Here is a 62,393-nt window from a genome sequence, read left to right as displayed (position 1 = left end):
TGAGCCAGTCAGGTGCTTTCTGCTGCTTTTGAAATCTCTCTTTATCACTGTATTTTCCATTTCATTTACCCATGTATCTTGGTGTGGACCTCCTTTGGGATTTTGTTGGGAGCTCTCTGTGCCTCCTGCATCTGGATTCCTTCTCCAGATCCAGGGGTTTTCTATTATTTCTTCAAATATATTTTCTGCTCCCTTTTCTCTCTCTTTTCCTTCTAGGATCCCTATAATGTAAATGTTATTTGCGTTTCATGGTGTCACTGTATTCCCTTAATCTATTGTTACTTTTTATTATTTTTTATTTCCAACTCAGTTGATTGCCTTCCTTTACTCTGTCCTCTAGATCACTGATCCATTCTTCTGTTTCCTTTAGTCTACTATTTATTCCTTCTAGTGTATTTTTAATTTTAGTTATTGAGTCCTTTGCTCTGGTTGTGTTGTGTATGCATTCTCGATCTTCTCTTTGTTTTTTTTTTTTTTTGAGGTTCTCCTAAATCCTCCACTCTTTTCTCAAGTCCAGTAATCTTTATTACCATTATTTGAATTCTTTTAAATTCTAGCAGACAATACTAACTTGTCTCCATTGGGTTTATGTCTCTTTGTGTGATTTGTCCTGTTTTCTTTTCATTTGGGACATATCCCTCTGTCTCCTCATGTTTATGTAACTCTCTGTGTCTGTTTCTATATGTTGAGAAAAGTTATCTATGTCTCTACTCTTGCAAGCAGTGGCCTTGTGAAGAAGAGAGTCCTGGAGTGTTCCTGCAGTACAGTGTGCCCTATGCACCAGAACCTGTTTGTCTCAGGGGTGTCCCCCATGTGTGTTGATATATGCCCTATATGTTTGGGGTTTGAACAATTTTTTGGGCCTTGGGTGGGTTGTTCCAGTCACCTGCAATGGCTCTGTTTGCCTATTCTGCGGCAGGGTTGGTCCTAGTGCTGTTAATGGGCCGGTCTGGGGCCTCCCCCCCCCTTTGGGCTTTGAGTGAGGTCATACCATGGTGTTTACCATAGATTGAATAAGCACCAAACCTACTGGGTACTTTCTCTCTGGTAGTGTGTGTCCCTATAGAAAGAACTTTCAGTGGTAGGTGGGACTCGCGTGTGTCGTTCCCAAATGTCCTGCTGGGGCACAGTCAGGCTGGTATGTTTTGTTTAGCGTCTCCCCTTCTTCTCAATTAATCTGGACAGGCAAAGTCCCTTTAAGAGATCGTGTCAGCTGGCCCCTATTGGAGCTGCTTGCACACTACACGAAATTGTGGTGCTACTCTTTTGGCAAGACCCCTGCCCAAGGGCATTTGTCTGGCAAGGACAATGTTGGGTGGGGCCCCAGGTGTTAGTAAGGTTTTGTGCAGGTGGGCTGTGTTCAAGGACCTTTTGCCTGCTTTTTGAAAAAGTTTTGCTGATTCTGATTTAGAATTGGGAAGGTATGTTAGGAGAAGGATTTGGGTATGGCTTGTGGGTATTCAAGAGCCACACAGTTTGTGCCAGTCCCACTCACTGTGGTTAGCGACTCTTTAGCCACTTTGGAACTTCCTCTTTCCTGCCATACTAGCCATTATGGAGGAAGCATGTTCCACAGGTAGAACATGGAGTGTGACAATTCTTTTTAGTAAGTAAAACGAGGGGTATGCATGTGCACTGTGCACGTATTTCCACATGTGTCCAATTGTGTCTGCTATGTGGAGAGGAATGGAAATGGCACCCATCAGCTCTCCTTGTTTCGTGGAGTAAGCCTCCCCAAAGATTCTCCCTGCCCCTCTAGCACCATGCTCTCTGATAGTGAAACAAAATAAAACATCTTCCCCGCTTGTATACTCCATCCATGATTTTTTCAAAAAACTGCTAGCTTCCGCTGCTATATCTCCGCGGGACTTGTCCATACTGTTCTCCTTTAAGAAGGTCAGACTACTCAAGTTTCCTATCACCCTTCCACCTCTCTCTCCTAGAGACAAGCGCCATGATTTTGAAGTGTTTAAAACCCACTTATTGTAAGAACTTGTGAAGTTAACAACCCGCACCCCCCTCCTGGTTTTCAAAGCCAAATATTCTAGGGATTTTCTTCTTTTTCTTTCCATTGTGAATCCCCTGTACCTGAGGTTGCTGTTATGGGGATATGTTCCACTCCCCTTTCTGTGCCCATAGCACCCCTTGCTCCCAAGAACAGTCACACGGTCAATCTTGGGCTCCCACTGAAGGCAGCTTATAGAATTCTACAATTAGAAGAAGCCATAGAGAACATTATAACAACCACTTTTCCAGATGAGAAAAGTTCTAAGCCAGGACCACACACACACTAGTGAGTAGTAGAATAAAACTAGACTTCAAATGTCCTCACATCAAAGCAAAGCACATCACAATTACAATTCCGCCTCCCTTGATAATGTTAAAGTTGGCCTAGCAAACAAGGTCTTCATAGATAGTGCAAAGATAAACTTCCTCCAAATCTGGCCCCAAGCAAATAAACCGCAATTTTGAAATTTAGGGAAAATCCAGTTAATGTTGCGACATCATTATCCCTCCAAGTTGTCTAGGGGCTGGGACAGACAACTTGGAAGAAACCTAACACAAGTCTCCCAACATCTGAGAAACATGATAAGAGGAACAGGGAATTATTACTGTTTATTGTTACTTATCATTATAATAGTGAGAAATGGCATGTTAATCAGGAAGGAACAGATTTATGGCTATCATTTTTTTTCCCTAAAGGTAAATAGTTAATACGTAAATCACGTCCACAAGAACTTTCTAATTTTAATGGTCCTATCCATCAGTTGCTCTCTAAGTGAGGTCTCAGGTTAAAATAGCTCCTAAATGAAAGGTTTACTCTAGATATTAAATATTCCATGGAGCAAACCCACTATCCCACTTTTTTGGAGTGCTCTACTATTCTCACTTCCGGGATGGCCACAAATAGCTTTTTGAATCTGGACCTTTTACAGACACTAGTGAAAGAAAACAAGAGTAGAGGATAAAATTTGGAAAAGTCCTCATAGATTTAAGCTTCCAAGCACACCAGCAAAATCTGATATCTAATAATTTAAGCAGACCCTTCTCAGTAACTTAAGTTGACTTTAACAAACCCTGCTTCAGTGGACTTGCCACACAAAATGGTACACCAAGAAAGGGATCCCAAAAGAGAGAGCCTCTTCTTCTAGCCACACACAACCAGATTAGGTCTGAGATCCTGGTACCCCAAAAGCCAACAAACAACAGAAAATAAGTTATGTGCTTCTGGAGCCATTTTCTTCAGGGTGACATGTTTCACTCCTACCTAGCAAAGTGGCAAAGGGCGAAGCCACTGAATGTTGCCTTGCATGTTCCTTGTCTTCAGACTGTCCTTTTGCCAACATTAAAATGCCCTTTTTCTGCTATAAGACATATACTGAATTGCCACATTATTTTCCCTGACCCTGTGGGACCACAGTACAATATCATAATGTCAAAACTGGGTCTGAAAAGAGCTTTGTGTGGGATGAGACAAGAGTCTAAAGATAGAAGAGCTGCTGAATCACTTGGGATATGACCACAATATAGTGCTGTGATCAGCTTGCTGGGTAAAGCTGGTGTGTCAGAAGTCCCTGGTAAATCTCTGAGCTCATTATGGAGGGTGGGAGGGCTGACCTTGGAAGCAACACAGAGATGAGGAAGCCTGAAGGAAAAAAACCCAATTTGCAAACCTTAACAAATAACATTTAAAATTCGCTGATTTAATAAAAGCATGCTATCATATGACAAGATGGTTTTCCTTAGGAGCAGGTGCATTTCAATTTTTTTAAAAAATATTAAATCTTCAGAGACTTGCACGATAGATGGCAGCCTGGAAATACGCTGATGTGTCCTGGCAGAATTTCAGACATAATGATTTTTTTTTCCTTTGTAAACCTTCCATCAGTGGGAAGGCAAGCCCTGCCAAAACTGAGGAACCCAAGCTGGAGGCAGTAAGGCTCCACCACTCAGACTGTGGCCAGGTGCCAAGACTTCAAGGCCAAATCGGAAACAACCACGTTGAGTTCATTAAAACGACTGAATGATCAAAGGCGTGCAAGCCTTCACAAAGGCAGAAATTAATCTGTTTAATACTTGGCTAAATTCTCATCTGTTGAAGTAAATTTGAAATGAAATTTATCAAACTCTCACCCTCTTCCTGTGGAAAAAAATCCTTTGAATTTCTCAGAGTGTCCAGGAGGTGGCAGAGGCGTCCTTCGTTTCAGTTTGCGGAGCGCCACTAGAGCTCTGTCCCTGAAAGTAAGATAAATGGAAGTTATCTGGGTATAACTACGAATAGGTTGTAAATACAGCTCTCTACGATATCAGGACTTATATTCGGAACTGGGTAGGCTGAACTCTACTTGGGCAATCTCTTTCTGAAGGATGAATGATTCTTATCCCAGGAAATGGAAATGGTTTAGAATCCGTAAACAAAGCTTGGGCACCAGTGAAAAGGTCCCGTGAAGAACTCCAGCCCAACAACTCAGACCCTGCTCATATACCTGTTGCAGCCTTCCTGAGCCCCACCTCTCCCACCACGCCTACCGCTCAGTCTCCCTGTCCTTCAGTCCTTGTTAAAGACCTGCACACACATTCCTGAGCCATCAGAAACCTGTGGCCTCACTGCGGAACTAAAGAAGCTAGAAGATGTACAGGGAAATTCCCTTGTGCAACAATTGCTAGCCTCTCTTCAACCTGCCTCCTCTGTGATGTCAACCTACAAAACCAGAGGTTCAGCCATGGGCTTTAACGTTATGAATATTAATTCCTATCGCATAAGCCAAAGCTTGTGGAAGATCTCTGGTTCCTCCGTTTCCTGGGAGGACAACATGTAAAGTATTAATACAGTCAGTCCATCATGAGAAGCACAACTCATGAAAAACACATAGAAATTCATGAAAAGCCTTTCACTGTTTATTTCATGAAGTGAAAACATTTATTCCAACCAGATCAAAGGAGGGGGGGAAGCATGTTTTCTATAGCTCCAATTTCACACACCCTAGTACGAAATGAATCAATAGTAGCTAGGAGGAGCGAAATCAAAGATTTCCTTTTCAACAGTAATAAATTCAGTCAACCCTATTTGGTATGGCACTTGACATGGCTTGTAAAATCTGAAGTTACTAAATTATGTATTTCAATAGTAATCCCTTACAAAATTAATAGGAAAGTGCTAAATTAGGACGAATGGCCTCCAATGGGATCCAGATGCTTAACCCTAGACTAGGTAGAAAGTGTGAAAAAATTAAGAACTGTACTGATTTTTTTTTTTCCCCTGAGTTTCGTGAAGGAGCCAGTTCTTCAAGCATGGAATGTAAACACTTGGGAAGGTAGCCTAAGTGAAGCATGTGTTATGTAGCAGCCTGAGTCCCAGCTGTGTTTATACTAGGATTCCAAAATATCTGAGCCTGGAAAGAGAAGTGGTAGTGTGAGGAGGGACAGAGGAGCCTGCTGGGAGACACTGAACCCCAGGGCAAAGAGAAGCTCATTCAAGACACATGGGGAGGTGCGGTGCTTGTTGATAGAGTGCTTGTCATTCAGCTTACCTTGTAACCCCCTTCCCAGACTCACATCTGATTCCCATGGGGATAGAACAAAACCCAGAAATGTGCCCACATTATTGGTCCCCTTTGCAGTGATGGCTACGTTGATGGTGATGGCAATAATAAGACAGCAGTGGCCTTGACAACATCAGGGCCAACAGCACCACACTCCATCTTGGAGACTGGTGTATCCACAAAGACATGGTGCCCATGGGACACCTGTAGCACTGCTGCTGCCCTTGCCACTGATGGGAGTGACTAAAGTCATGTTACAGGGACCCAGTGTAAGAAGAAGAAAATAATAGATCTCTGTTGTGACCAAGAGAACTAGTTCTCAGAGAACTGGTTATGGTCAGCTGAAGAGTCAGCTAAGAATTCTCATGTCCTAATTTCCAGAACCTGGGAATGTGTTACCCTTGCGTGGCAAAAGGGAATTTGTAGATGTGGCTTAGTAAAGGATCTTGAGATGGGAGGTTTCTCCTGGATTATTTAGGTGGGCCTCCTGTAATTACAAGGGTTGCTTATATGGGGAAGGCAGGAGAGTTGGAGTTAGAGGAGATTTGCCATCAGAAGCAGAGGTCAGAGAAAGATTTGAAGGTGCTGTACTGCTGGCTTTGAAGACAGGGAATGGGACCCCCAAGTCCAGGAAAGCAAATGGCCTTTAGAAGCCAGGGAAAGACACAGAAACAGGTTCACCCTTAAAGCCTCTGGAGGGAGCCTGGCTCTGCTGACCCGTTTTAGACTTCTGACCTCCAGAGCTGTAAGATAATAAATGTATGTGGTTTTCAGCTACTAAGTGTGTGATAATTTGTTACAGCTGCATTAGGAAAATAATACACTAGTGATACACCCCCCTGAGAGCTTTCAGAATCATTTGTGAGAATCAGGAGGTTCAAATTCCCACGGAACAAGCAGAAGGTCTAGGAGCCATTCTTATTCATGGTGTGTGTGAGTAGGAGGATGCGGGTTAGAGCAGGGTAGACCAGGTCTACGGGTCTGCTTTTTACCCTCCAAGTCTCTCCTAGGCAGGACACTTTCTCTTAAATTTCACCTTGGATCTTCATTCAAATCATCGGCATCTTTATTCTGCAACACTTGAAAGATTTCAAACCAAAACATGCATTACTTTGCTCCTCCCCATTTTCTTCCAGAATTTCTGAGAGGCAAGTCAGGTCACAATCCCCTCCGAGTACCACGTCTACTTGTAAATGAGTTCCCAAGTCACTTCAAACCCTGACAACAAATCCCATCCTTATCTTTGGGATACTAATAATGTAGCATTTCTCAGTCACTTGCTCTAGGTTTTAATTCAACCCTAAAAAGCATTCTGCTAAAAGACATTCTGGAAATATCTTCAGAAGTTGGCCCTGTGACTACAAAAGAAATCCAGCCCACCCAACTAGGGTTCAAGATTCTCTTTCCAGCCAGGTCACCATTAAAGATGGAGGACTATTTTTCAGGGCCCAGAAAAGTATTTGAATTGGCTGTATTCATCCAGTACATTCTGCCAAATGAATCAGTTGTTTCTTCCCCAAAATCAAATGTGTCCTAGATCTGAAAAATATATACAGTCTTCCTATTAGTAATCATTACAATACATTTTACTAATATTCAATTTTACTGTCTCTGATAAAAATAGAGATCAGGGAACACAGAAAGGATTACAAATAACAAATTATTTTTAAACTTTATTTTATCTATGATATAATGTCTCAATCCTTATACCAGAGCTATGAACAAGAAGGAAAAAAATAATGAATTTTTTCAAATTCCTTTCATTATTTTCCCTTACCACTTTTTGGCAGATTCGCCAGAGAATATAAAAAGAAATAACGGTAAGAGAAAAGCAAAATAAACCATTGACCATGATGTTCAAAGGCTGGGCACAACCTGCTCCATGGACCATTCTAGCTGAACTTGTCCTCTGAACAAGTTATACAACCTTGGGCAAGTCACAAACTTTCTGGACTTCTATCTCTTCAGCACTCCTTTGTAGGACTTCCACACTTACTTTAATATTATTATCTGCCAGTTAAATTATTTAACATTTATCCTTCACATTTTTAAGTGTAAATTGGGGGCGAAGAAATGCTCCCCATTTACATGAGAGGGTCAAGTGTTCCACTAGGGAGACGAATACTGAAGTTTGAAAAGCATAGGCCTGTAGACCTGTTACCACCGTGGGCCTTCTCCACCACCACAAGTACCCATTTGCTATACATTCCTATCTTCATTGTTTGGGTTTGGTTCTTTTCATTTTTTCATCTCCTATTTCCTTCACCATTTGGAAGTGCCCTCTTCTTCCTCCAATTTTCCCACCTTTTAAGGCCAGCTTATGTCTACCTCCTCCAGAAAGCCTTCCCTGACCACAGATGTCCAAAGAAATCCTTCTCTGTGTCAAATTTATGGTTCTCACCCTATGTAGCATTCAGTGGAATATAATTATATCTTCCATATGATATCTTTTATTATTACTTAACATTTGTATTATTTTTCTTGTTCTTTATGTCTCTGATCTTCCAACTATATCATAAACTTCCTACAGATCAGAGGTCATGGAAACTACTGTTTCATAATTCCCACAGCCTCTAGATCTGCACTTGGCACATGAGGCACATTCATTCATTCATTATTTATCCATCCAACATGTATTTGTTAAATTATGGGCCAATTCTTAACTATTGATGGAATGAGAAGCAAAACGACTCAATCTAAAAATGGAATAATTCCATTTTCGATAACTCAGAATTGACCCTTCTCATTTCAGATTTGCTGTTTCTTACAATTAGAGGGAAATTTTTCCATTGGCAAATTTAAACTGCAAATATTCTAAATTGGCTTCAAACATATAATGGCTGTGCATGTTCTTGTCATTACAATTGACACAAAGTGCTACAGGTTAATTAAGTGCCTACAAGAACAGGTATTGTAGACTTACAAACAGCAGAAATTACCAAGACTATCAGAGTAAAAATAACACTCCCTACAAGTGTTAATCTCCCTACAATTGCTAATCTACACGTTAAATGGCCATATACTTGCTTTTATTTAATCACATTATATCTTATGGAATATAGTTGTGTGCTTGCTGGGTTCCTTCAGGGGCAATAAAGTGGAGGCCTTTGCTCCACCTTGTAACCAGAATTAATTGCTACCTGCCATTCTTCCCATAAATCCCAAGTTTCAAGCATTGTAACTGAGCACATGAAAATCGTATTAAATCCAGAGTTACCATTAAAATTGTTAAGCCAGATGCTATTTTAATACATATCAAAGTGGATTACGTTCATTAAATAAATTGTGTGCCTAAGGATGGAAGTCCCCAAATAGTCTGAAGGTTCATTCCCATTTTTTCCACATAGACTACATAAAACAGGCTCTATATCACACGTAAACACATTTACTTCATTTTATACACCGCTGCCTTTTGTTAATTCCCCCACGTAGAACCTAGCAAATGATTTCACTTTAGATCATAACTAATGGGAAAGGTTCTGAGTGGTGAGTGTAATTGTAGAACCTTGATCAAACGCCACCTGGTGGTCAGATAAATATTTTTTCTACCACAAAGCTTGGCTGAGGCTGTCAAATTGTGTTATTGGTAATTACTAAAAAAAAATCATTACAATCAATAATACTTTATTAATGCTTAATATTGTGGAATATTGAGCAACCCAGAGTATATCGGTTGATATTGGTTCAAATCTCCTCTTGCTTTTTGGTTATGCATTTCTTTACCTTATTCTCTGGGCCTGTTTTCTCATCCTCATCCTAATTTGAAGTTAATTTATAGAATAAGTGAAAATTAGACATAAAAGGAATAAAATAGTGGCTTGGACATAATATGTATCATAAAGTGGTACCAACAGTTGCTATTACATTTTATCAACAATACCTCTTGTATTGAATGCCAATTATTATTATTATTGTTATTATTATATGCCAAAAGCATATGTTCTTTGCCTACATTACCTCACTTAATTCTCACAACAACCCTATCAAGTTGGTATTATTATCTATCAGTTTAAAAATTAGGAAGCTGGGGACACCTGGCTGGTTCTGTTGGAAGAACATGTGACTTGATCTCAGAGTCATGAGTTTCAAGCCCCACACTGGACATAGAGATTACTTACATACATACATACATACATATATCTTTTAAAAAATAAAGCAAAATACATTAGGAAGCTAACAATAAAAAAGTTAAATGATTGGCTCAGGATCACATAGTTGGTAACAGCCAGGATTCAAACTTGACTGAGGGATGCCAAGGCCATGATCTTTAGTGCTATGCTATATTGCTATTGTTATCATGAGTAAGGATTATGATGGTAAAAAGTATTTCATGGGATTCTAATAAAAATATCCTTCCCTTACACAAAGCTCATTTGAAATTGCACAAGAACATTTCTGTGTTTTTCTCCCAGTATATATAAAAGGTCTGAGGAAATGCTACCCTTGCTGTTTTATATAGAGGACACCAACTCTATTTCTCTGACAAACATTCTTACCTCCCAATATTTCCTCCCATGGGGATAGCCTCATACACAGAGATGTCTCATACACATTTCTATTAGAATTTTTTCAGAAATAGAATTCCTTTAGGTAAGCATTTGTTTTCAAGCCAGGAACAACCCAGAGGGGCTCAAAATTCTGCACACTATTTGCAACCTTGTTATTAAGATATAAATACAGTAAGATAAAAATTTTAAAGCTATTATATATAACATTTTATTACAAAATAATATATGTCCATTGTTATAATTTTAGGAAACTGTAAATAATCAAAAAGAAAAGACAAGCAAAGACCATAATCATACCACTCATTTATTAGGGAGCACTGTTAATATTCATGCCATATGTCCCTTAGTCCTTCTTTTCTCTGAGCAAATACATTTTTAAAATGGGATCACACTATACGCCCTGTTTTAGACCTAACTTTTCATTTACTACCAATTGATAATGACTTGCTCTGCCACGTCTGGCTGCCTACCTGCCTCCATCTTTCCAGTCCAGAAAACATTGTTATTCAGATGACTTAAAATCCCCTTAAGCATTTTAAATTAGAAACTGAATAATTCTGTAGGTGGAAGCACAGACTGAACACCTGAAACCCAAACTTAACTTTGCTAAAAACAACTTCCTTCCTTGTGTTTAAAACATACCTTTATTCCATCAAACATTTATTCATTTAATGAAAACATAAATTGGATACCAGCTGTGAAGAAGGTCCTGTGCCAGGCACTTGCGGGGAGAGGCAGGGGCAGGGGGGGGGGGGGGGGCCTGGCAGCATGAATCAGATACATTGTTGCAGCATGTTTTTGGGAAACAAGATGCTATACCATGGACTTCATGCATATCAAAGAAGTACTTTCTGGGGGGAGGCTGAGATATGAAAGTTTCAGGTCTCCAGAGGCAAGGGTAGACAATTGTCCTTCCCCATATCTGTTGCGTTCTCCAGTTTTTATGGAGACTGGAGAGCTTCCTAGAGGAAAAGTTGAAAACTGCAAGTGGGGTTTTGAAATACGTAAACATGTGGGAACCAAGAAGTAGGGCAGGGAAATCCCATAGTGTCCTATTGAAAAGGGTTCAATTTCAGGGCTTCTGAAAGCAAATCATCCTAAAGGAAGCCAGACTCTACTACAGGGCAAACATGGGGGAGGGGCAGGCAGGCTGCTTCCAAGGTACAGAAAGGGCAGAATAGTGTCTCTTGAACCTGCCCTCATGGCCCAATGGGTGTGTGAGAGTACCTCTGAGTGTGTGAGACTTCTCAGCTCTTGTCAGACTTTGCAGCAATCAGGGCCCAGCAAGTTCTGGCCAGACCATCTAATAGTGGATGACACTGTGGGGAGATAGAATGTAGCCCTATGCTCAGCAGGGTGAGAACCATCACAGCACTGAGCAAATGGACAGCCCTAATGGCTGGGGTCCTTGGTAAACCTCTGCACACCCGAGAGCACCAGTAACATTAGCAGTGGTGGCAGTCCCTAGCTCAGAAAGGCAAATCAGGGGCAGCCACTGGATGAGTAAATGTAGGACACAGTCCTGGGGACATAGAATACAGGTAGACAGAGAGCCTACTAGCATGCAGGTAGAGGCTAATGAGCTTGTTCACGCATTGCAAATGCAAATGCCTACGGCCAAACTAGTATCCCAAATGGGCAATGTGGAAGGACTGTTGCCTGAAGGGAACTGGCCCATGCCTGTCCTGTCCAGCAAGGGCCACTGCTCTTCAGCCTCAGCTGATGGAGGCTGTTCCAGCCCATAAGAAATGCTGGCTTTATCAGCAACAAGGACAGGTAGCAGGAACTTGGACATGGCTGAAATGAGAGAAGTGTTTACATGGAAACAATCTAGCCAGACCAAAGGACCACAATCAACCACCACAATAACCGAAAGTCATAGTCAAGGAAATGTGGTGAAGCACCAATTTTCAGTGAAGAGGCAAGAAACAAACAGCCAATCGGCTCAGCTGCTTGCTGTGTTGAGATATTCATCCGTGTCTCTTCTAAACCTTATTATTGTCTTGTGACCATGGCAGAAGGGTCACAAGCCATGAGACCTTCATGGACTCAATGGAAAGTGAAACTAGAGAGTAATGGTATCACTCTTGGTTTTTCAGAACAAAAGGCAGAGCAAGTAGCCAGTGGGGAAGGTAAGGGAAGGTGATCTGCACTGGAGCAGTTGTGAATAACAATTGAAGCCACACCCACCAGTGAAAAAATGAGGGTGGCCTTGAGGCAAACTATAGGCCACATGTGACATTTACCTTCATATGGTATAAAATAAGGGAATAACTAAACACCCACGTTCAAGAAATCTTGAATTTGGAGTTCCAAATTCCAAGCCTTTAAGTCACCGATTAATATGTTAAGTTTAGTATCTCCAACTATAAATATGTAATGGGATATTGCCTTCAGTCCCCGCCAAGAGCTTAGTGACATATGCTTTTCCTAACATGCCAGGGGTTACCTATCAAGGTTCTGGGGCTAGGGCATAAGTGATGAGAACTGGGATGGTCAGCATAGGCCATGATCACAGCACAGAGAGGGCAGCTCATTTTGGGGTCCTGAATCTGGCTAAGCTGATGAAGGACAGCAACAGAAATGACAAAGATAGGTATGACCTTCCAATTAGATCCAGAGGTTTGGATAACTTGGAACACACTTTTATAGCTAATGTCATTGGAGATTATCCAAACTGTCCTGGAATTCAATTTAGTAAATCATGAATACCTCCCCTAGTGTTCAGCAGTACAGCCCTCATGGGTTAGTGCAATGGTCAGTAGTGCAGTAGGGTGGGGATAATGAGACAGAGATCACAGCGGGGCATTCTACTTCCTTTTGTCCACACCACCATGTTCTATTTTTTTGTCATGTAATCCAATTTTGCTCTCCCAGGTTTTTGAATCCTAACAAAATGATTGTTTTCTAGAAGAATAAACAAACCTATGGCCATTTCAATGGTTAAAAGGCACACTGAAGGTGTGCCTGGGTAGCTCAGTGGGTTAAGCCTCTACCTTCAGCTCAGGTCATGATCTCAGGGTCCTGGGATCGAGCCCCGCGTCCGGCTCTCTGCTCAGCAGGGAGCCTGCTTCCCTTCCTCTCTCTCTGCCTGCCTCTCTGCCTACTTGTGATCTCTGTCAAATAAATAAATAAAATCTTAAAAGAAAAAAAAAAAGGCACACTGAACCTTATAGCAACTCCAGGAACATAAATCTCAGAGGGATATGGGGTCATGAACCAGACCTAACCACAATGACCATAGAGAATGCCAATCAGTTAAGACATTAGGCAAATAAACCTCTAATTAACATCAATTGTAAGCAATAAAGTGGTATGTCAGGAAGATATCTCCATAGAGATCATGGCGTGATGACCTCATGTGGTTCAGATTTAGTTAGCATTCTCATTTCTAAGCATGCATCTGATGTTAAAGAGTATCAGATATCATAGCAATGATCAGCCCATTGGCCTAGTAATTTTCCTCCAAGGAATTCATCTTGAGAAAATGACCCACATGGAAGAAAAAATAACATGCAGGAAAATGTTCTTTGAAAACAATAGAATGGATAAATAAATTCTAACACATCCACTCAAATGATTATTAGAATTTATAGTATGGAAAATGCTTGTGATATAATGCCAATCTTAAAAAAGAAAGATTGGGGCACCTGGGTGGCTCAGTGGGTTAAAGCCTCTGCCTTTGGCTCAGGTCATGATCCCAGGATCCTGGGATCAAGCCCCACATCAGCAGGCTCTCTGCTCGGCAGGGAGCCTGCTTCCTCCTCTCTCTCTGCCTATCTCTCTGCCTACTTGTGATCTCTGTCTGTCAAATAAATAAAATCTTTTTTAAAATATTAAATAAATAAATATTAAAAAGAAAGATTAGGAGTGCGTGGGTGGCTCAGTTGGTCAAGTGTCTGACTCTGAATTTTGGCTCAGGTCATGATCTCAAGTTCATGAGTTCGAGCCCCTTAATTGCTCCAAATCAGGCTCCAAGTCAGGCTCTGAGCTCAGCAGAGAGTCTGCTTCTCCCCCACCCCCTGCTCTCTCTCTCTCTCTAAAACAAGTTAAAAAAGAAGATTAACTACATGTACACTAAAACTGCAACATGTAAAAGACATCCAGGAGAATGAAGATGGGAATATGAAAAAATAATAATGAGGAATATTTCCACCTTTTTAAGAATGTTTCTACATTAATAACATTGTAAAAAGTAGGAGGAAAAATAACAAATGAGTGAACACACTGTCCTGAACCTAAGTCAGTGATTAAGGATTTCAAATCACAATGTAGTGATCTATTTTTTAAACTTTTCTGATTTTTCTATGATACTGCATAAATATTTGACACTAGACCTCTCTTTCTTTTGCCAATCAGAAAAGAAAGTAATGATTTTGTGCTTTCGATCATGAATTAATATAGAAAGCACAACTTCACACAGTGGTTAAGAGCTCAGGAACTGGGTTGTAACAGCCTGAATCCTGGCTAGTCGCTCTGAACAAGGGCTCAGTTTATCTTGGGCTTTGGGTTTGTTACATGTGAGGTAGAAATAATTTATAACACCTACCATGTGAGATTGTTATGAGGAATAAGTCAAACGGTGCATATGAAGTATTCTACACAGTGCCTGAAAAATAACAAGAGTTAATAAAATTAACTGCTATGATGTTGATTGATAATGATGAAGAGATCGAAATGCGTATAAGGAGGACCAAGGAGGGAGAAGTCATTCCTTTAAGATGCAATTGCCCAGGGCACATGGGTGGCTCAGTTGGTTAGGCAATTGCCTTCAGCTCAGGTTATGATCCTGGAGTCCTGGGATGGAGTGCCCCAGTGGGCTCCCTGCTCAGCGGGGAGTCTGCTTTTCCCTCTGACTTCTTCCCTTTCAGGCTCTCTTAACTCTCATTCTCTCTCTCCCTCAAATAAATAAAATCTTTAAAAAAAAAAAAAATGCAGTTGCCCAAAGAATGAAAACAAAGAAGCATGTTTTCAAGTCTATAAATGAGTGTCTTATCCCAGATGATATTTAAATCTTACAGCATTAGAGCAGGCCATGGTCATCATGTCTCAGTGGGTACCCCACCACCTCAGAGCCTCTTACAGATTTTGATGATGTGTTTCAAATTAAATATATGCATAATCTTTTTTTATATGCCTACTCTTTGACATAGCAGCTTCCCTCCTAGTTATACACCTTAGTGAGAAACTGTCCTCCATTATATCAGAAAGACATGAACCAGAGTGTTCATAGAAGCATTGTTTGATAACCAAAAATTAAAAACAACCCACATGTCACAAAAGGAGACTTCAGGGTGTGCTTAAACCACTACACTGCAGTGAAAACTAATGAATTAGAGCTACTTTTGTCAAGATGAATAACTATCACATATAAAAATTTGAAGGGGAAAGCAGATAGATATATATATTATAATACCATTTACATTAAGTTAATAATGTACAAAAATAATACTGTTTTGATTATGGATATGGACATGCCATATTGCTTATGGTATACACATTATGGAGTAAATTATAAAAATATGCTTAGGAATGGAGAAATCTAAATGTTACATGGTAAGAACAGAAGAAAGAGGAGCACACAAGGACTTCAGTCGTATCTGTGATGTGGTATCTCATCATAAGAAAAGAAATCTGAAGTATCATAAAATATTAAGATTGACAAAGCTGGTTGGTAGATAGATAGTCATTCTATTATCCTCTCTACTATTCTGTATCCTGTTGTGTGCCAAGCATAAGGCAGAGGAAGTGGTCTGTTATGGGTACAGTCAACATGGGGATGTATTTTCTGCCAAAAATTTTAAGACAGGGGCACCTAGGTGGCTCAGTGGGTTAAACATCTGCCTCAGGTCATGATCTTAGGGTACTGGGTACTGCCCCCGCCTGCCTCTGCCTACTTGTGATGTCTCTCTCTGTCAAAAAAAGAAGAATTAAGACAATACTCAAACATATTAGAAGTTCTGGTTTTTAGTATCTCCTTGAGCTGGCAATTCCCACATAAGCAGTGATAAAAGACTCCTCCTTGGTAAGCAAACAGCTCCCACCACCCCTGCTTGGAGAGCTGCTTGCTATAACCTTGAAATATTTCCAAATCTGTACATATTCACCCATTAACATAAGTATTCTTTATCAATGGTAGTGTACAATGATATCCATAATGATCATCTTGAAGTGTTTTAAGATCTCAAATGATCAAAGAGAGCAAGTCTACTGAATAAGTCAGAGAAAAATGTATTTGGAAGATTTTCCCAGCAATTCTGGTTAACATTAAAAGCATCTTCAGTTCACTCAGTCTAACCAGAAATATTTCAATGTACCAGAAAGCTTTAATCATTCTAGTAAATCATGCAATGGCTATAATAATGTTATAGAGTAAGATCATATATTACATTAGCATTAGACTGCAGAGACAATATGAATGGCAAAATTAATGAACCTTTGGAGAAAAACACTTCAATTGCCCTTATATACAGTAAGCATGGCTTCATGAATATAAACCTGTTTTCGTGTTTATTCTTACACTCACTCAAGTTTAAGATTCTGGAACAATGGCAATGTCTGGATATCTGGACGTGCAAACCAATTTGCCAGAAAGGTAACCATCAAACCCAATCGAGGAGAAAAGGTGTGAGTGGACAATGGTGCAGAGCTTTAAATTTTAGCATCCATCTCAACTGCTAGAGAGCTTGTTAAGGCCAGATTCCTACATTCCCCCTCCACCAGTTCTAATTCAGTGTGTCTGAGAATTTACATTTCAAATAAGCTCTCAGGGGATGCTCATGTGCCTGTCTGCAGATGACATTTTGAGAAGAGTTTTAAAGGATTTTGTCAATCCCTTTGACTCTTGCCCTACAAGTTGCCTTTAAAACTTAATCCTGGTATAATATTAAGTTCTAAAGATGAACTATAAAGTAAGTGCCCAGAAAATGCCAGTCACAGCAGGACCACTATAATAGATGGGGCAATAAAATTCAATCATGTAATATGCAATAACATATAAAACATTTATTATACTACTCCAAAGAGTTATATAGAAGTCCTTGTCTTTCAGCGAGCTCAGGAATGCTTCTTGTGTCTTCTTTATATCGGATATATGAGAACTATAAAAATGTATTTGATTAAGAAGGAATTTACAAAAATGAATGGTTTCTATTTCAATGACTTGTGACTGCTTATACCATGAAGCTAACTGTTGTGCTTTTTCTTAGCTCCTGCAATTGAGTGGTTTAAGGGAAAAATTTAATGATGTCATTACATTTGATAAGAAGCAAACAGTTAAGGTTTGCATTTGATAGGATAGATGCAAAAAGGCACTTTATTATGAATATATCAAAATAATTGTCATTAAAATAGAAGAGAAACTTACTTCAGGAAAGCAGGAAACTTTTGATCTTAAAACACCAAGATAGTGTTTGTCCATTGTCTAGTAAAAGATACTAGAATTCCATTGCCAAATCAGTGGCTTTTCTCTAAAAACCAGTGCTATAATTACAACCTTAAAAATATACATTGTATATTCCATTAATTACGACACTCAAGCTTGTGTGTGGGTAAGAAAATGTTATTTGGCAGCAAGAGGCCACTTTCTGAAATGTTAATTTAAAATATAAAAGCTCAAGAAACTAATTTAGATGAAATATACTGAGAGCCTCTGAAGGAAACAATAAATTGTCTTAAAGGGAAGTGTCTGTTACTGTGGTATTTAACTTTTGACCCGTTCTGAATGTAGGGTACCTTCCTGAAGTCCAAAGAGAGCTTTCCTCAAAATGTTTTCTGGAAATTTCATTTAAAGGTCTTGAATCTTTTTAACTTCAAGATTGTTAAAAAAAAAAAAAAAAAAAAAAGACTAGAGGCCCAGAATGGCACCACTTAGGCCAAGTCACCAAGTAGCCGCTTAATACCTAATTGCAGTTTCAACCTCCCCCAGATATGTCGTCTCAACCTTTCAATCAGGAATTTTCTGAACAATGCCAATGAGGTAATCTGTCACATGGTCCTTCCATCCCCCCCCAAAAGATGAGGAAATGCACCAATAAGGCCCCCTGCCCTTCTACCTAAGGCAAGGGGATCTTGCCTGGAACAATTCTTTCCTTTCTTTTGCTAAAAAACGTTCTTGCTCCACACTCCTTTGTAAAAAAAAATCTTCCATTTGGTACAACTTCTCAGAGGTCCCCTCAGTTTGCTCAATGGGAATGCGAAGTCATGAATCATTTATTAAAGCCAAATTAGATCTTTAAATGTATTTAGTTGAATTTTGTTTTTTAACAGATCAGGCAGCAGTGATGGGACCCAAAGCATACAGAGACAATGAGAAACGCAATGATGGCACCCTGGAAACCCTTTTTGAGTTCACTGCCTTTCTCACTATCTCCAAAGGCTGCTGGTAAGTGCCTCTAGGTTTGAGTTTTGCTCTTTTTGCATACAAACTACAGACCTAATTTGTTTTCCAGTCCAAGGGAAAACAAATTATGGGTCAACCTGAGTGGTCAGGGGGCTCTAACAGAATACCAGTTCTTGGCCCTGGGTTCAGCCCCCAATCCACACTGGAATCCCTTCCCTAGCTTCAGTCTGCAGTCCCCATTTACTAGGGTATGCTGGTTTAGTCCTTTCCCCATTTCCAGAATGTACTCTCTATTCATGGAGTCTGCCAATTTAGTCAACACTGGGAATTACTGGTGGCCTTTTCTTGGCCAGTCCACAGTGACATGTGTTGGTTACTGCTTGTGTGTCAAGGTGCATATGTTTGTCTTTTGTGTAAAAGACTTAGCTAGTGGGATTCTTAAATTCTAAAGATTAAGCACTCTACCTTTCAGTAGACTTGCTTATTTTATTTCTAAGAACTATGGTCCTGGAAACAATAAAAATCTACACACTTTTTTCATGGCCTAAAGAATTTGGCTCGGTAACCATCGGGTTGCTGAAGACGGTAAGACCAATGTAACTTCTGTTACTCTCCTCTGTCGACCTTTGAGTCACTCCATTCATCCTCTGTCTAAATTGTTTTTCTGCTCTGAAAAGATGACCCAAACATAAATAGAAATCCTCTGGTTCATGCTCTTACAGACACCTCCATATCTACCTTCAAAGGAGGGACCCCCATCTGGGCCCCTTAAAGAGCTGATGACACTCAGGGATTTTCTGGTAAACTGCTTCATTATTCCTTTAAACTTCTATTATTCTACCATAAGGGAACTCTGATAGATACCAGAGCCACCAGTGGAAATCCTGGTAAAACTGACAGAAGCCAGAGAAGGGTAATTCTTACCAACATCAGTTTTTCTGAATCTCTGTCTGCAGTGCCCAGTCAAGAGAGGAAAATAAAATTTCACATTGTCCTTTGTTTTCCAAATCCAAATCCATCATTCACGGATCCTTTTCCTTGGGATAGCTATTGCCTTCCTGTTTGTCTCATTTTGTATTAACAGGGTTTGATTTCCACCTACCCAAGAGCCTACCAAGGATGTGCAGGTTGTTGGTTCCTTGTTTTAATATCTTTGGGAGTGACTGGATCTTGGAAAGAGTGTGTCTTGTTCACCTAACACCCGAGGGTATTTAATACTGTCAGAAAAATTTGCTGTTTGTACTGGGAGGACATGGACAAGATTTTTTTTAAATCTCTGTAGTCAAAGTTGGCCAGATTATAAACTGATATTCAAAAACTGATCATTTTTTTTAAGGCTTTCACCTCTAAATTAAAATTAGAGCTAGATACCAGAGGGAAAAAAGCAAGTCGAGGATGGCGTGGTTGGATGGGTAAATCAACCTATGACGTCATCGAAGTTGCAGCTGTTCCTCAAGAGACTACAGGCAACTTATCTTACAAATCTTTGCAAAACTAGAAATACAGCCGGCCTCTGAAAGGATTCAACATCTTCCAACCTATCCTTTCCATCGGTCCCCAAACCTCCTCCATTTATCTCAAAGTTCTTATAAATACTCTCTGGGAACTTTTGCCTAGATCATCCTCTATTCCTAAGACTGAAGAAAAACAAAAGTAAAAAAAGAAGCTTTTTAAAAAATGCAAATAGCTATAGAGGCACTCTGGCTCAAAATCTAGCCAACAACTTCCATCACATTACTTGTCCAGGATAAATACAAATCTCAAATATCTTCTCCCCAATATTAGTTTAAAAAAAAATAAAAAACTTTAACAATCTGAGCAGGTAACCTTAACTTACCCCATCTGCCAGAAAAAGCTTGTGTCCAGCCATTCTTTTATAAACGAAGGAGTTCTGCTTTATCATACCCAATCTCATGGACAAAAATTTTGGAACAATAACTAGAAGATTTCTCTATCTCTGTGTTCATATGTGTCGTAGATGTGTGGTGTTTTCTACCTCAGAGTGGTATTATTGCCAAAATTAAAAGCTTATTTATTTATTTATTTTTAAAGATTTTATTATTTATTTGACCGTGAGAGGGAGAGAGAGCACAAGCAGAAGGAGTGGGAGGTAGAAGGAGAGGGAGAAGCAGGCTCTTGGCAGAGCAAGGAGCCTGATGCCAGGCTCGATCCCAGAACCCTGGGATCATCACCTGAACCGAAGGCAGACGCTTAACTGACTAAGCCACCCAAGTACCCCAAGAGAGCTCATTTAATTGGCTTAAAGAAAATTTAGTACTTATATAAATTAAATTCTCAGAAACATAATAGAAACAAACCCAAATAAGTTTCAAATTCATGGGCTCTAGGATTAATCTTTAATAAATCAAAGCCAATTGAAATTTGTTGGTTTAAGTAAAACAGGCATGTTTTTAGAGTTGTCAGCATCAATTATAATACTTTTATGCTACCTTGGCTTTTTGAAAGTCAAATAAGCTCATATTATTTCTGTTACAGAATTTGCCAGAAAGAAAGATAAAGATGATGGTTAGTTGTTTGATGTCTTGTGAGATTTTCATAGATAATCAAAACATAATTATCAAGAACAAGAGAATGAAATAGATGCAAGTAAGATAAAAGTTTACAAATAAACTTTTCAGCAATATTCATGTCTACATAAATAGTTTCCCCAAATCTTTTTTGGTAACTAAAAACCTTAGAGTTTTGCTAAATTAAATTACATAATGGCTAGTCATTGAATATCTAGATCCTTCCCAAAAAAGATAAAATACTGAAACATAAATTACTGAACAGAAGTTTTCTACTTTTGGCTTCTTATTACAGAGAAGTAAAAAAATGCTTGGATGTGTTAGTTCTCTACTGGAAAATTTTAAAAGGCATATGCTTCTAGAAATCATGAAATACACTCATAAATGGGCAAATTTAAAGTATACAGGTGTATCCGACAGTTCATAATTATTTACTTCTTAGTTTTCACTAGAAAGTAAAGTTCCTAAGGGTAAGAAGACTAATTAATATACGTAAATAAAACCCTAGAAATAATAAGAGAAACATCTCTGTATGCCAGGAAAGTAGGATGTGTTTTCAGTAAGAGAAGGTATGAGAAAAGCAGATGTATTTTTTTGTTGAGGGAAAGAAAAATTTGATCCTAAAGTGAGGCTGGTTGTTTAAAGGGGTAAAACGTAGGGGGTTCCTGAGTAGGTTGAGCAGCTGACTCTTGATTTCCACTCAGGTCATGATCTTGGGACGTGGCATCATATGGAGCCCACTTATGCTCCCCACACAGTGGGGTCTGCTTGTCTCCCTCTGCCCCTCCCCCTGCTCATGTGTGTGAGCACTCTCTTTCCAAAATAAATAAATAAATCTTAAAAAAGAGAGAGAGAGAGAGGAAAAACATAGGACAAAATCAGAATGTGGGAAAGAAAGTTGTAAAAGGTTTGTGGCAAGGAATCTTTGAAAAGGAATTTTGATGTGTGGTCAAGCTGGCTAAGATTAAAATGAATCCATTTAAGAATGAGTTGTAATATAAAAAGTAAGCTGGTACAAAATTAGAATTTGGTTTTCTCTCTGTTAAAAGGACAAAGTTTCACAAACTTTTGGTTTGCTTTTGATAAGATTGTGAAATTTTTTTACCTTTTAAGTATTAAATTTCATAATGATCTGTGATAATATTTAGGCAAGTGCTTTAAAACCTTTTTTTGTATTTTTGACAAACTTCCCAAAATCAAATTGTAAATGAGACCTTTTTGATCTGGAATATTTCATGGGATTTGTTAACTAATGAGGCTTATTTGATATGGAAATTATGTGGGAAATATTGTCAAATAAGTAATAACTCAGTTTTCTTTATACTTGATATGTAAATTACATGGGAAGTCTAATAAGTAATAACTAAGCTTTCTTTATACTGTAAGATTGTGGCACTTGTGGATGAAGTTCACTCTGCTTCTGCAATAAAAAAAGGCCTTTCACTGTCGGACTTTGACCATCCTGATTTCCTCCCAACATGACAACCATCTACTCCTGCATTGTAAATTAAGGTAGGTAAACAAAAGGACTGTCATATGGGACTTCTTATATCAAAATCCTAGTCAATGTTATTTCACAATCCTGAAATAACCCTTCTTTTCTCTGTCAAAAAAGTCATGTTATTTTGATCTTATATATCCTTCAAGTTTCGTTTATATACCAATATATGCTTTTTAAAAAATACATTCACTTGGGCATCTGGCTGGCTCATTCAGTAGAGCATATAACTCTTGATCTCAGGGTCTTGAGTTTGAACCCCATGTTGGGCATGAAGCCTACTTAAAAGGAATAAATTTTTTAAAAAATACAACAAAAAACAGTATATTCACTTATTAACCTAGGAACTCTTTTGTATTAGCCCAAGCAATGTTTGTCTATATATGCTACTTCTACACTAGTAGTTTTGTGGTCTTAAGAGTATGCAAAGCCCTTTCTTTATGTATACTTGACTTTGCTAAAAACGAAAACATACCTCTCTTTCCTTTCTTTCTTTCACAGAGAGGGAAGACAAAGTTTAACCAGTACGTCCAAGTGATAATTAATTTCAAATTACCATGTGACTTCATTATGCCAATTTACTATGCATAATTTAGTCTTCCATAAACAAATGCGTGAATAAAGTCAAGTCTTTGGTCTTCCATTTTGTATCAAATATATTCTCTCTGAAATGTGCTGTCAGGATAAAAATATTTAATGTTAATTTCCTTAAAAAGTACTAAATGTACTTTCATATGTGGCTACTTTGAAAAGCATATTCTTAATGAAAACCCTTAAAACACCTGGGGGAAATAAAAGAGTAGTCAGGGCTATGGGAAACCCAAGATGGCTGCTTGGTTCTACTCCCTCAGGAACTCCATATGTCTGGTTTTGCATTCCTTCACCCACCACAGGGCATTTAAAGTGACTCAAATTATGAATAGACATTGGTGGAGAGATTTCTATAAAATTACTAAAACAGTCTACAGGCACTTTTGACCTGTCAGGTCCATAATCCTAGAAAAATTATTTTTGTCCCTAGAGGCCTCACATGTCCTCCCTCTGGACCCTTTGAACACCTGCAGCTGGACTTTATTCAATTGCCACTTAGTAGGGGTTACCAATATGTTCCTGTTTTTGTATGCATGTTTTCCAGATAGGTTGAAACCTTCCCCTGCCACAAGGCTGATGATGACCTTATGTGGCTAGATGGGAATGCTGAATCCATGAATCATTTAATAAAGTCAGTTAGATCTTCAAATTTACTTGGTTGAATTTTTTTTCAATAGGGTTTTCTATATTTATTCCACTTCATGTTTGGCCTTTTGTTCTATCTCAGCAACTTTATAAGGTAAACCAAAATTCTAAATATTAAATTCTACTTACTGGCTGCTCCAATATCTTCCTGACCTTATGTTAGCAAACACATTCATTCAATAAATATCTACTAGATGTGTAGTATATGAAGTGAAGGGCCACAAAGAAAAAAAAAAAAAAGCAGATATAAACTCTAACCTATAGGAAAAAGCAAATTGCCTTAAAGGAAGGTTTCCATAACTATGGAATTTAACATATGAACTTTTAATGTAGGATGTCCTCCCTATAGTAAAAGAGAAGGTCTAGTTTAGATTTTTCTGAAGTATTCTGAAAATGTCATGGCCAAATGGGTTTTGGAAACACTAACTCTCACTCATAGAGTCCTAAATAATTCTGACATAAGATAGAAAGTGCCAAGAACCATATAAACCAAAAAACATCACTTTTATAGAGTTGACTCCTTTGTCTCACCATCCACCAACCAAACCATTCCTAAACTGTGTGGCTTCTACTTGTAAGATGTGTCTCAAATCAGCTCATGAAAAGATACCATGCAAAAATAACCAGAGGATTCACAACATATAGTAAATGTTCTCTGACCTTAGGAAATTAAGTTACAACTCAGTAACAGAAAGACAACTATAAAAGCTCCAAATGTTCAGAAATAAAGTAACATACTTCTAAATCACCACTGAGTTAAACAAAAAGTTATGAGTGAAATTAGATAATATTTTGATCAGAAGAACAATGAAAGCATGATATATCAAAACATATAGAATGCAACTAAACACATGCTAAGCAGAAAATTTATATCTCTAAACACATTTATGAGAAAAGAAAGAAGGTTGAAAATCTGTGCTATAACTTCTAAATCAAGAAAAAGAATAGCAAAGTAAACCCAAACAAAGTAGAAAAAAGAAAATTGGAGCAAAACAGTGAAGGAAAAAACAAATATGTAATGAGACAATTAACAAAGACAAAAATTAGGTCTTTGAGAAGATTAATCAAATTGATAAACTGTTAGCAAGACTGATCAAGTAAAGAAAAAACACAAATTACCAATAAAACGAATGAAAAGGGAAATATCACTATTAAATCCACAAACACTAGGGTGCCTGGCTTACTCAGTTAGAGGCGCATGTGACTCTCAGTCTTGGGGTCATGAGTGCAAGCTCCACACTGGGTGTAGAGATTACGTAAATAAATAAATATTTTTTAAAAATGTATAAACACTATAAAGATAGTAAGAAGCTATAATAAACAATTGATGTCAATAATCAAATAATAATTTTATCTGAAAAAATCTGGTAAAATGGACAAATTTCCTGAAAAATACAAGTTACAAGTCAACACAAAAAGAAATTAAAAATCTGAATAGCCCTGTATCTACTAAAGAAATTGAACCCATAAATAAAAAATAAAAAATTTAATAAAAAAAAAAAAAAAAAAAAAACTCTTCCAACAAAGAAACTGTAAGATTCAAGAGCCCTGCTAGTGAATTGTCCAAATATGGCCAGAGCTCTCTTCACCTATTGCTCTAATTGAAACTGGCTCTTTCCTGAGAATACCTTGTTCCTTTTAGCATCGCCCCACCTCCCCCAGTGGTGGCTGTTTTCATTTCCCACAGCCCTTGTACCTGAGTCTGGAGTACAGATGGAACACTGACTACAATGGAGCTTAGATCGTTTCAGTCTACACTGCAATGTAGACAGTGGAGTGCTGCCTGCTCCTGAGAGCCACTTCTAAAATATTATCCTTTCCTTCTTCCTAAAAAAACAAACAAACAAACAAACAAACAAAACTTGTCTTGGGTGCCTGGGTGGCTCATTCATTAAGCAACTGCCTTCAGCTCAGGACCTGATCCTGGAGTCCTCGGATCAAGCCCTGAATCAGGCTCCCTGCTCAGCAGGAAGCCTGCTTCTCCCTCTCCCACTCCTCCTGCTTGTGTTCCCTCTCTCACTGTCTCTCTCTCTCTGTCAAATAAATAAATTAAATCTTTAAAAAAAAAATCTTGTCTTGAAAATTATGCCCTCAGATTTTACTACCCTCTATTCCTCTTTGTTTAGCCATCACAGACCCCTGGAACTTCCCTCGCATGCCTTGAAGAATATTATTACCTCGCCACTATCAATTTCTCCTGTACTATTCTTGACATATTTATTACTTAACAATTTCAGTATCTATGTTCTTCTAATCACAAGCTTTTCAATTTCTTAGCTTATACTTCCCAATCTTGTTCTCTACTCTACCTCAGTCACACATGCTCAGGACATGCCCCAGACTATGTTTTTATCCATAACTGCACTGTTTCACTTCCCTCCCCCCTTAACTAGCTTAGTGCCATGGACCATTATATTAATCACCCCCTATCATACACCCTCAACCACCTTGTCCCTCTTTCCCTCATAGTGTATTAGTCAGGGTTCTCCAGAGAAAAAGAACCAATAGGATATGTATAGAGGGATATGTAAAAAGAGATTTAGTATAGGAATTGGCTCATGCAGTTATAGAGGCCAGTGAGTCCCACAATCTACCATCTGCAAGTTGAAGAACTATGAAAACTGGTGGTGTAATTCAATTCAAATCCAAAGACCTAAGAATCAGGGTGCTATTGGACAAGTCCTCATCTGAGTCCAAAAGCCCAAGAACCAGGAGCATTGATGTCTGAGGGTAGGAAAAGATGGATCTCTCAGCTCAAGCAGAAAGAGAGTGAATTCAAGCTTTACCTGCCTTCTTGTTCCATTCAGACCTTCAGCACATTAGACGAAGCCATTTGTATTGCGATTCATCAATTCATGTGCTAGTCTTTTCTGGAAATAAGCACATATGCACAACCAGAAGTATTTTACCAGCTATCTGTGTATCCTTAGACCAGTCAAGCTGACACATAAAATTAACCATCACATTTAGTAAAATCCAACCGTAAATATATCCAACTCACTGTACCTGTAGCTGAATGTAGGTGAAGAACACATAAATATGTTGACTAGTCTCAGTTTAAATTGTTGTCTATGGCCATACCACCCTGAATACACCTGATCCCATCTGATCTCAGAAGGTAAGCAGGGCCAAGCCTGGTTTGTACTTGGATGGGAGACTGCTTGAGAATGCTAAGTGCTGTCGGCTGTTAAAAGAAAGAAGAAGAAATTCCTAATACCTAACCTCAAGTAGGCCGGTAGTGCTTCTGGAGAACCCTACTGCACTTCCTACTCAAGTGGTTACAGCTTCTCCTCTTTAACTTCCTTCCCTCTCTATGTAATCAGTTCATGAACTTGCTACCCATTTCAGTGAGACACTTTTTTTTAAGATTTTATTTATTTATTTGACAGAGAGAGAGAGACAGAGTACAAGCAGGGACAGTGGCAGGCAGAGGGAGACAGAGAAGCAGGCTCCCTGCTGAGTAAGGAACCTGATGTGAGGCTCCATCCCAGGACTCTGGGATCAGGACCTGACCTGAAGGGAGATGCTTAACCGGCTGAGCCACTTAGGTACCCCTCAGTGAGAAACTTTACTGTGAGAACTGCCATATGATTTCATCACCTTATCTCTCCTGACTCTGACTTTCTTCCTATTTCTGCAGAGGGATTAGACATGGTCCTTGCTAGGCAACCCTTAGTTCACAGCTAAGGCTCACTTTTGCACCAGGTCAAATCTCCTTTCACCCACCCAAAGACATCAAATAAGGAAATGTTTCCTCTTGCTTTTACATTTAATAAGGAAATGTTTCCTCTTGCTTTTACATCAGCAAATGTTTCTTCATTATTAGATCACTCCCATAAATATGTTATAATATTTCCCATTATAGAAAGAAAAATGTGGCCTCACTTCCTCCTCTAGTTACATACTATGCTCTCTGTTTCATACTATGCTCTCTGTTTCATGAAAACTTCTTGAAGAAGTTACCTATACTTACTGTCTACACCTCCTCTTCTATCATTCAGTCTTGAAACCACCCCAGCCAGGATTTTGTCAAGGTGAGCAATGATGATAAGTCTCAGACCACATTTTACTCAACCTCAACAGCATTTGGTCCATTGATTTTTGTCTTTGTTCTGTACTTGTTTTCTCCTCTTGGCTTCTAAGACACCACTCTTTCTTGGTTCTCTTTCTACCTCATTGAGGACTGCATCAGTTTCCTTTGCTGGAAATTTCTTTTCTTTGACCTCCATGTGTTAGAATTCCCCAGACTCAGCCTTGGACCTCTTTCCCTCTCAATTTATCCTCATCCCTTAATAACCTCATAAAGTCCATCTAATTCCCACATTTTTTTTTTCTCAATCTCTGATTTAACCTTGAATTTCCATCTTGCAGAGGGGGATAGGTATCCAACTCCTAAACCTGTTCTTTCCATTGTCTCCCTCATCTCAGTAAATGGAAAATCTGTTAATTCATTTGAGCTAGTTAAAAAACTTGGAATAATTGAGGCACCTGGGTGACTCAGTTGGTTGAGCATCTGACTCTTGGTTTCAGCTAAGGTCATGAACTCATGGGTTGTGAGGTCAAGCCCCATGAAGGGCTCCCCACGCAGTGGGGAGTCTGCTTGAAGATTCTCTCCCTCTGCCCCTCCCCACATTTGTGCACATGTCCCCTCTCTCTTTTTCTCTTTCAAATAAATAAACATAAATCTAAAAAAAAAAAAACTTGTAATAATCTTTGACCTTCTCTTGCTTTCATATTCCACATGCAATCTATTACCAAGCATTTCTGAAATTCCACCACTTATCACTCTTTCCACCATTTCCATCCCTCCCAAATAGCTGTCTTCTTGAAGTTTTAAATAGTCTCTTTAGATGACCTCCCTCCTTCCTCTTTTGCCCTCTACTGTGGATCCTCATGGTAGCCGCTAAAATGACCCTGTTAATAGCATAAATCAGATTGTGATATTCCTCTGCTCAAAACCCTTCAAAGGCAAACCATCATCATCATAGTAAAAGCCTTATAATGACCTCAAAACCCTACATGATATATCTCTAGAATCTCCCTCATCTTTCTTCCTGTAATTATCCCCACAACCTTCAGAACTAACTTCCCCTTCATGTTCAACATGCTCCAACCTCACAAGCTTTGTACTTCATAATCTCTTCAGCTAAAATGTTCTTCTCTCAATGTCCACATGGCTTGATCCCTCACTTCCTTCAGGTTTCTGTTCAAAGATCACATTATCAACAAAGGCTTTCCTGACCACCCTGTATAAAATATCAGCTTCACCCCTATCCCAAGGGTAATCTATTTTCCTTATCATGACCCTTTTCCCCAGATCACTTATTATCACCTAATATTTAATATACATATTTTTAAATTGTTTATCTGTCTTCTCTCTGAAGAATGTATGCTCCACAGGTAAACAGCCTTAGCTGTTTTGTTTACTGAGGTATCTCAAGTACCTAGTACTTAGTTGTAAGTACTCACTAAAGGGTTGTTATATGAATATATCAATTTCTTTTTTGCATTATCTTTGTACACCTTAGTTGTGATTTGCTATTCCTTTACACATATATTATAACTTAATCTTTGTTCTGAATGAATTATACTCTTTACAGCTTTCAATGACACTTTTATTCCTTTATTATGCTTTCAAGCTCTGAACAGTCTTTGAGCATTACTATATATTATATATACCTTTCTTATAGCAACTACTTCAGTTCTTTCCAACTTTATTGAGATATTCATGTAACTCTTAAATCTACTACGTTGTAGTTAATACTAATCTTGCTGAAATCTTCATCTGGTTTTGGACTCTCTGAAATTGTAGGTGTATTCTCAATCTTTTTGTCAGTTCTCTTCTCCTCTTTGATGTTGTAATACTTCCAATATGGATCTGTGTTTTACTTACAATTCCCTTACTGTTTCTTGCAACTTTGCGTGTGTTTGTGCATGTGTGCACATGCGTATGTGTGCATTTATGCTGGTGATAGTAAAACACAAAGGTGAAGTTCTATTTTTAAGAAATTGTAGCATAACATAGATATTAAGGCTTCAGAGATTAAAATATCTAGGCTTTAGCCCCTCTTCCACTATTTCCCAGTTATGACCTCTTACCTTTTTTAAACAACACACTTATCTATAAATCTGTTTCTCTTCCTTTACAAAATGAAATAAATAATAATTCAAATAAAATAGGATAATGTAGGTAAAACATTTAAAACAATGGTAAATTTAAAGTATTCATCATAAACTTAAAAAAATGAAAGGCCATTAGTAAGCAGAACACATTTAAGACATTACCTTATTTGAAGAATATCATTAAACCAAAGGAATATTTACAAGCAACACATGCCTGGGATCATTCTACGTCCTAGAGGATTCCTTCAACTCACAAGGAATGAGTCAAAACCAAAAGTATAACCAAAGGTAAGAAGTGGAACATGGCCAGCAATAAATATTAGTTGTCATTTTTTTCTATTGAAATAAAGATTTTGTGTAATGTACTGGAAAACTTCCCATTTTCCTTCAAGGGACTATGTTATAACATAAGTTATTCAACATTTAGAAATTGTTAGATAAGGGGCACCTGGGTGGCTCAGTGGGTAAAAGCCTCTGCTTTCGGCTCAGGTCATGATCCCAGGGTCCTGGGATGAAGTCCCGCATCGGGCTCTCTGCTCAGCAGGGAGCCTGCTTCCTCCTCTCTCTCTGCCTGCCTCTCTGCCTACTTGTGATCTCTGTCTGTCAAATAAATAAAAATAAAATATAAAAAAATTGTTAGATAACTTTGAAATCTGAAATTATCTGTAATGTGTAGAAAAGAAAGCAGACCTGATACAGACTAAAAAAATCTGTTGAAAAATGTCATATCTACGTAGATAATTATATTGTCTACTTAATTTTTAACAATTTAGCTGATGATATCAATAGAGAAGTCTTCAGAGTAATTAAAATGGAAATCATTTCCCTGGGCAAATGTCATTTTAAAAGTGCAGTTGTGGGGCGCCTGGGTGGCTCAGTGGGTTAAGCCGCTGCCTTCGGCTCAGGTCATGATCTCAGGGTCCTGGGATCGAGTCCCGCATCGGGCTCTCTGCTTAGCAGGGAGCCTGCTTCCCTCTCTCTCTCTCTCTCTGCCTGCCTCTCCATCTACTTGTGATTTCTCTCTGTCAAATAAATGAATAAAATCTTTAAAAAAAAAATAAATAAAAAAAAAAAATAAAAGTGCAGTTGTATGAGAAAGGTAAGTTTTTCAAAGCCATCAGCTTCCAGTACATACTCAAAAATAACAAATGGAATAAATCATAAAATAGACCTTCTTATGACAAACATTAATAACTTCCAAAATGATATATACAAAATATCTCCATGATATGTGGTACACATGTAGGAAGAAAGAATTTTTTTTTAATTTTTTATTTTTTAAATTTCTTTTCAGTGTACCAGAATTCATTGTTTATTTTATGAGAATGGTCAAGTTAAAGGATTGTATAAAGCTCAAATATATTAAGCATCCAAAGCCTTGTAGACACCAGAGTTCAACAGAGGAGTGAGAGGAAAGCAGAGGCATAGGTGGAGTAAGGTTTGTCTTGTGAAATGGTCAAGAGAAGCGTTTGATAACCTCCCACAGTCTATTGCCTGACTGGCTTGTTCATCCGCAGCAAGGGCTACGAAGTTGTTTCACAAGTCCTATCGCTTGTCCTGTAACCCTACACTCAGAGGTTGATTATAAGTTCCTGCAGAAAATGGAGGACATACTTATACTACCTCCAACTGATAGAGCCTGGAACTAACAGAAGTTGGAACACAAACAATATATTCAACCATCAGAGGTTGTGGACTTTGAGGGATTGCTAACAACTGTAAATATAAAGAGGCACAGCGGGACTGGGAGCTCTTGCTTAGTTACACTTTTTTTTTTCAGTCCTTCAAACAATACTTAAAACTGTTTTACTTCTTGCAATGACAGAGTAGGCCATTTTAAAAAACCAACCCTCTTCTAAAAAGACTAGAAAAGTTAGACGAAAGTGTTTTTGTTTTGTTTTGGTTTTGTTTTTTTTGTTTTTTTTTTGTTTGTTTTTTGAGAGAGAGAAAGAGGGGGCACACAGAGGGACAGAAGGAGAGGGAAAGACAGAATCTTAAGCAGGCTCCATGCACAGTGTGGAGCCCAACGTGGGGATCAATCTTACAACCCTGAGATTGTGACCTGAGCTGAAATCAGGAGTTGGATGCTTAACTGAGCCACCCAGTGCCCTGAAATGTTTTTTTGTTTTGTTTTGTTTTTAATCCACTGAAAGGCTGGGGCACCTGGGTGGCTTAGTCAGTTAAGCGTCTGCTTTTGGCTCAAGTGAGCTCAGGTCATGATATCAGGTCATGATCTCACGTGAGCTCAGGTCATGATCTCAAAGTCCTGCATCGAACTCCCTGCTCAGCAGGGAGTCTGCTTCTGCCTCTCTCAGCTCATGCTCCCTCTTTCTCTGTCTCTCTCAAATAAATAAATAAAATAAAAAATAAAATCTTTTCTTTTTTTAAGAAATCCACTGAAAATGGGACGCCTAGGTGGCTCAGTGGGTTAAGCCTCTGTCTTCACCTCACATCATGATCTCAGGGTCCTGGGATCAAGTCCCGCACTGGGCTCTCTGCTCGGTAGGGAGCCTGTTTCCCCACTTCTCTCTCTGCCTGCCTCTCTGCCTGCTTGTGATCTCTCTTTGTCAAATGAATAAATAAAAATCTTTTTTAAAAATCCACTGAAAGGCATTGGAGATTTCTCTAGGTAGAGAGGATTATAAAATCAAAATCCAAGAGAGGAGGAAAGCTGAGAGAGTAGTGTAACATTTGGGGATGTTTTCTAAATTTTCAGTTTCCAAAACTAGCATCTGAGAGTTTGAGTAGTTGAATAAAGATTTTGTGGGGACTCACTCATCCTCCCAGAAGTATATAAAGATTATTTTAAGATTAAAAAAACATTTGAGATTCAACAAATGCAGAAAGAAGCCTTCTTGGAGCTTTAGTTATTTGACTAAAAGCAGAAACTTTTGAGAAACACGACTGTTATAAATTCCCTTTTCAGGATAGATCTATTCCCAGGAGAAAGACCAAGAGTGAACCTACCCTAAATCTTTCCAGGAGAGTTTCAGGGTCATGAAGAAGACAGAAAGACCACTGGCACCTGCATAAACAAACATCACATCACAAACTTTCTTTTCTCTCATTTTTGTTCTCCTAAAACCCATTTTGTCGTTCCTAAAGGAATCTATTTGCTCTTCCCATAGGAACCTTTTCTCCCCTTTTCTCTCCTCCTACTATGTTAAGTATATAAAACCCCAATTCTGAACACCCCCTTGGGTTACTCATCACCGAGTATATGCAATCACACATATATAGATACCAAGTAGCGAGTTGTATATAGAAGGCTAGAATTTGAAAGAATGATCAAGGCTGGAGATATAATTTTTAGAATTATAATATATGGGTGGAATTTAAAACTATGAGGCAGGTGGAGGCCACAAAGGGAGTGAGTGAGCTAAAGGAGAGAAGAGGAAGAATTTAGTGGGGTGGGTCAATCCAAGACAGAAAAGCTGGGAGGAAGGGAGAAAAGGAAGGAAGGAAGGAAGGAAGGAAGGAAGGAAGGAAGGAAGGAAGAAAGAAAGGAAGGAAGAGAGAAAGGGGGAGAGGAGGAGGAAAGAAGAAGGGTGAGATGGAGGAAGGGAGTAAGGAAGGAAGGAGAGAAGAAAGCAAGGAAGGAAGGAAGAAAGAGAGAGAGAGAAAGAAAAGAAAGATAGATAGACTAAGAAAAGCAATAAAAGGGAAAGAAAAGGAGCAACCAGTGAGTGAGCAGTGTTCTGGTAGCCAAGTGAGGAAATGTATCAAGCAGAAGTAAATAATCAACCAAAAGTTCAAAAAGATTAGGACTAACAACTAACCATTGTATTTAGCAATGTGGAGGCCACGAAGGGCATATAAAAAGAGTTTTTGTGGAGAGCACAGAAAGAAGGATGGCTCAGACTGAGGTTTGAGAGAAAAAATGGATGGATGAAGATAATTAGGGAAAAGTTAAGAATAAACAATTCTTTCTAAGACACTGTGGCAAAGAGAAACAAAGAAATGGGGCTGTAGGTAACAAGATGAATGGAATCAAGAAATGAATTTATCTTCTTTTTTATGTCTGTTCTTGAATATTTAATTGATGGTGAATTTGTGATTTCATTAAAAAAAAAAAGCAGACCTATAATGAACCTAGAGAAGGGAAGTATCATACTTTATAATTACTTTATAGTAATCATAATTACTTTATAGTAATTATGATTACTATATTCAGGGAATCAAAACACATGAAGGAGAATTTTAACAGATAAATACAACTATTTTTTAAAAAACTAAGAAATTCTACAACTGAAAAAATATAGTAAATGAAATAAAGGACTCCATGAATGTTAATTTTAGATCATATACAGGGGTTACATGTCTGTTAATGCAGTCAAATGAGCTATACCCCCAACATGTCTGTTAAAGGACAAGTAAATTTCTATCATACCAACCATTTCAGAAATAATGACTCTAAACTCTAGATAAATTATAAAAACAACTATCTGTAGACACCAAAAGAGTGACCAAAAGTAGGCACATTCTGAAGGAGAGTCAGCCCTTGGGAAGAAGGGACTTGTACGGAGTGAGTTTTTCATTTTTACAATTTCTAGCTAAAGAAGAGGCACCAATCAGATCCTTGTGGGATGGGTAAAACTCCAACAGAAAACCTGCCATCTTGCTGTGTAAGGAGCCAAAGGACAGAACTTAGAGCAGCTACAGTAGCCATGAAGTGAGGAGGGAATCCCAGACAGGAGAGAGAGAGCAAGAGGGGAGACACAAGTTCTACTTTAACTCGTGCTTTTCCTCTATTATCAGGAAGTATTCCTAAATTTAGAAATTCCGAAAGTGAATATGTGCCTGCCTCACTGGAATACAAAGAACCTGTCAACTGTATTGTGTTTCGAATTCGACTGCCACAAAGAAACCCTGATGAGGAGTAGTAGGTAGAGCCAGAGTGGATGGAAACAGGCAGCCCTGTCTCCGAAGCCATTGGGGAGGGAGGTAAGAGGACTGCCAGAAAATCAGCCCTGGAGCAAATATCCCACAGGAGGTCCCCAGCAGCCCTTCCTCAACTGCCACAGTACTGTCTCTGACCCCTTCCTCATCCTCTCTTTTACTCCAAATTTGAAGACTTGCCTTTGTGACATTAACAATCACCAAGGACATAGAGCACAAGAGCAACCGATTGCAGGAAGAATGATTGACACTGGAATTCACTACAATGAAGCTTAAATAGTTTAATATTACCAGTTAAGGGTTGGGAAATGTATTGTCTTTACTCCTCCCACAAAATATAGTAATGCTCCTACCATATATGATGGGAATAAAAATTTTCCATGCCAAACCATGGACTGACTCACATAATAGTTTATAATAATAACTAATGTTGATTGTGCTGGGCATAACTCTCAATGTTTCAAAAACTGTTAAACTCATTTCATGTTCATAATAACCCTATGATGTAGATATTATTTTCCATTTTACATACAGTGGAACTGAGGCATAGAGAAGTTAAGTGATTTACACCAAGTCAAAGCACAAATTTTTAGTAAGTAGGTAGTCTGGATTCACAGCTAGCCTCCAGAATCCATGTTCTTAATCATCATACATGCACCTTTTCATGGAATGACAAGACCCTTCCATAAAAAAATAAATTGCAGAAGTAAAATTTCATGTTAACAGTAAGAGATTTATAGATTATTTATTTTTTACAATTTTTACCATTATCATCAGTACCTGCATTTTGTACAATCCTATGCCAGTTTAGAAAGGTAGAAAGCTAGAAAAGAGGTGAGGGACACAAAAGAAAGTGCTAGAATTGTAAAGATAGTCTATGATGCTCATACCTGAGCCTAGTTTTTATCCAAATTAATAAAGAACTATGGAATGTTAATATGTAGGGACTTTATAGCAGAAAAAGACATTTTTCACCAGCCGAACTTGAACATATTAAAAAAATAATGTTTCCACAGGAAAATACACTAAGATTGGCAAATACAGCTTAATCTTTAATAATTAAATTAATTGGTAACCCAGGCATACCTGGAGGGCGTAAGTCAGTATTAAAACGTTAAGTTTTGCCTCATTTATTTTTGTAAATGTGTAGAGTAAATTGTACATTCTCATGAATAATTTCTGTCTTATACATTCATTTTGTATATTTGGCACACTCTTTGGCCCAAAGAACCTCAAGGAAAGAAGTATTTACAGATTATTACAGAACCCACAGAGACTTGAAAACTGTTAACAAAAAGACTTCAACTGGTCAGGTAGTGATAGTTGGAGTTGATGCACAGAAGACTTTTTATTAGTGAAATGATTCTTAGTAAACCTGCAGAAAAATACAGCATACAATGAAGAGAACCAGAACATATAGACAATATCAATCAAGGTCTGTCGTGCCTTTTTGCAACTTAGATCTGGGTGGAAACAGGGTAGTTTTTTTGGAATAAGCAACCATGTTAGAGATGGAAGACATGCTTCCAGTGCCTTCTCTAAAATACAGTTCTGCTTATGTCATTCTTCTGAGTACAGCCTTTGCTGATCTCCACTTCTTGTGTAATAAAGCCCAATTCCTGGGATCCAAGGCCATTTCCCCAGCTGGCACAGCTCGCACTGCCCCACTCACTAGCAGTGAGACTTGAAGCCTGTCCCTTAACTTTCTCCCAAGCCTCAGCTGCCTCAGTCCTCAAATGGATTCTCAGTAGTGCCTGCCTTCCTTGGAGCTTGTGGCAATCGAGGGAAGACAGAAACCATTCTACTATTTTGAACGAGAGGAAAAGTAATGAGGCACTCGGAATAAACACAGGTGAGGGGAAGGGCTGCGGTCAAGCAGGGAATGGTAAGGCAACCCAGAGGTTGGCAACAATGGAAAGCAACTAGCACTCCTGGGAGTAGAGGACCATATACTGGAGCATAGGATCCCACCTCACCCTGGAGTGCCTGACCGTCACACCGAACAGGGGAGCAAGCTAGAAGATAGAGCTGGGGCCAGAGAGGAGATGCAGCTGTAGTCAATGATCAGATATGGTGAGACAGAAATATCCTGATTTCCCTGTCCCTCCTTTCCACTCCCTCACCAGGGTCTTCTTTTGAACAATCTGACTGGCTGCCAGTTGGCAATGAAACCTGGGAATTGTAATCTCCTTCGATACTATGTGGAGCCAGGGGAAGGGAGGGAAGGGATTACGAACAAAAAGCAAATGACCAGTAGTGTGGTTAGAAGAACAAATGGCAATCACCTTCAAAGCCCGTGGCCCAGTGCCTACACATAGTAAATACTCAATAAACTATAGTTGTTAGAAATATTTTTTGCCTATTTTTTGTTTTTAATAATAATATTCAATGTGATATTCAATGTGATACGGAGATATAGGCCCTTTCTTTTTTTGTATTTTTATTGAAGTATAATTAACCCACAATGTTATATTTCAAACATATAACATGGATTCGACTTATTTCACTCTGTAGAATACCCTCTAGGTCCATCTATGTTGTCTCATGGCAAGACCTCATTCTTTTTTATGGCTGAGTAATATTCCATGGTATGTATGTATGTATGTATCTATCTATCTATCTACCTACCTATTTATCTAGATACCTTTCATCTATGGATAGACACTTAAGTTGCTTCCATATCTTGGCTATTGTAAATAATGCTGTGTTAACATAGGGGTGTGTATATCATTTTGAATTAGTGTTCTCATTTTCTGGGTAAACAGACAGAAGGGGAATTATGGGATAGTAGTATGGGATGGTATGATACTTTTTATTTTTAATGTTTTGAGAAAATTCCATGCTGTTTTCCACTGTGGCTATACCAATCTACATCCCCACCAACAGTATAAGAGGGTATCCTTTTTTCACATCCTGACCAACACTTGTTATTTCTTGTCTTTTGGTTACTAGCCATTCCGAATGGCCTGAGGTGATAACTTGTGGTTTGGGTTTGTATTTCCCTGATGACTGGTGATGTTGAGCATCTTTTCATGCGTCTGTTAGCCATCTGTATGTCTTCTTGGAAAAAAAACAGTGTCTATTTCAGCTCTTCTGCCCATTTTTTAATTAGCCTCCATGTGTTTATGATCTTTCCAGATTTTTTTTCTTGCAATTGAGTTCTAGTCTCATGCTATGGTGGTCATATGCTTGATATAATTTCAGTCTTCTTAAGCTTATTGAGATTTGTGATGTGGCCTAACATGTGAACTACACTGGAGAGTGTTCCATGAGTATTTGAAAAGAATGTGCATTCTTCTGTTTTTTTGAATGGAATGTTCTGCTTATATATGTTAGATCCATCTGGTCTAAATTGCTATTCAAAGGATTTTTCTGTTAATTTTCTGTCTGAAGGATCCATCCATTGATGCAAGTGGAATGTTTAAATCCCCGACTAGTATTGTATTAAGCCAGTTTCTCCTTTAGGTCTGTTACATGTACTCTATGTATTTAGGTGCTCAGTTACAAATATTATCAGAGCTCATTTTCCACTTCTCATCCAGAACCCACTTTCCAACCACTATAAGCCCCACACCAGTGTTCATATACTGTCTACTCAGCCAGGGAGGCTTTTCTCTGCTAGTTGACTGTATGTGAGTAAGGATTAGAGCTCCCTCAGGACTCCAGCCTGTTCATAGGTCACAGCATGAAGCTGCTAATATTCTTCAGGGCTTACTGTGGCTGAAGACCTTTGGTCAAGCACCACCTGGTGACCAAATGCATTGTCATCCCCAGGATTACTCAGAAAAGCCTCTCCCCTAGTGTTATCTGTGATTCTCCCTAGACCAGGAGACACTGAGGCTTTAGACGGCAGTGGTCTGATGTGTGCTTCTCCTTGCTTCTGCCATGACTTCCCAAGTTTGGCTAATTTCTGCTAATTCCATGGAACACTCAAGGGAGGGAATAGGCAAAATAGAGAAGTGTTACTGCTGTGGGCAATAGGGTCTCCTTCCTCTAGGGCTCTAAGCATGTGAAACACACTTTAAATTTCTCAACAGAAGACAGGAATTTGAGGTTTGTAGGTTTTAATCTATTCATTCCTATTTCCCACTAATAATGAGGGGTCACACTTTGGGGTAAATTCCATGATCATTTGGAAATATACCAAGTCTCAGGGTCAGCATTTGAGTCACCCTGGCAGAATCTTAGCGAGAAACACAGCAGATACAACATTGTTGAAACATCTATGAGTACCTTAGCATAAAATTATTAAGTATAGATCATTATTATTTTTTAAAGATTTTATTTATCTATTTGACAGACAGAAATCACAACTAGGCAGAGAGGCCAGCAAAGAGAGGAAGGGAAGCAGTCTCCCTGCTGAGCAGAGAGCCCAATGTGGGGCTCGATCCCAGGACCCTGGGATCATGACCTGAGCCGAAGGCAGAGGCTTTAACCCACTGAGCCATCCAGGCGCCCCTAGATCATTATTATTTTTGTATTCTATTGCTACTCTGTATGACAAAATTACTGCAAATTTAATGACTTAAATAATACAAATGTATTATCTTAGGGATCTAAGGTTATCTTAGGTTAGAAGTCCAGCAAAGGATTCACTGAGTTAAAATCCAGATGTCAAAAAATACATTCCTTTCTGGAGGCTCTGGAGAATAACACTGTCATTGTCTTCTCTAGCTTTTTAGAAACTGTCCTGCAATCCTTAGCTCACGGCCACTTTTTTTCATCTGTAAAGCCAGCAATGTTCCATCTCTCTGACCATTTTTCCATAGTCATGGAAGGTCTTGTCTTTTAAGAACCATGTGATTAGATTGGACCCACCTGGATAATTCAAAATAATCTCCCACCTCAAGGTTCTTAATCTTAATTACATCTGCAAAGTCCCTTTTTCCACGAACGGTAACATAGTCACACTTTCTGGAGATTAAGACATGAACATCTTTAGAGGGTCATTCTGCTTACCATAATTATATAAAAATTTCTGCAGTATTCTTATTAACTGATTTGATAAGCAGAAAGTATAAGACTATATAAACAATTTTTGCATGTGCATTTATCTATTTAGACTATCTCTTTAGACTGATAAGCAAAGCACCAACAATCTACCCTTCCTGGTGGGAGAAAGCGTGTTTAAGCAGACTTCTGCCAAAGCCAAGGCTGCCTTTCCTAATCCCCCATCCCAACAAAAAAGATGTCTAGACACACTAATAGGTCATAGGGATGAGCCCAACTGTCCCAGTACAGATATATCATTAGCAAGTGTGAGGGATTCTATTTCCTCATCTGGACAGAGTCAGCATCCAAAAACCTCAAGACAGAGAATCTGAAAAGTTTTATTCTATATTCTCCAGCTCCAATCAACTATTTATTGGCACCTTCAGCAATTTCAATAGTTTCTTTTCTCTTCCTTCCTTTCCACCTTCCTTCCTTCCACCACATTAATACTCAATGCCTACTACATTCCAGTTACTGTGGTAGGGAAAGTGATCAAATGGTGAGCAGGACTGACCCTCATAGAGTTTCCTTTCTAATAAGAATGTATATAGTTAAACAAGCCATTTTTTAGCTATATTAAGTGCTAAAAAAAGAACCTAATAGAAGATCTAACCTAATCTCTAGTGAGTCAGAAGAGTTTTGTTGAGGACACAACATTGGGGCTGACTCTTAAAGAAAGACAGAAAGTGAGAGTGGCTCAGGCAGTTACCATGTGAATGCCCATGGTTTTCCTCTTTCCTCTTTTTTCCTTCTGAAGGAAGGTGGGCGGCTTCTGCTGCTCACCAAGTCAGGTCTCTGCCTCAGTCTAGTCTCTGCTTCTGATCCACAATTGAGAGCACCTCAAGATTCAACTCATGATCTCTTTGCCATTCAAACTTAATCATCTTTTCCCTGGTTGAGCATAACTACAATTTAAATAGTCTTCAAAAATATTATACTATGATTTGTCATTGGGTTAAAAAAATGTATTGCATATACAGAATGGAACCAAACAATACAATGAGATATAAATTTGATATAAGGGAAGCAAAACCTTGTAGTTGGATGAATGACTGCAATTTTTATTTTTGTTGTAAAACAACAACAAAGTGCTGTAATAGTCCTACAAAAGTAAGATGTTGACATGTCACTGAAACTAGGTTACATTATTTTATTGACATACATGTGAAATGATTTCTCATCACTTGCCAAGCATTAGGATTAAAGGCAAGAGAATCCCAAATCCCTTGGTGTAGATAAAAAGATGTTTCACTGAAATACAAGGCTGGTATGATCAGTTCGGGTCTTCCACAGAACTATCAGCAGGGCATTGTGTCACAGTCTCACTGGGTATACAAAATAAGAGTGTATTTTGACAATCACATCCCCTTCAAATTGATAAAATAAAATAGTATCAAAGCCAGGCTTTACTGTTGACAAAGAAAATAATTTTTAAAAATTTTTTAGTCTTAAGAAAAAAAATTTTTTAGTCTCCTTTAGTATGCCAAGATTTGAACTTGGTGCCTCAGATCATGACCTTATTACATGCTTTACTAAAACACATATAGAGGAAATAAAAAGCCTGTCCCTTCTTGGCAAATGACTCTGAAAAGAGAAAGATATGGCTGTAGAATGTCCACAATAGCCAAACTGTGGAAAGAACCTAGATGTCCATCAATAGATGAATGCATAAAGAAGATATGGGGTGTGTGTGTGTGTGTATAATGGAATACTATACAGTCATTAAAAACCTGAAATCTTGCCATTTGCAACGATGTGGATGGAACTAGAAGGTATTATGCTAAGCAAAGTAAGTCAGTCAGAGAAAGACAGAGAGAAGACAGAGAAAGACAATTATCCTATGATCTCCCTGATATGAGGAATTGAGAAACAAGACAGAGGATCATAGGGAAAGGGAGGGAAAAATGAAACAAGATGAAACCAAAGAGGGAGACAAACCATAAGAGACTTTTAATCTCAGTCAGGAAACAAACTGAGGGTTGCTGGAGGGGAGAGGGCTAGGAGGGAAATCACAGACCTGCACCCCTGAAACTAGTAATATATTATATGTTAATTTTTTTAAAAGGTAGGACTGTAGGAAGAATAGGTGGTAACAGTATGTGTGAAAAACCACTTCCCTCCTAATAAAAATCCTAGAGAAAGAGATGCATTACCTTAAGGAAAGAATGTGAGGGCAGGATATGAGGGGGACTTTTCTCCACTTCTAATAATAGTACTGTGAAAGGAAATCCCCATCATAGCTTAGTATGGTTAAACTAAAAGAAATTCTGGATTCAGGGTATCCCCTCTGCTGCCATGTGATATGGAAGCTACCCAGAATTTCAAAAATTTCCATTTACTTTTGAAAAGTAAATGGTGCACACAGACAAGCCTATGGTAGTTGTCTTTAATAGGGCCGGGGTAATGCTGTAACTTGGAGCAGAAGGGTGGATATGCCTGACTTGGGACCAATTAAAAGGCACTGCCCAGACATCAGCACTCAACACAGCAGCAAGGAACATAGGGTCCTGTGCAAGCAGAAAAAAGAGAGGATGAGTTCCAGCTGCTGAGTTGGGCTATAGGTGTGTTAGGATGTGCAGTGGCCAGAAATATAAGTGACATTTTCTGTACATAAACCATTGAGGACTAAAGAGCGATCCATGGGCACCATGTGGACACAAGAATCACTGACCCTCCTTACCACTGGGACCTGGCAAGTTCTTCTATGTACATAGTCACCCCAGTGGGGAAGAGAAGGGAAAAGAGAGGAAATTTGAAAGATGAGTCATTTATTCCAGAAAAAGAAAAGAAAGAAAAAGACTTTAAAAAAATTATTAAATTGGGCTAAGTTGCCTGAATTGGTTTCCTTCCTCATATCCAATTTTTTTTCCATTACCTAATGATGTTATTTTAAAACATTGCTTAAAATGTGTTTATTTTACTTAAGACCACATCCTAGAGATGTTCCAATGTCAGTACACATAGATCTACCTCATTCTTTTCAACTACCAAATGTTATTTCATTCAATATAACAATATTTTAACTAGCACCTTAGTGAACAAGAGTTAAGTTGTATCAGATGTTTTTCACACAAACAAATACAGCTGCAGTTCGTGTCCTTGAGAACAGTGTTCCTGCATCAAATTCAAGCGTGTGGTGCTCTTTCCCACAACTTTTCCAGCTACCTTCTCAGTTCCTTATTGAGACCAAGGCAGGGCCCACCAGACCTGCCTAGCAGTGAACAGAACTTAAACTCAGGGTTGGCTCCCAGCTAGCAGAAGCTGAAAGTAACTGGAAAAGTCCAGTGGCCTGGTTATCACAATAAACCATCATAACGGTGGGATGCCTGGGTGGCTCTGTCGGTTAAGCATCTACCTTCGGCTCAGGTCATGATTCTAGGGTCCTGGGATCAAGTCCTACATCTGGGCTCCTTGCTCAGTGGGGAGTCTGCTTTCTCCTCTGCCCTGCCACTCCCCCTGCTTGTGTTCTCGTCTCTCTCTCTCTCTCTCTCTCTCTGACAAATAAATAAAATCTTTTAAAATATCATCATCATAATGGTGCTTACTATGGAGTCAGGCATGGAGTTATATCTTAATCTATTGTTCCTCATTGATGGTTGGCAATTACCTGGCAGGCTCAGAGCTGTTGAGTCTGGTTAATTAATTATACACCAAGAGATTCAGGCAACCCCCTCCCAAAATGAGTTTCCTAACAACCTGAGTTTCCCTAGCCATCCCTCCATGGTATGCCTCCCGGGGAACAAAAATCAATGGATTAGTCTCTGCCACTGTTTTTCCCACCCAGTTCGGAGTTGCCTAATAGACCCAGAATCAAACTGGTCTCCCAAACACTCCCAATTACCCAGCGTTCTCTATTAAAGCACTCTATTCTACTAGAATATGTTTAAACTATGGCTTCAGGGAGCTTCAGGCATTGAGTCTGGAGATACAGACCAGTTACTAAAAGGAGTTGTATATCTTGTATCGGTTGCCCACATGGCTACAATGTGGCCCCAGCCATGCAACACTGTGATGTTTTTAAATAAGAAACCCTTCAGCAGGATTCAAACATAATTTAATTAACTTATTACTTTAATTGATAGCCTTGAACTTAAATGGTTAAATATATGCTGTTGCTTAGAAATCCCTATGGCAAATGCTTTTTATTAATTGATTTATATTAACATTAATTATGGATCATTCTAAGCAATTTGGATTGTGTGGTTTTTATTTTTATCTTCCTGGATGCATATTAATTTTTTATCTCCACTGTTTTGAAGCTTTTCATTGAGATAAGTTCTTTTTTATCGTCGCCGTCATTCTTTGATTCTTTTTTTTTTTTAAGATTTTATTTATTTATTTGACAGAGAGAAATCACAAGTAGATGGAGAGGCAGGCAGAGAGAGAGAGAGGGAAGCAGGCTCCCCTGATGAGCAGAGAGCCCCGATGCGGGGCTCGATCCCAGGACCCTGAGATCATGACCTGAACTGAAGGCAGCGTCTTAACCCACTGAGCCACCCAGGCGCCCCTCATTCTTTGATTCTGAAAGGTTATGCTCCAAAGAGCAAATATAAATAAAAGTAGATTAATGCCTTATTCATTGTAGTAGCTACCATTTCGAGATAACAATTTCTATATTCATTGTGGTAACAACAGCTCTAACAATTCCAAAATCCATACTAGCTTGACATTTTGGAATATGTTTCTTATTCAGGTCAGTTCCAAGCAGTAGAGGGTGAGAGGGAAGGAGAGGTTCGGCTCCACACATCCATTCAGGATCCAGGGCAATTGCAGTGTTTCCCATCTTTACCACAAGGTCAACTAGGGCCTATGCATCCAGGAAAAAAGAGAGGAGGGGATTTCAGAGGTTTCTTGGATCAGTTTCAGAAGTGAAGTACATCACATATGCCTTCATTCCACTGGCAAGGATTTGATCACTGGCCATACCTCCAACTTTGATAAAATAAATAAAAGCAGTGTCTAGAATCCTATATACTGATTACAACTATGTACATTCAAATGTTCTTTAGGAAAATAACAGGTTGTAGAAAAAGTACTAATAGTTTAAAAACAGTTGCAATAATAATAATCATTTAATAGGTGTCTGAGATGGACAAAGTGCTAACAACTTTACACATATTCTCTCTAATGCTTTTATACTGCCCTGTAAGGTAGATAACTCTGTAGCAGACAGAGTTACCTGCTAACAGATCTCAGCAGAGAAAATAGGTCCCAACCCCCTTCCCACACTGAATCACCAGTGGGTGGGACCAGATACAACTCAATTCTGGCCAATGAGACAGGGAAAGTGAACCAGGGAACTTTCTTCCATATACAATATGGAGCTTTTTGAAGAGAGAGTCCTATTGCCTTTTTGCTCTAGATATGATTACATGAGGCATTATTTTTTATGTAAGGTGTCCATCTTGGGACCATGATTTGACCAACTTAATAATGAAAAAACAATATACTCAAGCGGGTAAAGAAAAAGTAAATAAATAAATAAAAATACAGCTTGGACCCCTGATGACATTGATAAACTTCTCATTGGTTCTACAATAGCTTATCTTCAGATTTCTTTTTAAGTGATTTTTAATGCCTTTATGCATAAGCCACATTTGGTTGGGTGTTTTATATTTCAGCTGAGGATAATCCCAAACCATACTTTATATTTCCTTCACAGACCTCATAGTGAGCTCCTACGAAGCGGAACTTGGGTATAAATCCATGTTGCTGTGGCTCTGAAATCCAAGAACTTTCTACCACAATGCAGTGAAATCAAGGCACTCCTTGCTGCCCCCACTACCTCACACATATGCTATAGTAAAGGAAAGAGAATTTGTGCTTTTGCTGCAAGTTATTTTTATACACACACGTGCATGTGCGCACGCGCACACACCTGGGGCTTTCGGCAGCCCTAGCCAGTAAGAGCCATTTGCCTCTTACTCCTTGTGATTCTTAGGTGTCTATCAATGTCCTTCATTAATCTGACAAAAGATTTTTCTGCTGCAGGTGTTTACAAAATGTCTGTAAATATTATTCCTTCTTGAAATGTCTCATGATACAATGATCTCATAGGTTGATGTGTGAGAGAGGAGTGGTATCCCCAAAACATGTCTTTTTCTGGATTTGTTTCTGACTCCAGATCACTTGGTTTTGTCAGGTTCAAGGAACTGTACTTGAACTTTCACTTCATTCAATGTATTAAATCACTGTATACATGTTTGTGTTTGAAACTACACTTTCTCCAATGCAGCCCTTTAGTTCCATTTGATATTCTCCAACTGTTTGCTTTAAAAAGGAAACAATCTGGTGTTCCTGGGTGCTCAGTCGATTAAGCAGGACTCTTGATTTCAGCTCAGGTCATGATCTCAGGGTCCTGGGATGGAGCCCCGTGAGGGCTCTACACAAAGTAGGGAGTCTGCTTGAGAATCTCTCTCTCCCTTTGCCCGCCCCTCTTTTTTTCTCTCTCTCTCTAAAATAAACAAATAAATCTTTAAAAAAAAAAAAAAAACAAAGGAAATCTGATAGAAATTTTAAATGGTAGCAGCTCCTTCTGTACTGGGTCCTATCCTTGTGCTTTAGTAAAAACACATTTTTGCACTGAAAAGAAAGAAAGAAAGAGAGAAAGAAAGATCTAAAATAGCAACAGGAAGTATATAGCTAAAAAACTGTCAGTACTGCCAAAATCACCTTCAGGCAGACTCCTACCCACTGTGTGTCTATGTAACACATTTTTCATTTTTTTTCTCTTCTTTATGACTACATAAATCAGCCTCCTCCCTCTGTTACAGGTCTCTTTTGTTCCCATTTAGTTTCTACTCCCACTTAACTAGAACATGAGAGGTGAGAAGCATAGAGGACAGAACACCACGCAGAGAAGATATTATCTCACTCATGTGAGGAAAAAGGACACTTCGTTGTTTAAGTCCAATGAATTAACCTGAAGGAGATGCTTTGGAGGGCCCCATCTAAGATTAGAAGCTGTGTTGGGTATTTTGGATGTATTGGGATCAAACACTGTGTGATGAGCTTCTGTATATCCTCTACCACCACCTATTGTAGCAGAGAAGCCATGATAAAGGTGAATTCCCCACATACAAAAACATGTCCTACTCCTGAAAGAGCAATTAAGCTCTTGCAAGCAGTCTGCAAAAGGCAAATGGCGCTTCTGAACTTTCTCTTTCCTCTGAATCCAGGGAGTTGACATCAACCTTCAGTCTAAAATCTAAAGCTGTAAAGTAGAAAGACACAATTTAAGTTTATATTTATGTACTAGTCAATAAAACCCAATCACACAGAATGAGAGAGAAAAACACAATTCTTATATAAGTTTTGAAATAAAAAGCCCTCAGAAACATTCAATGGAAAAGAACTCAAACTAAAAATCTGGAAATTCAACTTTTAGTTCCTGCTCTATTAGTAGCAACCTATACATCCTTAGAGAGAATACTTAACTTTTCCGACTAGTCTGTTTTCTCTTATGTCAAATGATGGTTGTAATAATAACAAGTTCGTACTCTGCTTGGTGGTTGTAAGCCTTTTCTACATACCTTGATGTAACAACCCTGCGAAGCTGGTTAGACAAATATTATTATCCCCATGTTAGAGATGAGGAAATCAGAGAGTTTAAATGATTTGGCTGAATTTCATACAACTGCTAAATTGTAAGTTGATATTCAAATGTAGGTCTTCTAAGTCTAAAACCAATGGTCTTTCTGCTAAGCCCTATTCAGTGGGAAGACCCCTTCCATGATTCAAAACCTATGATGCTGTGAACAAAATTCCAAGAAAGTGAAATTAAATTTTTTGTGTGTATATACAAAGGTTAAGTCCTTGGTTTTCATTTTCTTATTCTTACCTATTTTATTCTTAGGACAAAGGCCATAGATGTAAAGTGTGAATAAGCTGACGTTCAGAAATAGGAGAAGGGGTTATACAATTATGTAGAGAGAAGAGAGACAGACACACATTCAGAACATGACAAGGGAGCTGTTGAATGTTTCCAAATGAGAATTTTTATAAGCCAAAGAATTATTTTATTCCAGTAAATTAGTCTCCTTCTTTTCCTCTTGTGAAAGATGTCTTAAGTACTTTGATTAAAGGATTGTTTAATTATCCCCCACTATTCCATCACAGGCATTTTGTTTTTTTTTTAGATTTTATTTATTCGTCAGAGAGAGAGAGAGTGAGCACAACTACGGAGAGCAGCAGGCAGAGGGAAAAAAAAAAAAAAACAGGCTCCCTGCTGAGCAAGGAGCCTGATGTGGGACTTGATCCTAGGACCCTGGGATCATGAACTGAGCCAAAGGCAGATGCTTAACTGATTGAGCCACCCAGGCATTCCTCTATCACAGGCATTTTTATTACCTCAAAAGAAAATCCTGCTGTGAATTGGACTGTATAGCATAAGCAGTTACTATTACAAAATGTCTTCCCTCTTCAGTCTTAATCCTCTTGGGATCTACTAAAGTGATACAATGAAGTAAGTTAGCATGCTTTATTAGTCCCCCTGGCCTAAAGTGTTGCCTATTCTTTTTTTTTTTTTTTTTTTTTTTTTAAACATATAATATATTATTTCCCCCAGGGGTAACATATAATATATTATTTCCCCCAGGGATTTGTGAGTGTTGCCTATTCTAAGAGAAAGAACCGGTATGTAAGATTTATGAGAGTTATAGAATGGACGGTTAGAATGCAGGTGGGGAAGAGTATATTACTTACTTCCTTTGTGAACTTACTTAATCTTTTTCTATACAGATGTAAAATACCTAAAATGAATTTGAGGCAGATTGGAGTAAAATAATACCCACATAATTAAAACGTTATAATCGAAATAAAAACAACTTTATTTTTCTCTCCATTTTCATTTTCAAGGGAAAGTTAAAGTGATAGTGTCTGACTTCTGAAAGCAAATAATAGTAGAAACATATAGTGCGTCTTAAATACACATTTTAAACTGTGTTAAATATAAGTTTAATTAAGTTTAATACAGTAAATTAAATAAATTAAATAGAAGTTTAAAATATATTCCTTGTTTTACTAATAGTCTACTGATATGACTGAATAAGATGAGCAAATCAGGGTTTTGTTTCTCTGATACCATCAATGTTGTCAACAAATTTATGAAAAAATGTTAAGTACCTAATTGCAGAAGTCAACATCCATAAGGATTACAATTTATTTAAAAGTTGAATAGCCCTGGTCCTTATTGTCATGAAACTTAAAATGAAACCAATAGGTCAAATGAGATGTGGGCATCTCTTCTATGGTTATCAAGGAAGGCTTTGTGGATGAGCTTTGTTTTCAGTTTTTATCTTTTTAAATGTTTTTTAAATTTTTTTTCAGTATCCCGAGATTCATTGTTTATGCACCACACCCAGTGCTCCATGCCCTCCTTTAATACCCACCACCAGGCTCACCCATCCCCCACCCCACTCCTCTAAAACCCTTAGTTTGTTTCAGAGTCCACAGTCTTTTATGGTTTCTTTCCCCCTCTGATTTCCCCCAACTCACTTCTCTCCTTCTCCCAATGTCCTCCGTGTTACTCCTTATGCTCCAGAAAGAGTTTTTAAAATAAGGGGAAGAATATGTAGAATAAATGGTGCTTATTAAATGGCATTGCTTTAGAGAGATTCAAGGGTGGCCTTGATTGAAACTAGTCTAGCATTGGTTGGCCACCAGTGGAATAACTATCTTCTCATCTCTGGTAGGAAGTGAATATGGGGAATAAGCATGGAAAGTCTGCCTTCTAAAAGCTTCAGGGGGCGCAGCCCAAAACTACTTTTCTAAAGAGATGTGGCTCTACCCATACACATAAAGTTCATAAAGGGTGAAAAAAAAGGAACAGATCAATCATAGCAGTTCGATTAAGATAAATAACAAAATGCAGATAACTTAATGACAGTCAAATGTCTGCCAAATTTTCCCTTTCTAAAGTATGCATATTAGCCAATTTTAATCCAGCTGGTGAAATAGATGATTTAAGTCATCCTAATTATTAGAATGCTGGTAATGATGTAAAATGATATAAGCCATTCTGATTAGCCGGAAGCTATAAAGGATAAAAAGAAATAAAGTATTAATAAAATGGCAAGTCAAACATTTGTTATAATCTGGGTTAGCAAGGTAAATGTCAGATCTAGTCCACATTTTCAGTGTAGTAAGTAATAGGATTTTGTTTCTTCCTATATTCATTTCCAGATTTAGAAAATATTTAGCTACTTAATTTTGTAGTTTTAAAACACAGAAATCTCTAAGGGGAGAGAAATGAACTCCATATTACTCTCCCAAAGCAGAAATGAGAAAAGATAGTAATTCTCATATAAAGTCTGCTGAAACACTAATATTTCTGATTATCTCTTTGAAAAGATTCATTATTTCAGAATTGTTAGCCAAGTCTAATAAAATCCCTCTAAATTTATCTCTCTGACCATAGCCTCCTACTCTTTTATTTTTTTTAAGACTCCTTCATTCCAACTTCATTATTTCCTACCTCCCATGGAGAGCTCCAATCCCACAATCCCTCTCTTGATCTAATTTATCAGTTTTCTACCACCATATCCAGCCAAGACAGACCCAGTGGTCTTCAATTCCACCATACAACTTTTTCTTCACCCATAGATCAATCCAATGATCCACTATGTATGCTCCTACATGTGGCAGCCAGGGGGACTGCTGCCAGAATAAATAGATGATCTCCTACTGTAGCCACTTAGTGCCACTCAGAAATACCTTTTCCCTGCCCCTGGTCAATCCACGCTTTCATTTACACCGTGATTGTCAGTATAACCTTGCCACTCTTACTCACCCTTCCATGCATTCCCCGAATGATGGCACTTGTCCCACTTAGAGAAAATAGAGACCATTTCTCAGCTTCAAGACCTCCCAGCCTACAGACTTATTTACACACTTTCCAGATTTACACTTATTTTCCTCCCAGCTGAGGCCAATTTTCTTGTGAATGTTCTGGATTCTTATCTTATTTCCTAAGTGACCTAGTTCTAGCAGTTGGTCACCATTGTCCTACCCTCCCACTTCTTCACCCCGTCTCTTTGCACTTCCTTTTCCTATACTTAGAAACTTGCACAGTGTTCTCCATCTAACAAAAAATAACAATATATTAAAATAAAATAAACACCTCCCCCAATAAAATATTCCCTCATTCCAGGAAATTCAGCTTTTCTCCTAGCCCTCTTGTTTTCCCCTCTTTACCAAAATGATTATTTTTTAAATAATGCCTATTTCTATCATCAGGATAGAAATTCAGTCTCATTATTTTTAAATGAAAAAACAAACAAAAATCATAGTAAAATGCAGTTAATACTTTTCAACATCCATGTAGTCTTTTTTTATCTTTTGATATTATCTTTTAAATTATAATAATAAAAATAGGTAAATTCATATATATTGATTTTTATATCCTTTTTAAATTTTTTTATTATTTTTTAAAAGATTTATCCACCCATTTTAGAAAGAGAGAAAGAGCATGAGTGGGAAGGGCAGAAGGAGAAAGAATCTCAAGCAGATTCTCATGTACCAGTGCATGGCCTGATCCCACAACCCTGAGATCACAATCTGAGCTGAAGCCAGGAGTCAGATATTCAAGCAACTGTGACACCCAGACACTCCTATATCCTTTTTTAAATTAACAAAATAATAAGGATTTATGGACAAGATGGTTCAGTGAATCTAAACACAAAATCACCAAAAATAAAATATAAAAAAATAGAAAATTTAAAATGTTAAGCCAGCAAATCATATATTTAACAAGAGATTAATACCCAGAATATATGAAGAATTCCTATGACTCAACAACAGCAAAGAAAACTCCACTAAAAAATGAGCATCTGTCTGGAAGTCCACTCAAAAAAAAAAAAAAAAAAAAGAGCACAGAATTGAATAGACATTTTTCCAAAGAATATATATGTATATGGCCAATAACCACATAAAAAGATGTTCAACCACACACTAACCATGGAAATGCAGATCAAAACTGCAGTAAGATGCCACCTCACATACATTAGAATGGCTCCTATCCAAAAAAACAAAAAAAAACCAAAAAACCAGAAAATTACAAGTTTTGGTGAGGATGTAGAGAAATTGGAACCCTTATACATTATTAATGGGAATGTAAAATGGTATAGCTGTTGTGGAAAACAAGATTACAGTTCCTCTAAAAATTAAAAACCACATGGTTCAGCAATCCTACTTCTGGGTATATACCCAAAAGAACTGAAAACAAGAACTTGAACAGATATTCATATACCTGTGTTCATAACAGCATTATTCATAATAGCTAAAAATTAAAAGAAACTCAAGTGTCCATCAGTGAATAAGTAGAAAAACAAAATGTGCTACGTGTATACAATGGAATATTATTCAGCCTTAAAAAGCAAGGAAATTCTGACTCCTGTTGAAACGTGAGTGAATCTTGAAGATATAGTGCTAGGTAAAACAAACCAGGTACAAAAGTGTAAGTACTGTATGTTTCCACTTGTATGAAGTACCCATAACAGGCAAATTCATAGAGACAGGAAGTAGAATAGTGGTTTCCAGGGACTGGGGAGGGAGGAATGGGAAGTGATTTTTTTTTAATGGGTACAGAGTTCAATTTTGGACTATGACAATAGTTCTGGAGATGGCATGGTGGTAATAGTTGAACAATGCAAATGTAATTAATATCAATGAACTGTGCAATTAAAAATGACTAGAATGGTAAATTTTATATTACAGGTATATATTTACCATAATTTTTAGGAATTAAAATTTAAAAGGCATTAGTCAGGATTCCACAAATATAACTATGAACTGGGATGGACAAGGATGGGAGAGAGAGAGAGAAAGGGAAGGATGGAAGGAAGTGATGAAGGGAAGAAGGAAGACAGACACGGTGCGCTTGAGCTGGAAACCATCAAAGCTCCTTTGTTTGACTTCTGAAACACTGAAGAAGTCCTTCTTCCAGCAACCATTTGATTTTGACACTTCTCTCGATCATGAACTGTTCCTGCCCTCTCTCTATACCTACTCCACCCCTACCTTTCAATCTATTAGGGGAAAAAAATCAAGGTTGCAGTCTGGTCTTTTATTGGTTATCATAAAACGATTGATTCATCTTCCTCCTGCATAGATTACCACTTTAGTAGGGCTCTATGAGAACAGAAAAGCCACTTAAAAAGGACCTAAAGGAATAAAGTTATTAACATTAAAAGGGGGACAATAGAACAAATATTTGGAGAAAAGCAATGCTTAACCCCTCAGATCACCCCAAGTGGATAGCACTCTAATCTTAATATAAATGTTACTGTTTTGTAACAGAAGAGTTCACTCTGTCCTTTGACCAAAAGAATAAAGGTATTAAAGAAGGTGATCTTTTGAGCAACACTCTCAGGTTTCCTCCCTCTTTAGGAGCTTTGTACCATCACTTTACTATCACTCAATAAACTTTGCTTTGCTGCCCATCCAAAAAATTTTTTAAAAAGAGGAAGAAGAAGAAGGTGATCTTTTTTCTGTGTACAGGATTCAGTACGGATTAGTTTGAGTCAATGAACATTTATTGATCTCTACTCTGTGTCAGACATTATTAGGCACAGGAAATACAGAAGTGATAAAGTCCCATCTTCAAGAAGTTTATAGAGACAGACAAATAAACCAAAATTCATATGAGAGACCATAGTGAGATACCATTACATATCCACTAGCATAGCTAAAATACAAAGTCTTAAAACACCAAATATTGATGAAGATGCGAAGCAAATTTTTTTTGGTGAGTGTAAAATAAAATGGTAAAACCTCTTTTCAGGGAAATCTCACAGTTTTTTGTCAAACTAAATGTAAATGCTTATGACCCAGAAATTCTGATCCTAACATTTACCCAAAAGGGTTGGAGACCTGTATCCACAAAAAGACTTGTACAAGAATATTCACAGTAGCTTTATTCTTAATAGCCAGAAACTGAAAAAAACCCGTGTGCATCAATTAGACAGTGGGTCTAAATAAAAGTTATATAGGGGCTCCTGGGTGGCTCAGTGGGTTAAAGCCTCTGCCTTCGGCTCAGGTCATGATCCCAGGGTCTTGGTATCAAGCCCCACATTGGGCTCCCTGCTCAGGAGGGAGCCTGCTTCCTCCTCTCTCTCTCTGCCTGCCTCTCTGCCTACTTGTGTTCTGTCAAATAAATAAATAAAATCTTTAAAAACATAAAATAAAAATAAAAGTTATATATCTATACAGTGTAATTTTATTCAATAATATAAAAACTATTAGCTTCTGATTCATACAACAAAATGAGTGAATCTCAAAAACATCATACTGAGTGAAAGAAGTCTTACACAAAATTATATACCATCCCATCAGTATAAAATTCTACAACATGCAAAGTTAGTTGGAAAAAAAAAAAAGATCAGAACAATCTTTGTCTCTGAAGGGAGAGGAAATCGGAATTTCCCAAGAAGGGGCATGAGTCAACTTTCCAGGGTAATGGTCATGTTGTATGTACATAGAGGTCTAAGTAGCTCAAGAATGTGTTTTTAGTGGATCTCATAAGTTACTTCAGATTGTGCATTCATGGTCACGAGGTGGTGCACTCCAGGACACCCCTGGTTAGCACTCACCATAGCTCTAGGCTTTGTAACTGGTTGACACAATGCAAAGCACCCCGGAACTCTCTAGGCTTATCCCACTTCAGTTTTAGTGTGCTTGAGAAGGCACACTTGGCTCAGAGTACTCTGGAACCACCCAGCTAAAGTCTGCTTCAGAGCCAGCCACCCTGCCAGGATGACCCCTATGAAAAGCACACCAGGAAACCCCTAGCCTGCATTCATTCTAGCTACTCCACCAGGGCATCCATTCTCAGAGTACCTAGAACACCTCTACCTGCACCAGCCTCAGCTCCAGTTGCCCAGTCAGGCACTCCCCTGCACTGAGCACCCCAGAACACCCTCACTTGTACCCAATTCAGTTTCAGCTGTCCTGCCAAGACACATGTGTCATGGATGGCCTACGGACAACACTGGCCCACACCCACTTTAACTTGAGCTGTTCTGCCAGCATGTGCCCTGTGTGGAGTGCCCCAGGACCCTCCAGGCCTGCATCCAACCCCAGCTCCAACCACCCTTCCAGAGCCCCCTCTGTGTGGAGAGTCCTAAAACACCCAAGTTTACACCCACTTCCACTTCAGCTATCCTCCGAGGGCTCCCTCAGCACAGGAAGCCCAGGGACTTCCCAGCCCACCCTGCATCTCAGCTTCAGCCACCCTGCTGGGGCTCCATATATGCAGAAAGCCCTGGAACACCCTGGCTTGTGTCCACTTTAACCTTAGATGTTCTGCCAAGGCATCCACTGCATGAAGAGCCCAGGAACAGCTCTGATCTATGCTCACTTCAGCTTTAACTGTCCTGCTAGGGACCCCACTACATGGAGAGCCCCATGACACCCAGACTACACCAGTCATAGCTCTAGCTAGCCAGCAAAATTCACCAAGCACACATAGTCTACATAGGCGATGACCATGTACAAGACCATTCCTTCAGGTTTAGGAGAAGTAGCTGTTCTGCCTAACCTACAGAAACAAACATAGAATGTTATACAAAATGGGGAGACAGAGGAATATGCTCCAAAAGAAAGAACAAGATAAAACCTCAGTAAAAAGAAAAAATAATAAATGCCATGGAGATAAGATATAGTGTGGTGGAATGGATAAATAAACAAGAAAAATTTATTTGCCATGTGCATGAGACTCACCTCAGAACTAAAGACACATACAGACTGAAAATGAAAGAATGGAAAAATATTCACTATGCAAATGAAGGTAAAAAAAAACTGGGGTAGCAATACTTAGACAAGTCGACTTCTAAACAAAGACTATATAACAAGAGACAAAGAAGGGCATTACATAATGATAAAGTGATCAATCCAACAAGAGAATACAACAATTGTAAATATCTACTCACCCAACACTGTAACACTAAATATATAAAGTAAATATTAACAGGTATAAGATGGTAATATATTAATGGTAATCAACACCTCCACTTACATTAATGGATAGATCACCCGGGCATAAAATCAATAAGGAAATATTGTCTTTGACACTTTGGCACATTAGACATAACAGATATATATAGAAACTTCTACCCAAAACCAGAACAATACACATTCTTTTCAAGTACGCATGGAACATTCTCCAGAATAGATCACATGTTAGGCTACAAAACAAGCCTCAATCAATTTAAGAAGATCAAAGTCATACCATACACCTTTTATGTTCAAATTGTATGAAACTAGAAATCAATAACAAGAAATAAACTGGAAATAACACAAACACATAGAAGCCAAACAATATGATACTAAACAGCCAACAGGTCAACAAAGCAATCAAAGAAGAAATTAAAAAAATACATGGAGACAAGGGACAATGAGAACACAACGGTCCAAAATCTTTTAGATGCAGTGAAGGCAGGATGAAGAGAGAAATATATGGCAATACAAGCCTATCCCAAGAAACAAGAAAAAGTGAAAATAAACAATCTACCTTTACACCTAAAACAAGTGGGGGGGGGAGAGGGGAACCCAAGAAGGAAGTAAATAATAAATATCAGATTATAAATAAATGAAGGAGAAATAAGCCAAAAAATTAGATCAGAAATGAAAGAGAAGTAACAACTGATACCATAGAAATATAAAAGATTATAATAAAATACTGAAAAAAATTACATGCCACAAATTGGACAACCTAAAAGAAATGAATGGAATGAAAATTCCTAGAAACAATATCCCCAAATTGAATCAGAATGAAATAGAAAACATGAATAGACCAGTAACTAGTAAGGAAATTAAATCAATAAAACAAACAAACAGAAACAAAAAACAAAAAACTACCCCCCAAAAATGGCTTTACAGGTGAATTTAAAAAAGAGTTAATAATATTCTTCTCAAACTATTAAAAAAATAAAAGAAGAAGGAAAGCTTTCAAATACATTTTATAAGGTCACTATTACCCTGATACCAAAACCAGATAAAAATACCACACACACACAAAAAGCTACAAGCCAATATCTCTGATGAGGATAGATGCAAAAATCCTCAACAAGAGGTGCCTGGGTGGCTCTGTCACTTACATGTCCACCTTTGGCTCAGGTCATGTTTCCAGACCATCAGTCTCCCTGCTCATCTGGGAGTCTGCTTCTCCCTCTCCCTCTGCCCCTCCCCTGCTTATGCTCACTTTCTCTGTGTGTCAAATAAATAAATTAAATATTTTTAAGAATTTGTTTTAGAATCCTCAACAAAATATTAGCAAACCACATTCAACAATACATTAAAAAGATTATCCCCACCACTTGGGATTTATTTCAGGAATATAAGATGACTTAATATTTGTGTATCAGTCAATGTGATATACCACATTAACAAAACAAAGGATAAAAATCATATGGTTATCTCAATACATGCAGAAAAAGCATTTGACAGAATTCAACACCCATTCATGATAAAAATCTCAATAAAGTGGGTTTAGAGGGAACACACCTCAACATAATAAAGGCCATTTATGAGAATTCATCAGTTAACATCAAACTTGAGAGCTTTTCCTCTGAGATTGGGAATAAGACAAGGATGCCCGCTCTTACATCTTTTATTCAACACTGTACTGGAACTCCTAGCCACAGCAATCAGACAAGGAAAAGAACTAAAACACATCCAAATTCGTAAGGAAGAAAATAAACCTGTTACTCTTTGCAGATGACATGACACTATACATAGAAATTCCTAGAGATTCCAAAAAACTATTAGAATTGAACTATAAATTCAGGAAAGATGCAGCATACAAAATTAAAATACAGAATTCTGTTGCATTTCTATACATTAATAATTACGTAGCAGAAAGAAAAGTTTAAAAAAAAAATACCATTTACAATTGCACCAAAAGTAATAAAATAGAAATAAACGTAACCAAGAACGTGAAAAACCTATACTCTGAAAACTTAAGACATTGATGAAAAAAATTGAAGAAGACATGAACAAAAAGGAAAATATTCTATGTTCATGGATTGGGAGAACAAATATTGTTAAAATGTCCTTACTACCCAAAGCAATCTACAAATTCAATGCAATCCCTATCGAAATACCAATAGCCTTTTTCAGAAAACCAGGACAAATAATACTAAAATGTGTGTGGAACCACAAAAGACCCCAAATAGCCAAAGCAATCTTGAGAAAGAAAAAGTTAGTAGTATCACAGTTCTAAGTTTCAAGATATACTATAAAGCTGTAGAAATCCAAACACTATGATACTGGCATAAAAATAGAGAAATAGATCATGGAACAGGATCAAGAGCCCAGAAATAAATCCACACTTATACAGTCAATTAATCTTTGACAAATGAGGCAAGAATATATAATAGGGAAAAGATAATTTCTTCAATGAATGGTACAAGGAAAGCTGGACAGCTACATGCAAAAGAATGTAACCGGACCAGTTTCTTACACCATACACAATAATAAATCCAATAAAGATTAAAGACCTAAATGTGAGATCTGAAACCATAAAAATCCTAGCTAAGAACACGGGCAGTTATTTTTCTGACATCAACCATAGCCACATTTTTCTAAATATTTCTCCTAAGGCAAGGGAAACAAAGGCAAAAATATACCATTGGAACTACATCAATATAAATGTTTGCACAGTAGAGGAAACCATCAACAAAACAACAAGGCAATCTACTAAAGAGCAGAAGATATTTGCAAATGATATATCCAATAAGGGGTTAGTATACAAATATATAAACAACTATACAACTCAACACCAAAAACAAAAACAAACAAACAAAAAAAAACCACAAACAAACAAACCACTACACACACAAAAAAACCCAATCTGATTTAAAAATGTGTAGAAGACCTAAATAGACATCTTTCCAAAAAGACATACAGATGGCCAGGAGATACATGAAAAGATGCTCAACATCACTAATCATCAGGGAAATGTAAATCGAAACCACATTGAGGTATCATAATAACTAAATTCAAAAGGACAAGAAATAAAAATTGTTGGAGAGAATATAGAGAAAAAGAAACACTGGTACACTATTGGGAATGTGAATTGGTACAGCCACTGTGGAAACCAGTATGACATTTCCTCAAAAAATTGAAAATACCATATGATCCAGTAATTCCACTACACAGTATTTGCCCAAAGAGAAGGAAAACATTCATTTGCTATTTGCACCTCTGTATCTATTGCAGCATTATTTAAAATAGCCAAGATATGGAAGAAACCTATGTGTCCATTGATAGACAAATGGATAAGAAAGATGTGGTACACACACACACACACAGGCACTCCTCTTACAGGTTTTAAACATGGGTGGTTGGGGCACCTAGGTGGCTCAGTCGTTAAGTGGCTTCCTTTGGCCCAGGTCATGATCCCAGGGTCCTAGGATGGAGCCCCGCATTGGGCTTCCAGCTCAGCAGGAAGCCTGCTTCTCCCTCTCCCACTCCCCCCGCTTGTGTTCCCTTTCTTTCTGTGTCTCTCTCTATCAAATAAATAAATTAAATCTTTTTAAAAAAAATAAGTGGGTGATCCATCTTGTACTTTAGGAAAGACCACTCTGGAAATAATGTGAAAAAGAAATTTCCAGAATGAAGTTTGTTGCAATAGCCCAGATAAGGGGTAAGAGTAGCCTGAATTGAGCTAATGGAGGTACAGGTGGTGAGGAAGCATTGGATTGGTAAACTATTTGGGAGGTAAGGTTCATGAGATAAAATGGACAGAGCTGGTGATTGAGTAGATGTGTGGAGTGAGAGAAAGAGAAGAATTGAGGGTGATCTTAAAGGTTCTGAGTGAATGATGATAGAATATAAAAAAGTGAAGGCAAGTTTTAGGAGAGAAAATGTATACCATTGGGGAAATGTTTATTCTTTAATGCCTATACGGAATGCTCTGGTGGACCTGCTCAGAAGGCTACTGAACATAAAATCTGGACGCTGGTAAGGTAGTTAGCATGGATTGATTGATTTTTACATTTACTTTTTATCATTTACTCAAATTCTAATTTATTCCAAAGAGGATTTTGGAGATAACAGTTAATATATGATGAAAGCCATCAAACTGGATGTGACCTAATATACTAATAGCCCCTTTCACACATACAGTTGTGTTTTTATGGGGATACAGTCTGGGTGTCAGTGGTGTAATAGAATGCTAAAGAAGAAGTTTGGAAATGAGGTTGCTGATTCCAGGTTCCCCACCAGCCATGTGATTCTGAGCAACTTACTTAAGCTCTCAGAGGTCTCTGATGTGAGAAAGCTGAACCATTTGATTTCTTTGATCCCTTCCAGTTCTCCAGTGGGAATTTTCTTTGGGCTCTACTTCATGATACATAGGCAGGCCCATTTCTTCTCTTTAGTTACCTCCACTTGGCCACCGAGGTACTAATTAACACTTCAACTTGAGAAGGAAAGGAAAGTAAAAATGTGGTTGCTCTTTCCTGTATATGATGATAAGAGGACATTAAAAGGTAAAGACTGGTTGCTGGGAGGTGGGGGGGGTAGGGATAGGGTGGCTGGGTTATGGACATTGCGGTGGATATGTGCTATGGTGAGTGCTGTGAAATGTGTAAGCCTGATGATTCACAGACCTGTACCCCCAGGGCAATTAAGACATTATATGTTAATAAAGATAATTTTAAAAAATAATTTTAAAAATAATTTTTTTTTTAATGTAAAGACTGACATCACTAAAATTGGTGTTTGCACCCTGAGGCTTGGTTTTATATAGACTTACTCTATCCCATAATGTCTAGACCATGTAAATCCAGCTCCACACCAAGAAAGAACATTTAAAGCAGTTTTCTTTTTTTTTTTTTTTTAAAGATTTTATTTATTTATTTGACAGAAATCACAAGTAGATGGAGAGGCAGGCAGAGAGAGAGAGAGAGGGAAGCAGGCTCCCTGCTGAGCAGAGAGCCCGATGTGGGACTCGATCCCAGGACCCTGAGATCATGACCTGAGCCGAAGGCAGCAGCTTAACCCACTGAGCCACCCAGGCGCCCTAAAGCAGTTTTCTTTAAAAGATAATTAAGGGTGTCCTTATGCTGTGCTCTTCTGTACATTCCTATAGAAATCACAGTGTTTTCCAATTATAACAAGAGTTTTCAGACAACTGTAGAGTATAAGTTTCAAGAAATAAAATAATCAAACATCCACACAACCAAGCACAATGCTCTCTTTTTAAATATGAGTAAGAACATGACTTACAATCACTTACAACCTAAGTGACCTTACAACGATCACTGTGACCTAACACAGTAGAGACTAAGCTTCACAGAACAATAAAGATGCATGGAACAAAATGTTGAGCAAAATTCTTGGGAAATCCCCAGCACAGTCAGCCTGCTATATTCAAGCCATGACAAATTTCATGGTACATCAGTTTGGATTGTACTTGTCCAATGCCTGCAATTCTCTTCCCCTTTCCTCTGTTTGGAAAATGTTTATACCCACTGTTCTCAAGCTTGAGTGTGTATTAAATCCCATGGAGGGCTTATTAAATACAAACTGCTGGTGCCTTCCCTCAAAGATCATGATACACTAAGTCTGGAAAGGCCCAAGAACTGGCATTTCTAACAAGTTTCCAGATAATCCTGCTGCTGCTGGTCCAGGAACCATTCGCCTTACACCTACTTCTATTTCAAAATCCCAGCTTAAACCCCACTCCTGAATGAAGATGGGGTGGAGAGGGCAAGGGTTTCACCTTCTTCTTCTTTCCCCAGAGACTATAGACAGCTCGATGTTAGAGCTACATTACAGCTCCAGCCTTGCTTCTGCTCTCGGTGTCTGTCTCCACCATGCACCCACCAAGATCCCTTGTGAGCTCCTGAAAGGTAGGCCCAAATCTTACTTATACTTTCATATTTCCTGGTATCTAGAGCAGTGTCTGTCCCCCCCAGACACTTAATAAACAGACTTGGGAAAAAAATATATAGAAATTAACCAAAGAATGACTGTGAAAGCACTTTTAAAGTCAAAGTGCTATGAAAAACATGTTGCAAATGAATCTCCTCAAGATCTGGTTAAAATGCAGATTCTGATTTGAGAAGTTGGGGGTGGGACCTGAGAGTCTGAATTTCTAACAAGTTCCATGTGAAGCTAATACTGTTCATACACCACACTTTACCTTCAAGGCCATGTAACAGTGGTTCCCAGCTTTGACTGAACATTAGAATTACCCGGGTATATTTGACAAAACCATATCTGACCCACTTCCCAGACCAGCTCAGTCAGAATCTCTGGGTGTGAGGCCCAGGCATCAGGGTCTTTTAAAAGCTCCTCAGTAATTCTAAAGCACAACCAGAGCTAAGAGCTGCTGATGTCTAAATCCCCACACAAGATCTTGTCAAATTATGTAAATCCAAATATGTACAGTCCAAATTATTGGAGTTTTACCCTATTTTTAATTGTATTTATTTTGATAATACCAAATACATCATTTTATTCTCATTCAGGCACTTATTTAACATGGTATCATATCCTTATCCAGTAGATATCATTATCTAAAAGTCAGACAGGAAAGAAATTTCTGACAGCTTTTAAGATAAAGCTTCACTTAATGTTTCTCAAACTACCATGTTAAAAAAAAATAAATATTTAGACAATTATAAGTATGATAGTGGCTCAGTAGGCTAACCACTTGAAACGATTTCAGCTCAGGTCCTGGACTCAGGGTTGTGAGTTCAAGCACCACACTGAGTCCTA

The 62,393-nt window shown here is 38.3% G+C and overlaps 2 long non-coding RNA genes and 1 pseudogene across 5 annotated transcripts; 2 read left to right on the top strand and 1 right to left on the bottom strand.

Annotated features, from left to right (window-relative positions):
- Positions 1-4,149: 4,149 nt before the first annotated feature.
- LOC123390632 lies at positions 4,150-26,833 on the bottom strand. Of its 4 annotated transcripts, XR_006605165.1 has the most exons (5): positions 26,661-26,833; positions 26,441-26,524; positions 25,351-25,481; positions 14,601-14,660; positions 4,150-4,236 (listed from the first exon to the last, which is right to left on the bottom strand). It is a non-coding gene; the product is annotated as an uncharacterized LOC123390632 (long non-coding RNA). The 4 variants fall into 4 exon arrangements; XR_006605163.1 differs by lacking the exon at positions 25,351-25,481; XR_006605166.1 differs by lacking the exon at positions 14,601-14,660 and having other exon boundaries at positions 4,153-4,236.
- Positions 18,325-45,475, top strand: LOC123390633. Its single transcript, XR_006605167.1, has 3 exons — positions 18,325-18,434; positions 22,307-22,432; positions 45,331-45,475. It is a non-coding gene; the product is annotated as an uncharacterized LOC123390633 (long non-coding RNA).
- On the top strand, positions 26,722-26,840 carry LOC123390634 (annotated as a pseudogene).
- Positions 45,476-62,393: the final 16,918 nt, after the last annotated feature.

Source organism: Mustela putorius, unplaced genomic scaffold (assembly GCF_011764305.1).
Source record: "Mustela putorius furo isolate JIRA1106 unplaced genomic scaffold, ASM1176430v1.1 tig00000130_pilon_pilon_pilon, whole genome shotgun sequence".
NCBI classification, from domain to species: domain Eukaryota; kingdom Metazoa; phylum Chordata; class Mammalia; order Carnivora; family Mustelidae; genus Mustela; species Mustela putorius.
Note: the sequence above shows the minus strand (reverse complement) of the source record. Positions and strands in the feature narration are given on the sequence as shown.